The sequence below is a fragment of the Triticum urartu genome, chromosome 7A (assembly GCF_056163025.1).
Source record: "Triticum urartu cultivar PI428250 chromosome 7A, HENAU_Tu73, whole genome shotgun sequence".
In the NCBI taxonomy this organism is placed as follows: Eukaryota; Viridiplantae; Streptophyta; class Magnoliopsida; order Poales; family Poaceae; genus Triticum; species Triticum urartu.
Window position 1 is genome coordinate 710,531,133 of NC_141879.1, and position 72,089 is coordinate 710,603,221.

A 72,089-nucleotide genomic window follows, 5' to 3' on the forward strand; every position below is an offset into this window, starting at 1 on the left:
TAATTGACTTGCCCATTGATCGGCGATCCATTGAGATTAAATGGATCTTCAAGAGGAAGACGGACGCTGATAGTAGTGTTACTATCTACAAAGCTATAATTGTCGCAAAAAGGTTTTCGACAAGTTCAAGGTGTTGACTACGATGAGAGTTTCTCACTCGTATCTATGCTTAAGTCTGTCCGAATCATGTTAGCAATTGCCGCATTTTATGAAATCTGGCAAATGGAGAAACAAAACTGCATTCCTTAATGGATTTATTAAAGAAGAGTTGTATATGATGCAACCAGAAGGTTTTATCAATCCTAAAGGTACTAACAAAATATGCAAGCTCCAGCGATCCATCTATGGACTGGTGCAAGAATCTCGGAGTTGGAATATACGCTTTGATAAGTTGATCAAAGCATATAGTTTTATACAGACTTGCGGCGAAGCCTGTATTTACAAGAAAGTGAGTGGGAGCACTACAACATTTCTGATAAGTATATGTGAATGACATATTCTTGATCGGAGATAATGTAGAATTATTCTGCAAAGCATAAAGGAATGTTTGAAAGGAGCTTTTCAAAGAAAGACCTCGGTGAAGCTGCTTACATATTGAGTATCAAGATCTATAGAGATAGATCAAGATGCTTGATAAGTTTTTCAATGAGTACATACCTTGACAAGATTTTGAAGTAGTTCAAAATGGAACAGTCGAAGAAGGAGTTCTTGCCTGTGTTACAAGGTGTGAAGTTGAGTAAGACTCAAAACCCGACCACGGCAGAAGATAGAGAGAGAATGAAAGTCATTCCCTATGCCTTAGCCATAGGTTCTATAAAGTATGCCATGCTGTGTACCAAACCTATTGTATACCCTGCCCTAAGTTTGGCAAGGGAGTACAATAGTGATCTAGGAGTAGATCACTGGACATTGGTCAAAATTATCCTTAGTGGAATAAGGATATGTTTCTCGATTATGGAGGTGACAAAAGGTTCGTCGTAAAGGGTTACGTCGATGCAAGTTTTTGACATTGATCCAGATGACTCAAAGTCTCAATCTGGATACATATTTAAAGTGGGAGCAATTAGCTAGAGTAGCTCCATGCAGAGCATTGTTGACATAGAAATTTGCAAAATACATACGGATCTGAATGTGGCAGACCCATTGACTAAACTTCTCTCACAAGCAGAACATGATCACACCTTAGTACTCTTTGGGTGTTAATCACATAGCGATGTGAACTAGATTATTGACTCTAGTAAACCCTTTGGGTGTTGGTCACATGTCGATGTGAACTATGGGTGTTAATCACATGGTGATGTGAACTATTGGTATTAAATCACATAGCGATGTGAACTAGATTATTGACTCTAGTGCAAGTGGGAGACTGAAGGAAATATGCCCTAGAGGCAATAATAAAGTTATTATTTATTTCCTTATATCATGATAAATGTTTATTATTCATGCTAGAATTGTATTAACCGGAAACATAATACATGTGTGAATACATAGACAAACAGATTGTCACTAGTATGCCTCTACTTGACTAGCTCGTTGATCAAAGATGGTTATGTTTCCTAACCATAGACATGAGTTGTCATTTGATTAACGGGATCACATCATTAGGATAATGATGTGATTGACTTGACCCATTCCGTTAGCTTAGCACTTGATCGTTTAGTTTGTTGCTATTGCTTTCTTCATGACTTATACATGTTCCTATGACTATGAGATTATGCAACTCCCGTTTACCGGAGGAACACTTTGTGTGCTACCAAACGTCACAATGTAACTGGGTGATTATAAAGGTGCTCTACAAGTGTCTCCAAGGGTACTTGTTGGGTTGGCGTATTTCGAGATTAGGATTTGTCACTCCGATTGTCGGAGAGTTATCTCTGGGCCCTCTCGGTAATGCACATCACTTAAGCCTTGCAAGCATTGCAACTAATGAGTTTGTTGCGGGATGATGTGTTACAGAACGAGTAAAGAGACTTGCCGGTAACGAGATTGAACTAGGTATTGAGATACCGACGATCGAATCTCGGGCAAGTAACATACCGGTGACAAAGGGAACAACGTATGTTGTTATGCGGTTTGACCAATAAAGTTCTTCATAGAATATGTAGGAGCCAATATGAGCATCCAGGTTCCGCTATTGGTTATTGACCGGAGACGTTTCTCGGTCATGTCTACATAGTTCTCGAACCCGTAGGGTCCGCATGCTTAACGCTATGATGACAGTTATATTATGAGTTTATATGTTTTGATGTACCGAAGGAGTTCGGAGTCCCGGATGAGATCGGGGACATGACAAGGAGTCTCCAAATGGTCGAGACGTAAAGATCGATATATTGGACGACTATATTCGGACTTCGAAAAGGTTCCGAGTGATTCGGGTATTTTCGGAAGTACCGGGGAGTTACGGGAATTCGTATTGGGCCTTAATGGGCCATACGGGAAAGGAGAGAAAGGCCTCAAAGGGTGGCCGCACCCCTCCCCATGGGCTGGTCCGAATTGGACTAGGGAGGGGGGGCGCCCCCTTCCTTCCTTCCTTCTCCTTTTCCCTTCCCTTTCCTTCCCTCCTACTCCTACTACTTGGAAGGGCTCCTAGTTCTACTAGGAAAGGGGGAATCCTACTCCCGGTGGGAGTAGGACTCCCCTAGGGCACGCCATAGAGAGGGCCGGCCCTCCCCCTCCTCCACTCCTTTATATACGGGGGCAGGGGGCACCCCATAGACACAACAATTGATCTCTTGATCTCTTAGCCGTGTGCGGTGCCCCCCTCCACCATAATCCACCTCGATCATATTGTAGCGGTGCTTAGGCGAAGCCCTGCGGCGGTAGAACATCATCATCGTCACCACGCCGTCGTGCTGACAAAACTCTCCCTCAACACTCAGCTGGATCGGAGTTCCAGGGACGTCATCGAGTTGAACGTGTGCAAAACTCGGAGGTGCCGTGCGTTCAGTACTTGATCGGTCGGATCGTGAAGACGTACGACTACATCAACCGCGTTGTGCTAACGCTTCCGCTTTCGGTCTACGAGGGTACGTGGACACGCTCTCCCCTCTCGTTGCTATGCATCACCATGATCTTGCGTGTGCGTAGGAAATTTTTGAAATTACTACGTTCCCCAACAGTGGCATCCAAGCTAGGTTTTATGCGTTGATGTAATATGCACGAGTAGAACACAAGTGAGTTGTGGGCGATATAAGTCATACTGCTTACCAGCATGTCACACTTTGGTTCGGCGATATTGTTGGATGAAGCGGCCCGGACCGACATTACGCGTACACTTACGCGAGACTGGTTCTACCGACGTGCTTTGCACACAGGTGGCTGGCGGGTGTCAGTTTCTCCAACTTTAGTTGAACCAAGTGTGGCTACGCCCGGTCCTTGCGAAGGTTAAAACAACACCAACTTGACAAACTATCGTTGTGGTTTTGATGCGTAGGTAAGAACGATTCTTGCTAAGCCCGTAGCAGCCACGTAAAACTTGCAACAACAAAGTAGAGGACGTCTAACTTGTTTTTGCAGGGCATGTTGTGATGTGATATGGTCAAGACATGATGCTAAATTTTATTGTATGAGATGATCATGTTTTGTAACCAAGTTATCGGCAACTGGCAGGAGCCATATGGTTGTTGCTTTATTGTATGCAATACAATTGCGCTGTAATGCTTTACTTTATCACTAAGCGGTAGCGATAGTCATGAAAGCATAAGATTGGCAAGACGACAACGATGCTACGATGGTGATCAAGGTGTCGCGCCGGCGACGATGGTGATCAGGACGGTGCTTCGGAGATGGAGATCACAAGCACAAGATGATGATGGCCATATCATATCACTTATATTGATTGCATGCGATGTTTATCTTTTATGCATCTTATCTTGCTTTGATTGACAGTAGCATTATAAGATGATCTCTCACTAAATTTCAAGATAAAAGTGTTCTCCCTGAGTATGCACCGTTGCCAAAGTTCGTCGTGCCCAGACACCACATGATGATCGGGTGTGATAAGCTCTACGTCCATCTACAACGGGTGCAAGCCAGTTTTGCACACGCAGAATACTCAGGTTAAACTTGACGAGCCTAGCATATGCAGATATGGCCTCAGAACACTGAGGCCGAAAGGTCGAGTGTGAATCATATTGCCGTGGTGCTGATCCACGGGCACCTATGGGACCGGCGGACCTGGTCCCTTTCGGTTCGGCGGGGGCGGAGGTCGCGCAAAGAGCAGATCGAGGCGAAGCACGCGAGCGATTTACCCAGGTTCGGGCCGCACGGATGCGTAAAACCCTACTCCTGCTTTGTGGTTTGGTATTGATTTCTAGCTCGGGAGCGCGGAGTGCTACAGTACACACCGGCGGCTAGCAAGACCGAGCGTGAGTGTTCGAACTGGCTCCTCCCCCCTTACGTTGCACACGGGCCTCCTTTTATATGCTCAAGGGGTTACCGACAGGTGGCTACGGAGGTAAAGGGCAAAAACGGAAAGGTGCTGTGGTAGGTACAACTACCTGTTATAGTGTATCATACCTAACCCTGGCGGCAGGGGACAAGGGCATTAATTGCCCGTCTGTGTCACCTAAACAGTACCGAAAGGGACCGCTAGGGACGCCACCGTTTGCCATGATGGTTATCTCGTCAGCGCCTGCTTGCCACCTCGCACCCCTAGCTGCACAGCCTTCCGCCACGTACGCCTGGAAGGGCCCCAGAGCGACACGTTGGTGGATGTGCTGGAGCGCGGGCGCGGAGAGGTGGCTTGCCGCGGCAAGCGCCTTGCCGCGGTCGTTGTCTTGTCGCGTCCGGGGTCTTGTCGCTCACCGGGTCTTGCCGGGACGCGTGGTGCGCCGCGGCAAGTTTCTTGGTATGCCTTGGTTGGCCTTCCCGGCAAGCTCCTCCTGCCGGGGCCTTGGTCTGAGCACTTTGTTCTTGAATGGTCTTCAAAGGAACCACGGAGGATCTTGGCGGTCACCCGGCAAGCCTTGCCGCGGGATGCTGCGACTGCCCGTGCACAAGTTCGGGATACTAGGGTACCCCTACTCTAGTACACCGACAGGAGCCCCCGGGCCTGGGCCAGACATGGTGCCGAGCACTGTTGGGCCAGGCCCAAAACAGTGCACGGGCACGCGCGGCCTAGGTCACGCCACATATCTCTCCGCTCACACCGCGCACGCCCAGAACGGCACGTGTCAAACGCGATGTCATGGGTGACGTGAGCGGCGTGCGCGGGGTTAAGCCCCGCGAGCATGCGTCAGGCCATGATGAAGGGGACGGCTCACGCCCTCCTCCCTAAACGGAGGTAGGCGTGGGGGTGTGGTGCATTTACTGGACGGGGCCGGTGCGCGGTTTTCGAGGCGTCCACCCCCCACGATCACGGGGTGGGGCGAGGCCGCCTCATCCGTCGCCTCGGTTCTGCATCCCCGCCACGTGGCTCCCATGCGCTTGGGGTCGCGGACGGTGGAAGCGGGAAACTGGGCCGCCGCGAGCAGAGGCAGCGGGTCGGCCCCGACTCCCTACTCTTCCCGTGTCTTGATTCGCTGAGCGGGGCGGCTGAGCCCCCACCTCGCTCCTTTATAAAGAGCGGGAGGGGAGCACAGAAGCCCGCACTCTCTCATCTTCTCCTTTCTTCAGTTTCTGCTCCCCTTTCTCTCATTCGCCATGGAGAAAGGGAACCCTGGCCCTTCATCGGTGGCGGCGAGGGTCGCCGCCAGACAACGCACCCCTCTCTCTCCTGCGCCCGTGGTGGCAGAGCCAGCCATAAGGGGAAGAGGGAGGGGGCGAGGTCGCGGACGAGGTCGGGGACGAGGTCGAGGCGCTCGGAGAAGAGGCGGACGGGGCGGCGCGCCAGCTTCGCCTCCGCCGGCGGTTCCTCTCCCCACGGCGGTCCATATAGGGGACGACCCTTGCGAGTTCTTCGTCAGGCTGCGCCGGGCGCCTCGTCGTCGTCTCCGGCTTCCAGCTCCGTTTGCGAGCGCGACGGAGTTGGACCCGCCCGAGACACTGAGACTGCACATGAGGGGCTGTGGGATCAGCGGCACGCGAGTCCGCGTTGTATTCCCAGCCCCTAATGTGATGTATCTTGATCGAGGGTGGAAGACGTTCGCCCGTATCCACAGCCTGATGGAGGGGTTTACCCTCCATTTTAAGTTGGTGGAGGGCGATCTCCTCTCCGTCAAGGTCTTCGGGTGCTTCGGCACTCGGGTGAAGTGCTGCGTGGACAGCTCCTCCGATAGTGAAGGCTCCCCCTCGAGCGAGAGTGACGAGGAGGAGAGCGACATCGACGATGAGGGTAGCGGGCGGCGGGATGGCGGGTCCGACTAGGCGTCGGGCGCCGCTTCGTGCGGCACCGATGACCCCATCATCCGTGTCGCCGGCTCCTTGAACTCCCCGGGGTCGTCTCCTTGGGCGGCTGGCGTAGGGAGGCTGTGGAAGGGGAAGAGGGCTGGCGGCAAGGCCGTCAGGTCGGAGTACGAGGGCATGGTGCCCTCGACAGCGTGCTGACGTCCTGCCGCCCCGTCTTCGAGCCCCGCTTCCGGCGCCGCCATCACCGTCCAGCCTTCGGACGGCCCCGGGGATGTTCTCTTGGTGTCTTCTGGCACCCGTAGCTCGCCTAGGCGCCCCTTTTGCCCTTTTCGCCTGCTTGACCTACCTCCTGAAGAGAGGGACAGGAAAGGGATTACGGGCATCTTATCTTTTTAATTTGTAAGCCTTCGGGCCTTAGCTGCATCTAAAACTTGTAATCCTCTCTTTCTTGTTTTTCATCCTCTATGGACTGTACCTGAGTGGGATGTTTTTTAATGAAAAGGGGATGCTTGCCGGGTTATTTGTCTCGCGGGTTGAACCCACGCCAAGGAGCAAATCCTTGGTATCCCTCGGACAGACATTTCATCTCCCGGCAACAGGCCCTGCCGCCTTCCCTCGTCGCTCGACCTTTCTCACGCCTTTGACGGAGGCGGGAACGAGGTGGGTGCGGCCTCCTCGTTTCATCCCTTTGCTGCCGCGACTACGACCAAACCTGGCCCCGGGAACGAGCCCCAGGGCCTAGAGTTGAGGGAGCACGGCAGTTTTCGGGAAGAAACGCGGTTTCGCATTCCCCAGTCCATAAGAGGATGCATGATGAGGGACGAAAGACTTATCTGATATCGCAGCCCCCGGCAACTCTGGCTTGCCGGGGATGGCTCTTGGTACTCGGAGCCCCCAGCAACACTGGCTTGCCGGGGCCCAGGTGCCGGTGCGCCCTTCTTCTTCTTTTCGTCCTCAAGCGGTCTGGCCAGGATATGCGAGCCCTGCGAACGAAAGAAAAGCTAAGGGACGGACACTCGACCTCTAAGCTAGGGGTTAGCCGCTGTTAGGCACTATCAACCCTAACCAAGGACGAGACTCGACCTAGCATGCATGCTATAACCCCGGGGTGCCAGCGCTTCATTTGCTTGTGCTCAGGGTCTGCGCCTGGCTTTGTACAAAGGATTACATGCAACAGCGGCAAGACTTGTACAAAAGGGTGGTTGCCGGACAGGGTCCGACAACCGCGCCTTACGGGTAAAACTTACGAAGATGCTCGATGTTCCAGGAGTTGCTCACTGGTACGCCATCTTCGGTCTCAAGGCGGACAGCGCCAGGCCTTGTGACTCGCTTCACCCGGTAAGGGCCTTCCCACTTCGGCGTCAACTTGTTGGAATTCTTGGCGGACTGAACGCGCCGAAGAACAAGGTCGCCTTCCTCGAGACTTCTGGCGTTAACTTTGCGGCTATGGTAGCGGCGCAAAGCTTGCTGGTAGCGAGCAGCTCGCACAGCAGCCTGAAGACGGTCTTCCTCAAGGAGCAGCGCGTCATCTTGTCGCAGCCGCTCTTGCTCGAGCTCATCATAAGCGAGCACTCGAGGTGACCCGTATACGAGTTCCGTGGGGATAACTGCCTCTGCTCCATATACTAGAGCAAAAGGTGTCTGTCCAGTGGCTCGATTTGGCGTCGTTTTGATCGACCAAAGAACCACCGGCAGCTCCTCGATCCAGTTTCTTCCGCACTTGTGCAGCCTGTCAAAAGTTCTGGTCTTGAGCCCGCGCAGCACTTCAGCATTTGCCCTCTCCGCTTGACCGTTGCTCCTCGGGTGAGCAACAGAAGCGAAGCAGACCTTGGCGCCAAGATCTTGGACGTACTGCGTGAAGGTGCGGCTCGTAAATTGCGTGCCGTTGTCGGTGATTATCCTGTTAGGGATCCCGAAGCGGCAAACAATCGACCTGAAGAACTTGACTGCTGACTGTGCTGTCACCTTCCTCACTGGTTCCACTTCCGGCCACTTTGTGAACTTGTCGATTGCAACGTACAAGTACTCAAAGCCCCCGACAGCTCGAGGAAAGGGCCGAGGATGTCGAGCCCCCAGACCGAAAATGGCCAGGATAAAGGGATCGTCTGGAGAGCTTGAGCTGGCTGGTGTATCTGCTTGGAATGGAACTGGCACGCTTCACACTTGGTTACTTGTGCAGTTGCATCCTGGAGGGCTGTTGGCCAGAAGAAACCTTGCCGGAATGCTTTGCCGACAAGTGCTCTTGCGCCAATGTGGTGACCACATATGCCTCCGTGTATCTCTGCCAACAGCTTTTGTCCGTCTTCCCGGTGAATACACTTCAATTTCACACCGTTGAGTCTTCTTCTGTACAGTGTCTTGTCGACAAACTGGTACATACTTGACTGCCGGGCTACTCTTTCCGCTTCTTCTTGCTCTTCGGGAAGTTCTCCTGTCTGAAGGAAACGGACAATCTGCTGTGCCCATGTTGGAGCTTGTGGCTCGACAACAAGGACTAAAGGCAACTCTGCTGCTGCGGGAACATCCGCTTCTACGGCAAGAACTTGCGGCTCTGCCGGAGCTTGACGTTCCCCGACAAGCTTGCCGGGGCAAAACTTGTCGGGAGCTTCTGCTTCAACGGAACAAACCCTAGGGCTTGCCGGAGCATCCTGCTCCTCAGCGCTCTTGGTGTTGGTCTCAGCTGCCGCGGGAACATCTGCTTCTACGGCGAGAAGCTGTGTCTCTGCCGGAGCTTGACGTTCCCCGACAAGCTTGCCGGGAGCTTCTGCTTCAATGGAACAAACCCTAGGGCTTGCCGGAGCAGACTGCTCCTCAGCGCCTTCGACGTTGATCTTAGGGACCTTCTTGGCGGCGGCTTCAGGAAGCTCTGCCGGCAAATAGTCACCAGAAATCAACTTCCTTTTCTTGCTCTATCCAGTTGATGGTGTTACGGACGGTTGGGTCAGCTTGAGCACAAAGATTCCTGGTTCCATAGGTAGCTTGAGCGTGGCGCATTTTGACAGGCCATCAGCAATGGCGTTGTGAGCTCTTGGAACATGCTCCATTTGTAGGCCGTCAAAGTGCTCTTCTAGCTTTCTCACTTCGTCAACATAAGCTTCCATCAACGGACTCTGATAATTCTTGTTAACTTGGCGGACGACAAGCTGTGAGTCACCCCTGACAATGAGCCTCTTGATCCCAAGGTCTGCCGCGATCCTGAGACCGGCAAGCAATCCCTCATACTCCGCAGTATTATTTGTTGCTTGCTCCTTGGGAAAGTGCATCTGGACTATGTACTTGAGGTGCTCTCCGGTGGGTGCGATAAGCAGCACACCAGCGCCGGCGCCTTGCAGCGAAAAGGCACCATCAAAGTACATCAGCCACTCTTTGCTTGCTTCCTTGTCGGGGATGCTTGTTTCTGAAATTTCTTCATCTGGTGTTGGCGTCCATTCTGCTATAAATTCTGCCAATGCTCTGCTCTGGATAGTTGAAGTACTCTCAAACTTGAGGCCAAAGCTTGACAGCTCCAGTGCCCACTCAACAATCCTGCCTGTCGCTTCTGGATTCTGCAGTATCCTCTTCAGCAGAAAGCGAGTGACAACCGTGATCTCATGTGCTTGGAAGTAATGGCGCAGCTTTCTCGAGGCCATGAGAAGGCCGAAAAGCAATTTCTGCACACCAGAATACCTTGACCTAGCCCCCTGCAGGAGGGAACTGACAAAGTAAACTGGGCGCTGCACCATTTTCTTCTGTGTCTCCTCATTCATCTGCGCAGATCCATCTTTGTCGGGACCAGAGCTTGCCGGGGAAGCCCCCTGCTTGTCGCTGGATGCGCTTGCCGTGGTTGCTGGCTCATCATCCGCCTCCCTCTCTGCTACTAACGCAGCACTAACCACTTGATTGGTTGCCTCTATGTACAGCAACAACTTCTCTTGTGGCTTAGGTGCGACAAGTATTGGAGGGGAGGACAGGTATCTCTTCAGGTCTTGCAGCGCAGCCTCCGCCTCCGGAGTCCATTTCATTGGACCTGCCTTTTTCAATAATTTGAAGAACGGCAGGGCGCGCTCAGCAGACCGAGAGATAAACCTGCTGAGAGCAGCCACGCAACCGGCAAGTTTCTGCACATCCTTGACGCGCTTTGGTGCTTCAATCTGCTCAATGGCCTTGATCTTGTCGGGATTGGCTTCAATTCCCCGCTGAGACACGAAGAACCCGAGAAGCTTGCCGGAGGGAACTCCAAACACACACTTCTCTGGGTTGAGCTTGAGGCTGATCTTGCACAGATTTGCAAAGGTCTCGTCTAAGTCTTGAATCAGGGTTGCTCTGTCCTTGCTCTTGACCACTATATCATCCATGTAGGCTTCCACATTTCTGTGTATTTGTGGCTCAAGGGCAACGTGGACTACTCTTGCAAATGTCGAACTAGCATTTTTTAATCCGAAAGGCATCCGTACAAAACAGTACGTGCCACATGGAGTAATAAATGCGGTCTTCTCCTCATCCTCTTCTGCCATGAAGATCTGATGATATCCTGAGTATGCGTCAAGAAATGAAAGCAAATCACATCCGGCTGTGGAGTCAACAATCTGGTCGATGCGCGGCAAAGGAAATGGGTCTTTGGGACAAGCTTTGTTAACATCGTAAAATCGATACAAAGCCTCCATTTCCCATTTGCCTTGCGCACGACGACAGGGTTGGCCAACCACGTGGGATGGAGCACTCCTCTGACAAGGCCTGCTGCTTCCAGTTTCTTGATCTCTTCTGCAATGAATTCTTGGCGCTCCACTGCCTGCTTCCTGACTTTCTGCTTGACGGGCCGCGCATGAGGACAAACGACAAGGTGGTGCTCAATCACTTTCCTGGGAACACCGGGGATGTCTGACGGCTGCCATGCAAACACGTCGACATTCACCCGCAGGAAAGTAACGAGCGCGCTTCCCTATTTAGGGTCGAGCGTGGCACTGATGGTGAAGGTACCACCAGTGCCGTCCTCCTTGGCGGATACCTTCTTCGTCTCTGGCGGAGCTGCCATCGTCTTCTTGCACTTGTCGGTGGAGCTCGATGGTGCGTCCTCGACGGCAGCGCAGCACTCCGAAGAGGTGCGCTTGCCGGAGTGGGCATCAGAACTCTTGCCGGACTTGGTCTTCTTGCCCCCGGGAGCTTCAGTGGCAAGTGGATTGCGATCTGCCGTGGCTGCTGCTTCCCGGTAGATCTTGTCGGCACAGATAAGAGCATCCTTCTTGTCGCCAGGGACAGAAATGACGCTTATCGGGCCTGGCATCTTCAGCATGTTATATGCGTTGTGAGAGGCTGCCATGAACTTGGCGAGTGCTGGACGGCCAAGTATCCCATTGTAGGGCAATGGGATATCGGCAACGTCGAATGTGACCTTCTCAGTCCTGAAGTTTAGCTCGCTGCCAAATGTTACCGGCAGCGCGACCTTCCCCTTTGGCTTGCTCCTTCCCGGGTTGACTCCTTGGAACGTGTCGGTCTCTTCGAGCTCACTGTCAGGGATTTGGAGTTTCTGGAGTACAGCGGAGGAGATCAGGTTCAAGCCGGCCCCGCTGTCAACTAACATCTTAGTGACCTTGAGGTTGCGGATAGTTGGTGAAACCAACATCGGCAGGCACCCGACCGCAGTTGTGCGATCAGGGTGGTCCTCAATGTCAAAGATGATAGGCGTGCTGGACCATTTCAGAAGCTTGCGCGATTCGACAGGTGGTTCCGCTGCTTTGACTTCCCGCGCCCACTGCTTGAGTTGGCGGTGTGAAGTGTGCAGAGAAGCACCGCCGTCAACGCACAAGACCTTTGTGGCTTTCTGAAACTCCTGCTCACTGGTCTCAACATCATCCATGTCTTCGTCGTCGTCATCTTCATCGTTGTCGCGGCCGCGGGGAGGCCTGTCTCCTTGCCGCCGCTTGGCCTTGCCGTGGCGTCCTCCCCGTCCGGCGCGCTTCTTGCCGAATTCTCCAGCACCCCCTTGGGCCCTCTCCTTTTCGCGCCGCTCGTACTCAGCTCTTTGCTGCTGGACAAGCTGCTCGACTTTCTTGCAGCTCTGGAGGTCATGGCCCCTGGTGCGGTGAATCTTGCAGTATTGGTTGTCGGAGCCGTCCTGCTTGTTGGCGGCCGCCACAGCCTGGCAGTTGGTGCACGCGGCAACCTCCTTGCCGGAGCTACTGACCTTGGCTCGCTTGGCGCCGCCGTCGCTGCCGGACTGCTCAACGACCAGCACCTCTTTGTTCTGCTTCTTCCTGTTGCTGCGCCGCCGGTTTTTCTTTGCCGGGGCGGCATCCTCGCTGTCAGATCCCCCTGCTCCAGTGTTCTCTCCGGGGAATTTCCTCCCTTCCTCAGCGCGTGCACACTTGTCGGCCAGGGCATATAGCTCGCTGACGTCCCGAACCTTGCACATTGCCATCTCCTCCCGCATCCTGCGGTTACGCACGTTCTGATGGAACGCGCTGATTACCGCGGCAGGGTGGATATTTGGGATGTTGTGCTGTACACGGCTGAACCTCTGGATATACTTGCGCAGGAGCTCTCCTTCCTTCTGGACGAGCAGATGAAGATCACTCCCTTGGCCATGAGGTTTGTGGCCGCCTGTGAAGGCGCCGACAAACTGATGGCATAGATCAGCCCAGGAGGATATGGAGTTGTCCGGCAAGTGCATGAGCCAGGACCTGACGTTGGGCTTGAGCACCAACGGGAAGTAGTTGGCAAGGATCTTGTCGTCCCGCCCCCAGCAGCCTGCACCGCGATGGTGTAGATGCTGAGGAACTCCGACGGATGCGACTTGCCGTCGTACTTCTCTGGTACATCTGGTTTGAAGTTCTTCGTACTGGGCCACTGGACTTGCCGCAGCTCACGGGTGAACGCAGGGCAACTTACTGCGTACGGCAAGTCGCCTGGTTCCCCTGGCGCATGCATGTCAACAGAGGGCCCAGCGCGCTGGTCTGATCGACGCCGCGCTTCTCTCCGGCGCTCGATGCGAGTACGAGCGTCTTCTTGTTGTCGTTCTTGAAGAACTTGGCGCTGATCGCAACGAGCTCGCGGATCTGACGACGCGGTGGAGTCGCTGTCGAGGTGGACCCGGCGAGTTGGCGATCTTGGCCTTCGGGGTGGAGAGTGCACAGTAGTAGCACCCCCACCAGTCTTGTCGTCTCCGGCTCGTGCCTGGCTGGCTTGCCGCGGCTGAGACGTGCTCGGCTGCCGTGGAGAGTCGCCGTTGGCAAAGCCGATGAGACTCTGGATAGTGGCCCTCCAGTCGTCAATCTTGTCCGCCGCTGGAGGGTAGTCTAGGAGCAGCTGAGCTCGCGCCAAAGCTTCTGCTGCGGTGGCGGGTGGCGGTGGCGAACGGTGCGAGGAGCGGGATATGCTCGGACTTCTAACTACGTTAGAAGGAGCAGTATCTCGTCCAGGCGACCGTGCCTCGCTCGCGCCAGCAGGTTGACGTGCATGGTGGTCCTGAGCGCTCCGAGATCCACCAGCTCGATCTTGATCTAGCTAACGCATGGTACCGTGAGTACCATGACGCTGCCGGTCCCGCGCCTCCTGAGATGGGTGCGGTGCATGCACGGACGCCGAGGTCTTGGCGTGTGCCCGGTCATTGTGGGAGCCGGCTACGCCGCCGATGGGCAGCGCAGCCTTGTCCTGGGACCTGGCAGCACCGTGAGTTCCCTCGTCGATGCGTGTCCTTCCGCCGGCGCCTGCCCCACCAACCGTTTGCTCTGGCGGTGGCTGGCTCGGCGCGGACGGAGCAGCTGCCTCCGAAACTTTCTTCTTCGGCGGCATGTTGATGAAGATGATGAAGATCTAGCTCGCGAGAACGCCGGATCTGGTTCACACAACTTCGACGCCCCCTACCTGGCGCGCCAAAGATGCCGGGGTGCTGATCCATGGGCACCTATGGGACCGGCGGACCTGGTCCCTTTCGGTTCGGCGGGGGCGGAGGTCGCGCAAAGAGCAGATCGAGGCGAAGCACGCGAGCGATTTACCCAGGTTCGGGTCGCACGGATGCGTAAAACCCTACTCCTGCTTTGTGGTTTGGTATTGATTTCTAGCTCGGGAGCGCGGAGTGCTACAGTACACACCGGCGGCTAGCAAGACCGAGCGTGAGTGTTCGAACTGGCTCCTCCCCCCCTACGTTGCACACGGGCCTCCTTTTATATGCTCAAGGGGTTACCGACAGGTGGCAACGGAGGTAAAGGGCAAAAACGGAAAGGTGCTGTGGTAGGTACAGCTACCTGTTACAGTCTATCATACCTAACCCTGGCGGCAGGGGACAAGGGCATTAATTGCCCGTCTGTGTCGCCTAAACAGTACCGAAAGGGACCGCTAGGGACGCCACCGTTTGCCACGATGGTTATCTCGTCAGCGCCTGCTTGCCACCTCGCACCCCTAGCTGCACAGCCTTCTGCCACGTACGCCTGGAAGGGCCCCAGAGCGACACGTTGGTGGATGTGCTGGAGCGCGGGCGCGGAGAGGTGGCTTGCCGCGGCAAGCGCCTTGCCGCGGTCGTTGTCTTGTCGCGTCCGGGGTCTTGTCGCTCACCGGGTCTTGCCGGGACGCGTGGTGCGCCGCGGCAAGTTTCTTGGTATGCCTTGGTTGGCCTTCCCGGCAAGCTCCTCCTGCCGGGGCCTTGGTCTGAGCACTTTGTTCTTGAATGGTCTTCAAAGGAACCACGGAGGATCTTGGCGGTCACCCGGCAAGCCTTGCCGCGGGATGCTGCGACTGCCCATGCACAAGTTCGGGATACTAGGGTACCCCTACTCTAGTACACCGACACATATAGTAGATATGATCAACATATTGATGTTCACCATTGAAAGCTACTCCATTTCACGTGATGATCGGTTACGGTTTAGTTGATTTGGATCACGTGATCACTTAGAAGATTACAAGGATGTCTTTCTAAGTGGGAGTTCTTAAGTAATATGATTAATTGAACTTAAATTTATCATGAACTTAGTACCTGATAGTATCTTGCTTGTCTATGCTTGATTGTAGATAGATGGCACGTGCTGTTGTTCCGTTGAATTTTAATGCATTCCTTGAGAAAGCAAAGTTGAAAGATGATGGTAGCAATTACACGGACTAGGTCCGTAACTTGAGGATTATCCTCATTGCTGCACAGAAGAATTATGTCCTGGAAGCACCGCTAGGTGCCAGGCCTGCTGCTGGAGCAACACCAGATGTTATGAATGTCTGGCAGAGCAAAGCTGATGACTACTCGATAGTTCAGTGTGCCATGCTTTACGGCTTAGAATCGGGGCTTCAGCGACGTTTTGAATGTCATGGAGCATATGAGATGTTCCAGGAGTTGAAGTTAATATTTCAAGCAAATGCCCGAATTGAGAGATATGAAGTCTCCAATAAATTAGCTACAAGATGGAGGAGAATAGTTCTGTCAGTGAACATATACTCAAAATGTCTGGGTATCATAATCACTTGACTCAACTGGGAGTTAATCTTCCTGTTGATAGTGTCATTGACAGAGTTCTTCAATCATTGCCACCAAGCTACAAGAGCTTCGTGATGAACTATAACATGCAAGGGATGGATAAAACAATTCCCGAGCTCTTCGTAATGCTAAAGGCTGCGGAGGTAGAAATCAAGAAGGAGCATCAAGTGTTGATGGTCAACAAGACCGCCAGTTTCAAGAAAAAGGGCAAAGGGAAGGAGATGGGGAACTTCAAGAAGAACAGTAAGCAAGTTACTGCTCAGGAGAAGAAACCCAAATCTGGACCTAAGCCTGAAACTGAGTGCTTCTACTACAAGCAGACTGGACACTGGAAGTGGAACTGCCCCAAGTATTTGGCGGATAAGAAGGATGGCAAGGTGAACAAAGGTATATGTGATATACATGTTATTGATGTGTACCTTACTAGAGCTCGCAGTAGCACCTGGGTATTTGATACTGGTTCTGTTGCTAACATTTGCAACTCGAAACAGGGACTACGAATTAAGCGAACACTGTCAAAGGACGAGGTGACGATGCGCGTGGGAAATGGTTCCAAAGTCGATGTGATCGCGGTCGGCACGCTACCTCTGCATCTACCTTCGGGATTAGTTTTAGACCTAAATAATTGTTATTTGGTGCCAGCGTTGAGCATGAACATTATATCTGGATCTTGTTTGATGCGAGATAGTTATTCATTTAAATCAGAAAATAATGTTGTTCTATTTATATGAGTAATATCTTTTATGGTCATGCACCCTTGAAGAGTGGTCTATTTTTGATGAATCTCGATAGTAGTGATACACATATTCATAATGTTGAAACCTAAAGATGCAGAGTTGATAATGATAGTGCAACTTATTTGTGGCACTGCCGTTTAGGTCATATCGGTGTAAAGTGCATGAAAAAACTCCATACTGATGGACTTTTGGAATCACTTGATTATGAATCACTTGGTACTTCCGAACCGTGCCTCATGGGTAAGATGACCAAAACGCCGTTCTCCGTTACTGTGGAGAGAGCAACGGATTTTTTGGAAATCATACATACAGATATATGTGGTCCGATGAATATTGAGGCTCGTGGCGGATATCGTTATTTTCTCACCTTCACAGATGATTTAAGCAGATATGGGTATATCTACTTAATGAAACATAAGTCTGAAACATTTTAAAAGTTCAAAGAATTTCAGAGTGAAGTTGAAAATCATCGTAACAAGAAAATAAAGTTTCTACGATCTGATCGTGGAGGAGAATATTTGAGTTACGAGTTTGGTCTACATTTGAAACAATGCGGAATAGTTTCGCAACTCACGCCACCCGGAACACCACAGCGTAATGGTGTGTCCGAACGTCGTAATCGTACTTTACTAGATATGGTGCGATCTATGATGTCTCTTACAGATTTACCGCTATCGTTTTGGGGTTATGCTTTAGAGACGACTGCATTCACGTTAAATAGGGCACCATCGAAATCCGTTGAGATGACGCCTTATGAACTATGGTTTGGCAAGAAACCTAAGCTGCCGTTTCTTAAAGCTTGGGACTGCGATGCTTATGTGAAAAAGTTTCAACATGATAAGCTCAAACCCAAATCGGAGAAGTGCGTCTTCATAGGATACCCAAAAGAAAATGTTGGGTACACCTTCTATCACATATCCGAAGGCAAGATATTCGTTGCTGAGAATGGATCCTTTTTAGAGAAGGAGTTTCTCTCGAAAGAAGTGAGTGGGAGGAAAGTAGAACTTGATGAGGTAACTGTACCTGCTCCCTTATTGGAAAGTAGTTCATCACAGAAATATGTTCCTGTGACTACTACACCAATTAGTGAGGAAGCTAATGATGATGATCATGTAACTTCAGATCAAGTTGCTACCGAACCTCGTAGGTAAACCAGAGTGAGATCTGCACCAGAGTGGTACGGTAATCCTGTTTTGGAGGTCATGTTACTTGACCATGACGAGCCTACGAACTATGAGGAAGGGATGATGAGCCCAGATTCCGCGAAATTGCTTGAGGCCATGAAATCTGAGATGACATCCATGTATGAGAACAAAGTATGGACTTTAATTGACTTGCCCATTGATCGGTGATCCATTGAGATTAAATGGATATTCAAGGGGAAGACGGACGCTGATAGTAGTGTTACTATCTACAAAGCTATAATTGTCGCAAAAAGGTTTTCGACAAGTTCAAGGTGTTGACTACGATGAGAGTTTCTCACTCGTATCTATGCTTAAGTCTGTCCGAATCATGTTAGCAATTGCTACATTTTATGAAATCTGGCAAATGGAGAAACAAAACTGCATTCCTTAATGGATTTATTAAAGAAGAGTTGTATATGATGCAACCAGAAGGTTTTGTCAATCCTAAAGGTACTAACAAAATATGCAAGCTCCAGCGATCCATCTATGGACTGGTGCAAGAATCTCGGAGTTGGAATATACGCTTTGATAAGTTGATCAAAGCATATAGTTTTATACAGACTTGCGGCGAAGCCTGTATTTACAAGAAAGTGAGTGGGAGCACTACAACATTTCTGATAAGTATATGTGAATGACATATTCTTGATCGGAGATAATGTAGAATTATTCTGCAAAGCATAAAGGAATGTTTGAAAGGAGTTTTTCAAAGAAAGACCTCGGTGAAGCTGCTTACATATTGAGTATCAAGATCTATAGAGATAGATCAAGATGCTTGATAAGTTTCTCAATGAGTACATACCTTGACAAAGAAGGAGTTCTTGCCTGTGTTACAAGGTGTGAAGTTGAGTAAGACTCAAAACCCGACCACGGCAGAAGATAGAGAGAGAATGAAAGTCATTCCCTATGCCTTAGCCATAGGTTCTATAAAGTATGCCATGCTGTGTACCAAACCTATTGTATACCCTGCCCTGAGTTTGGCAAGGGAGTACAATAGTGATCTAGGAGTAGATCACTGGACATTGGTCAAAATTATCCTTAGTGGAATAAGGATATGTTTCTCGATTATGGAGGTGACAAAAGGTTCGTCGTAAAGGGTTACGTCGATGCAAGTTTTGACATTGATCCAGATGACTCAAAGTCTCAATCTGGATACATATTTAAAGTGGGAGCAATTAGCTAGAGTAGCTCCGTGCAGAGCATTGTTGACATAGAAATTTGCAAAATACATACAGATCTGAATGTGGCAGACCCATTGACTAAACTTCTCTCACAAGCAGAACATGATCACACCTTAGTACTCTTTGGGTGTTAATCACATAGCGATGTGAACTAGATTATTGACTCTAGTAAACCCTTTGGGTGTTGGTCACATGTTGATGTGAACTATGGGTGTTAATCACATGGTGATGTGAACTATTGGTATTAAATCACATAGCGATGTGAACTAGATTATTGACTCTAGTGCAAGTGGGAGACTGAAGGAAATATGCCCTAGAGGCAATAATAAAGTTATTATTTATTTCCTTATATCATGATAAATGTTTATTATTCATGCTAGAATTGTATTAACCGGAAACATAATACATGTGTGAATACATAGACAAACAGATTGTCACTACTATGCCTCTACTTGACTAGCTCGTTGATCAAAGATGGTTATGTTTACTAACCATAGACATGAGTTGTCATTTGATTAACGGGATCACATCATTAGGATAATGATGTGATTGACTTGACCCGTTCCGTTAGCTTAGCACTTGATCGTTTAGTTTGTTGCTATTGCTTTCTTCATGACTTATACATGTTCCTATGACTATGAGATTATGCAACTCCCGTTTACCGGAGGAACACTTTGTGTGCTACCAAACGTCACAACGTAACTGGGTGATTATAAAGGTGCTCTACAAGTGTCTCCAAGGGTACTTGTTGGGTTGGCGTATTTCGAGATTAGGATTTGTCACTCCGATTGTCGGAGAGTTATCTCTGGGCCCTCTCGGTAATGCACATCACTTAAGCCTTGCAAGCATTGCAACTAATGAGTTTGTTGCGGGATGATGTGTTACAGAACGAGTAAAGAGACTTGCCGGTAACGAGATTGAACTAGGTATTGAGATACCGACGATCGAATCTCGGGCAAGTAACATACCGATGACAAAGGGAACAACGTATGTTGTTATGCGGTTTGACCAATAAAGATCTTCGTAGAATATGTAGGAGCCAATATGAGCATCTAGGTTCTGCTATTGGTTATTGACCGGAGACGTGTCTCGGTCATGTCTACATAGTTCTCGAACCCGTAGGGTCCGCATGCTTAACACTACGATGACAGTTATATTATGAGTTTATATGTTTTGATGTACCGAAGGAGTTTGGAGTCCCGGATGAGATCGGGGACATGACGAGGAGTCTCCAAATGGTCGAGACGTAAAGATCGATATATTGGACGACTATATTCGGACTTCGGAAAGGTTCCGAGTGATTTGGGTATTTTTGGGAGTACCGGGAGTTACGGGAATTCGTATTGGGCCTTAATGGGCCATACGGGAAAGGAGAGAAAGGCCTCAAAGGGTGGCCGCACCCCTCCCCATGGGCTGGTCCGAATTGGACTAGGGAGGGGGGCGCCCCCTTCCTTCCTTCTCCTTTTCCCTTCCCTTTCCTTCCCTCCTACTCCTACTACTTGGAAGGGCTCCTAGTTCTACTAGGAAAGGGGGAATCCAACTCCCGGTGGGAGTAGGACTCCCCTAGGGCGCGCCATAGAGAGGGCCGGCCGTCCCCCTCCTCCACTCCTTTATATACGGGGGCAGGGGGCACCCCATAGACACAACAATTGATCTCTTGATCTCTTAGCCGTGTGTGGTGCCCCCCTCCACCATAATTCACCTCGATCATATCGTAGCGGTGCTTAGGCGAAGCCCTGCGTCGGTAGAACATCATCGTCGTCACCGCGCCGTCGTGCTGACGAAACTCTCCCTCAACACTCGGCTGGATCAGAGTTTGAGGGACGTCATCGAGTTGAACGTGTGCAAAACTTGGAGGTGCCGTGCGTTCGGTACTTGATCGGTCGGATCGTGAAGACGTACGACTACATCAACCGCGTTGTGCTAACGCTTCCGCTTTCGGTCTACGAGGGTACGTGGACACACTCTCCCCTCTCGTTGCTATGCATCACCATGATCTTGCGTGTGCGTAGGAAATTTTTGAAATTACTACGTTCCCCAACAACTTCATGATAGCAAAATAAGTGAGTCTTTACCTCACATACATGACTTCATGACAGCAAAATAAGTGAGTCTTTACCTCACAGCAAAATAAATGTGAGTCTCTACCTCACATACAGAGCAAATAAAAGTGAGTTTGCACCTCACATACACAACAATAAAAGTGAGTCTCCACCCACAGCTGAGTTCATCACAGCCACAAACAAGCTCACAGGTCGCTTAATTTCTTCCTCTTAGGTGTCATTTTCTTCTTCTTTCCTTTTGCTGGAGGTTTTAGTGGTGGAGTAGCAGCTTGGCTCCTTGTGACAGGTCCAGGACTAGCTTGAGCTGCAGCTTGGCTTCTTGTGACAGGTCTAGGACTGCTACAAGTGGCATCATTATTGCTCTTGGTTGGTGTATATGGAACGACATTGCTAACTGAAACATCAAACCATGGACATGGATTCTTTTTCCCCCTACTTTTCCTACAAAAATAAGCAATTAGAACTATTTTCATGTAAAAGAACCATGGTATTATAGATAGAAAACAGCAACAAGTACTACTATGTACCTTTTCTTTGTTCCATTTTGAGGACAACCAGCTTCTCTATGTCCTACCTCCCCGCATTTTTTGCACTTGTTCAAGGATCCTTTCCTTGATCAACCTTCCCACCAACTCTTTATCCTCTGTTTTCTTGTTCTTCCAGCACCTTTCTTCTTGCCTATTGGAATTGGTGGACGCAACACAAAGCCTGTGTCCACGTGTGGCCATTGATTCTTGTTCGTAAGGGGCTCAATTACACCTTCATATGCTGCCCTAAATATGCTAACAGAGTAGTACTCATGTACATAGTCTTCCATGTTAACAAAGTTGCGAGCTTGCAAGACATTTATGAAGGCTAGTGCATGGTCGCAAGGGTTGCCCGTGTGCTGCCATTGCAGACATGTACACTCATGTGTGAGAGTTTTGACCACATGTCTTTCATCCTCTTTGTTAGGCATTTTTCACTTCCCCACTCCAATCAGCTGATGCTTTAGCCTTGAGATGACCTAGTCCTCGAGTCTTTGCATTTAGTTGGTGTATGACAAATGGAAGTATTATCCCTGTAAATCTTTCTCCAATCATTCTTCTCTTTCTAAATAGTTCCATGCATAATCATCTCTCTAATCTTATCAGCTAGCTGAACAATAGGCAAGTCCTTGATATCTTGCACCCAAGCGTTGAAGCACTCGACGAGATTGTTATTTATGTAGTCACACTTGATGGCTGGGTTGAACATGCACCTCATCCATAACAGATTATGGTAATCCCTAAGGTAAGGATATACTTTCTCAGATGCATCAAATACCTTTGCCATGTGATGTTGATATTCTTCCGGCCTATATGCCCTAGCAGCAGGCCACAACCTTCCAAACACATCTCCATGAAAATATTTCTGAAAATTATGCCACATATGCCTAAAGCACTCTCGCTGCTCAGCTTGAGGAAAAACCTTCTTAACAGCATTTTCAAGACCCTTGCAAGCATCAGTACAAACAGCCAATACCGGAGGGTCCCCAATTGCCTTCCTCACTTGATTCATGAACCAAGCCCAATTATCTCCATTTTCAAACTCAATAAAGCCATACGCCACCGGGAACATCCAATTGTGACCATCCAATGCAGTGACTACAGCTAGCTGACCTTTCAACTTTCCATTTAAATGAGTTGAATCTATGCTAATATATGGCCTACATCCATTCACAAAACCATCTATGCAAGGCTTGAAAGCGATAAATAGCTTGCTGAAATGCACTTCACCTTCATGTGTGGTCGTATCAATCTCAACAATACTCCCCGGAGACCTCAATTCTATTCTAGCCTTGTAGTTGTACAACATCCTGAAACTTTTTTCCCAACTCCCATATAAGCCGGTTGCTGCCTTTTGTTTGCCTTTCCACACTGTGTGATAGTTAAGTGTGACATGATGCTCATCTTGCAAGTCTTTAAGTATCTTCACAGCACCAACGGTTGGATCCTTCTTCAACATAGCCACTGCCTTGTCGGCAACCCATAATTGAGATGTCATGCTAGTCATTTTTCCACTAGTTGAACTACAAGTATGCTCCATTTGGTGCCTCACAACCTACAACAAAAAATGGTACAGATCTGAATGTTATTACTATGTCAAAAAATGAAGCAATAAAAATATAAAGCACAAAAAGGCAATTACCATCACACAATTTTCATCCCTTAGCCAACTAGCAGTTAAAGCCCATTTGCAAGGGTCACCTATTATGGCTTGACCTTTACAAAAACACGAAACCTCCCTGGCTCATTTTCCTTTGTGCCATATTCAAACTCTCCATTAACAGCCCACTGTTTTAAAGCCTTTCTAAATTCAACCATGTTAGGATAAGGTGTCCCTATATCCATGGCTGGGTTTCATTCATCCCAGGCAATAAGTGGCTCCTCTGGAGCATTATCATCAACAACAATATCTGCATCTTTGATATCATGTAAGTCAGACTCCACATCAGGAGTAGGAACGACAATAGAACGAAGCTCAGTTGCTCTCTCATCCGGTTCTGTTTTTAAACCAAACAGAGCAAACATGGCTTTCTCATCCGGCGGTTTTTTATCCCCATCATTTTCTGGTTCAATCCCAATCAATAATAGCACTACCATTTTCTACTTCATTGCATGAGATCGCCCCCGTGGTTAGGTTTATCACACTGGATTGGTTAGAATCATGCACAGACATTGCATCGATCTATTCAATATAGACAGAAAAATCAGAAAAATCACACACCAAAACTCATGCATACATCAATTAGAACAGGGGAATATGATGTTACCTTTTTAAATCCATCACACCCCTTAGTCAATCCAGCCCCTCCCACTCAAATCCCATGCCAATCACACACAAGACCTAGGTTTCCACGATTTAGAAACTGTACCAGAAGAAAAGCACAAAATCTGTGAAAAAAATAAGGGGAAGAGGTTGCCTTACCTTGGGCCAGCGATTGAAGGCGGCGGATGGGGGAAACGCGGCGGAGCAGGGCAGCGGACGGCGGGCGCAGCAGCTCTGGCGACTGGCGGCTGGCGGCTAGGTCAAGTCGGGGAGGGGAGATAGAATGAAAAACAGGCCAGGCCTCGGGCCTCTGTCTCGTGAGTTTGAGGAAAATTGGATGAGGGCAGTTTTGGCAATTCCAAATTTGTTAAGTCCAGATTCTTTCCTTATGCGCTAAATCCCGAGATAATAGCGCTAGAGGGGCAAGTGAGCCAAAATTACGCCGCGTCGGGGGCTTGATAGAAAGGCAAACGAACAGGGGGGCTTAAGATCAAAGGCGCGCGAGCTGGGGGGTTAAAATCAATTCTCCTCGCTGACCTCCAAGAGCTCAGCTTCGGCTACGACCCTCTAGGAGGCAGTGGTGAGCAGCGATGATCGGCGGGGGCTGGTGACGTCGACGCCAGCTTGTTGCAGCGTGGCCGGTGGGGCTTAGCGGGCCCATTTCAGGCCTGGTCGGGCCAAGGGTGGCCTGGTATGCCCCGCTGCCGTGTCCGGACGGCTACCGCGACGGTGCTGGGGGCGCGGGCCTCCCGCACGACGGCGGTGGAGGTGGTTCCCTCCCGCTCGGCCTTGATGCTGCTGCTCCCGTTGCTCAGATCTTCTCTCCGCTCTTCTTGGCCTCGTGGTGGTGTTTGCTGCGAGACGGTGTTGGTGGCGGCGCAACCGTCGTGGCGCATAGTTGGGCGGTGGTTTGGCTAGTCGGCTCCGATTGGCTGGTGGGGTTTGGCGTGTGGGAGAAATCCTTGCCGGTTCGTCCGGCTCCGATGCGGTGACACCGGCGGGTGCCACTATCCCTTCCTGGAGGGCGTCGGGAGTAGCTATCCCCCACCTCCCTTCGCGTATTGGGGAAACCCTAGGACTTGTCTGGGCAGCAGCGTTGTCGGCGTCGCATCCCTTCTTGGAGGTGCTGCTTACTTCGCGGTAGTTCGGAGCCTTGGGCTGTGGTGGTTTGTTTCCGGAGGGCGCAGCGGTCGCGGGTCATCCGCGCTTTGTCGAGCTGCCGTTGTTGGCATTTTTTTCTTCTTCTTTTTCTTTGGGCTTGTTGTGTTGCTCGCCCCAGCATTGCGACGTGTACTTTGGTGGTTTGCTATGGAATACAAAGCGGGGGAAACCCTTTTTCGGTAAAAACCAATGTTCCACCACCGAACTGCCACCGAAGAAGGAACAAATGCACAGGAAGATGAGTCATGAGAACTACTCGCTCCATTTGGTGGACCAGGACAGCACTATCACTCAATCTCCATAAACATTTTTTTCTGTAATATCGACCTAATTGATGATGAACCGTACATGGTTTAGTTCGTGGTACAGAAATAGATATTATATAGGCACTAAATTTACTGAAGCCAGTGTAGAACCATAGTAGTATTGATAACTGCTGGTATAAACAACTTACAATATGACATCAAAAAGAAAAGAAAACACTACAACCTATACAGAGAAGATACTAAATAACACACAAACTGAGCGGAAAGGGAATAAAACTTCTGAAGTATCATAGGCCTTGCCTCCATTACATGCAATACAGAAGCATAGTAGCTGCTAGCTGATGGTATAAAAAGCTAACACATCTTACAATATGACATCAACAGAAAAGATAGTGAACAACGTTCAAGCACAGCAGAACAAAGAATCAGAAGAGTGGGATAACTTCAAACTACAAAAGAAGCCAGACCAGACATATAGTGGCATGCCATGTCAAAGGATGGTATTCTCAAACCTATCAGCAAAGGGATTCGCCACAGATAAATCATGAGTATGCTTGTTATCATGAAACCAAGCCCAATCCCGACAGAAATATCGTTTGAATTCAAAATCGAGCATCTAGAGAAGCTCTGTTGTCCATTTGCAACCGTCTATGTTGATTAGACATCCATTTGTCACTGGGGCTGTTGAAGGCTATACATATCATTTGTTCTAGCACCATTGCATTGAAGATGAAAAAATTGGCAAAATCCACATCAGGCTTGTTGCCACGGTAGTTCTGCAAGACCACTTTTTTGAGATGGAGCGTAAGGCATTCAATTGGATCCAATGGGTCATATTTCCGCACATTTTTCATGCCTCTCCGTAGGTGCGACTGGAGATGGAAATAATAAACAATGTAAAGGCAGTTGGTTAATCGACTAGAGCAAAAGTTAGTCATGCTGATGCTGGCAGTTAAAACAAGCAGAGACGAGTACTCACAATGATGTACAGCCTCTCTAAGCAGGGGAAGCACTTGAGGAAGCCAATTACTGCATTGAGATCAGGGCCAGCAGAGTCGATAACCAAAAACTTCACCATGTGCATGATGGTTGTCACGCTGATAGCAGGCATTTCCTGAAGAAAATGGCAGACAGAATAAGAACAATAACTTTTTTGTAGATAATAAGAAGAATAACCTTTTTAGGTATGAATTCAGATGGCATGACTCTAGAAACCTGTTGTTTACCTGAAAATCCTTGGTTCCAATATGGAGTTTGGATGTGACATTTGACAGCAAAACCGTCGTCTGCAGCTTGGGTGCTTTGATGATCTGGACTGTCGAGGGACCATAGTCTGGAGAGAGTGGCAGCAACCTCTCAAGGCAAGGGCCGTCGTCGATGGTCAGGTCATGACAAGCAGAAAAGCCTATGCTCCTAGGAGTAGGGGAGCTGATTCGGAGGCGGCCCACGCCAACATTATTTTTCAGTAAGAGGCTTTCCAGTGAAAAGCAGCCAGAGAGCAGGCTGTGCAGAGCGTCCCCCGAGATGGCGACCTCGTGCGTGGTGAGCTGTCTGAGGTGCGGAAAATTCAGAGATGACGCAGACAAGTCCGAGATGGTGACCTTGTACATGGCGAGCTGCTTGAGGTGCGGAAAATTCAGAGACTCGGCAGGCAGCTTGGGGAAATAGCAGTAGCTGATTCTAGCGACGCGGAGTGTCGGTGCGAAGCGGAGAGCGGACTATGGTATCGGGGGCGGCGGGGTCGTCCGCGGCCAGCATGGGAAGCCTGGGGGGTCGTAGCCGAAGCTGAGCTCTTGGAGGTCGGCGAGGGCCTGGGAACGAAGCCAGCCGTCAATCTTGCCGTGGTAGCGTTCATGGAGGCAGGGGAGCGAGAGGCGAAGGGCCGGGCCGGGGTGATCGGCGAGGATCTTCGAGATGTGGACGACGCGCTTACCCTCCTAGCCAGAGAGGCCATCACCGATGAGGTTGAGGGGCGCGGAGCGCCAGAGGGGCCGCCACCGGCGGGCAAGGACCTGCGTGCGGGCGCCGCCGGCGACGGCGGCGGCGGCGCATCCATTGATTCACAGCGCGGGACGACTTTGCGGCGCGTGGCTTGGGGGATGATGGTGGCGGTGAGATTGGAGAATGGGGAACGAGGGATTCGGGAGATTGGTTTTTATGAGCGGAAGAAATAGCGGGAACTGACGAAGGATTTTGGCGCGCCCAATTTCAAAGGTCTCGACGCGGTTAAAAGGGATTTTGGCGCGCCCAATTACAATTAGCGAGCGCCCTGGGGTTTTCGGAAATGCGCGGTCCGTTTAATGTTTTCATTCACGGGGTTCCCAGGAACCTTTTATTTCATACTTCCTCCATCCTAAAACAAGTGTTTCGATTTTGTATTAAATTTAGTATAAAATTATATCAAAGTTGAGACACTTATTTCAAAAATAAATAAATGTAGACACCTATTTTGAGATGGAGGGAGTAGAATTTAAAAGAACAGATATGTTGAAACTCAGTTTAAAATTAGAAAAAACAAATTTGAACGTGTAATTACTTTAGAAAATGTTCATGTATTTTAAAAAATATTCATAGAACTTATAATATGTTTGTATTTAAAAAAATTGGTCACATAATTTTAAGAGCTTTCATGTTTTAAAGTAACCATTTCATGTCATTTTTTAAAAAGTTCATGTATATTTTAAAAAACTTATTCTAAAAAATGTGTTCTATTTTAAGTAATTACCATATAATTTAAAAAGTTTTCATTTAATTTTGGAAAAAGTGATCACTTTTTTAAAACCTTTGCGCAATTAAAAAATGTTAACATATTTTTTACATGTTTGAATAATTTTGAAAAGGTGATCACATATTCTGAGAAAGTGTTTGTGTAATCTCTACTAAGCTGTAAAGATTTTTCTTTAGTTTTTGTTCGTGCTGGGAAATTTCAGTTCATTGTTGCACCAATCATGTCGGAACCAAATTTATTTTCATTGTTTCAATCCAATTCGTTGTTAGAGGGAAAGGCTGGGCCTTGAAGTGAAGGAGAGGCAAATATAGTTCTGCTCGTTGTTCAATTGGCTATTGATTTGAAAGGATTATATAGGTCCACATAATTTTGTACCGAGCATTACCAAATGCCGAAGATTTGTATTCTGTGTTGTTTTACCTACTTGCCAATATTATTGTGCAATTTTTCTTCACCATTGTAAACAATTTTTGTTTGCTTAGTAGAGAGACATAAATTCATTTGAGACAAGGTAAAGTAAACAGAGATTAGAGGCCTAACTTGGGCGCTTTGACGTAGGCACTTGCAACAGGAGGCTGACTGGATAATGAGAAATGTTGAAGTAGTCCGAGGAAAGACGTACACTGGTTGTGTGTGTAATGGTTCTACCTTACATAAATAGTTTCTCCTTCTTTCTAAAATCTTGCATGGGTTAATTCTATAAGTAATTAAGTATCTTGAATTTCTGATGTGCTTTGAACATCCACGTACAGTACCTGATAGTTGAGAGTTTAACCTGCTTCAAACTCTTGGAGCTGGTTAGAAGAACCTAAGTTGTTAATGTGGTAGTTTCAAGGTTTCCGTTTCTAATCAAATGTGAGGGTACAACTATTCTGAAGAGTGATTCATGTAAAAAATAAAGATCTTGTTGACACCTGATTTTGGCAAGATACAGATTGCAATGAAGATGGTCTCGAGTGAATGAGTTTTCAGCATAAAAATATTCACGTCACCGAGTGGAACCACTTTGATATTTCGGTTATATTCGTTCGACTTTATCTTACGGACCGAAACTATACTCCGAGTGGCATAGTTCAATGTTCCGAGTGGTTTTTTGCCAATCACGTCTTCAAGATGACCTCGGATGAAGGAGCACTCTTAAGGAATTGTCTTCGTCTCGTCGAGGCAATCGATTTTGATATATAAATCATCTCAATCCGAGTTCATATGCAAAAGTTAGAGGCAATATACTGCAGACTGAACCTCAACGGAAATATGGCGCGAGGTGCCAGACACTTGTCTGATAGGTTGCGCGAGTAATTCGGCCATCAATAAGGCCTTTAATCGAAAAACCTTCAACATGGAAAAGTTTCGTCTCGTCGAGCCGATCAATTTTCATATATAATTTGTCTCAATCCGAGATCATATGACGCCTGGAGAGACAAATCAAGATCGGGCTATGTTTTCACTCGGAAATCCGAGTGAAAAGTTTACCATCTGAGTGAAATTTTACGGTCGAGTGAAAGTTTGCTGACCAGATGAACGTATTATTATCCAAGTGGAAATATAGTCATCCGAGTGAAAATATGATCATCCGAGTGAAATTGTCGTCCAGGTGAAAATATTTCGAGTGAAAAGATTACCATCGGGACGAAAACTTGCCGATTGAATAAGATAGTGCCTTCCGAGTGGAAATATAGTCATCCGAGTGAATAAGATAGTGCCTTCCGAGTGGAAATATAGTCATCCGAGTGGAAATATAGTCATCCGAGTGAAAGATTGTCTTCCGAGTGAAAAAGTCCAATCGGACGATCCGAGTGAAAGTATCTAATATCCGAGTGGATGAGCTCCAGTCCGAGTGAAATTGAACATGTGCTCGAAAGTTTATCAAAATGACCTTGGATGAAGAAGTGTTCAATACAGAAGTTGTGCGTATCATCAAGACGGTAAACTTTGATTTTGGAGTCATCATCATCAGAGATAATATATAGCCTACAAATTCACTACGAGACTCAGATAATCCAGTCTACTGCAAGACCGAGTCCGACTGGAAGATAAAGATGACCTCGAAAAGTATTCAAGATGGCCTTATTTGAAAAAGTGATCAACATGAGAGTTGTTCGTATCGTCGAGGCGCATAAGTTTGATATTTGGGCCATCTCGGTCGGAGATCATATGCAAGCCCGGCGGCCCGCGCAAGAAGGAAGACAGAGTTTGGGCCAGATTCAGACTGAATCCAAGTTGGAATAGAATTAGGACTATAGGACGTGAATTGATGTAATTTTTCTTGTAAGGAATGCCTAGATGAATCCTTTACTTGTACGGGAAGTCCAGCCGCCTCTTATATATGTTGGGGGTGACGGCCGATTGAACAACACACAATCGAACAAATCAATATACTACTTTTCATCTACGTTTTATCTCTCCACCGTTTTTCTATCTCGTTCTTCGCTGTTCTTCGTGTTTGAGAGCTGCGAATCCCGAGGCTCTAGGGGCGAGCGAATCGACCTAGGGAAGCCCATAGCCGCTGCACTCCCTGACGGGGTCCCTCCCGGGGGTGTGGGGTTTTCGGGTCTGCAAAAGCGCCCGTCGACTGTCTTGCGTATCGCGCTGTCGGTCGGGTCTCCTTCGACGTGAGCTGCGGTGCATCACCCCCGGCGTCGAGGGTACACGTGACGTATTCATGTGTCAACACAGTTTTTGGCGACTCCGCTGGGGAACGAAGATCAATCGTCATCATCCACCATGTCCGATCTTCCCAAGCCATCTGAGGTAGACGCCGATAACATCATTAAGCCCAGTCTTGATGAGATATCGGCCGATCATTGTCAATTCTATGAGGAGTACAAGAAGGCACGCGAGGAGAAGGACTTGCAGGAGTTCCTTGCAAAATTCAAGAAAGATCGCCAAGGCAACATCATTCCGATTGAAGAAATCAAGTTCCCTCCTCTTCAAACTAAATAGGTTAAACCCTCTGTAAGTACTGCCTTTTCTCCTGAGCAGTGGGCAGAGATTGAAAGTCGTATTGCTGATGGTAACAATCTAGTCTATCAAACTTTTATAGAAAATACTAATGCTCAGAAGAATATATCTCAATCGTCTAGTGGTAATAATGGTGTAGCTGCTAGTGTGCAAAACCCTAATCTGGCTTTACCTATTGCATCGGCGCCTCCCGTGCCGATGACTTATTATCCTAGCCAAACAAATCAGATTGTGGCTACACCCATTAATCCTATTATGAGCATGACAGGTTCGGTGGCAATGCCGAACCAAACTCTACCTACAGCTACAACCACTCGACCACTACCAAATTATGGGTCGACATACATGCCACAATTCCTACCTACAGCTAGTAACCATACTCTTCCTATGTCACTGCCACAAGCTTCATCGTCCACTACGGATGATGGTCTAGCTAATCTTAGAGAGGAGATGGCTAAGATGCTTAGAGAGAATTTTGGAGTTGAGTTACCTCGGAATCGGATTTACCAAAAGCCGTACCCCGAGTACTTTGATGCCATCCAGTGCCCTCCGGGATATAAGATTCCAGATTTTGTTAAGTTCAATGAAGAGGGCACAAAAACCACATGGGAGCATGTTAGTCAATACTTAGCACAACTAGGTGAAGCAGGCTCACTAAATGAGTTGAAAGTGCGTTTGTTTCCTTTATCTTTAACTCGTACTGCATTTTCATGGTTTTCTTCTTTACCACATGGTTCCATTCAGGTTTGGTCATAGCTAGAGCAGAAATTTCATGATCACTTTTATAGCGGCGACAATGAACTCAAGTTATCACATCTAACATCGGTTAAACAGAAGCATGATGAATCGGTCTCCGATTACGTCAAGAGATTCAGAGAAACAAAAAACCGGTGTTTTAGTTTGGTGATAACCGAGAGAGACTTGGCAGACCTAGTGCTGAGTGGTTTGAGAACTCCCATTAGAGAAAAACTAGAAAGTTATGAGTTCTTAAATATCAACCAAGTCTTAGAAAGGGCTTTGGCTCAGGAAAGCCGAAGCAAAGATCTTAAAGAAGTGCATAGATACAAAGCCGATCGTCCAAAGATGAATATGGTGGAATATGATAGTGATCACTCGGACGATGAGGGTGATGTTTTTGCTACTGAATTTGTTTGGCCATCTAAGGCCAAACCCTTTACTTGCAATGATCTGAAACCGATTCATAAGAATCGTGATGAAGAGATGAAGTTTACTTTTAACATTGCTAAGTGTGATAGAATATTTGATGCTTTGCTGCAGGCTAAGATTATTAGAATATCTCATACTTTACCGCCGTTTGAAGAGCTAAAACGGTGTGCTTATTGCAAGTATCATAATTCTTTTTCTCATGCTACTAACGATTGCAATGTTTTTCGACGACAGATACAATCGGCCATTAATGACGGACGATTGAACTTTTCTGAGATGCAAGTTGATAAACAGCCTTTTCCAATGAATACCATGGATTTGGAGGGGAAGAAGCTACTCATTCGGCCGAAGGTAGCCGAATCTGCTAATAAAGCTAATGTCATTGTTGGTGAGCCCAGGAATGACAAGGAGGACAACACGGTCTTGGGGAGACAGGTTGTGCCTGGTAAGCAACCCGATGGCAAGGAAGTGATCAAAATCACCATCAAGAATCCTACACTCGGGGGGCAACTGCAAGTGCAAGAAAATGCTCGTGTGAGATTTGTCAAGCCCAAGAGTCCAGAAATTGGCAAGTGGAAAAGGAATGAAGTTAAAGTACAGCGCAAGCGGATCAAGCCAACTTTTGATATGTTGTTGTCCAAGTACACCAACCAGTCGGCCGGCTCTAGCTTTAATCGGCCGACTCATCTGAAGCGACCAAGGTCACCATCAGCTGATATGTTCAATCAGTATATGAAACCGAGTGGACCAAGGGTGCCGTTTCCAGAAGAGCATACGCAATCTGTTTGGGATCGACTTGACTATTCATATAGAGGCCGACTGAACATCGGTAACTATCGGTCGGCTGGTCAAAACATGCGACCGGATGGAAATTATCCGAGTGTAAGAATGCACCCAGGTGGAAGCTATCCGAGTGAAAAAATGTGGCCGAGTAGATTCCATCCGACTGAATTCCATCCGAGTGATATCCATCCGAGTGGATTCCATCAGAGTAAAAAGGTGCGCCCGAGTGGAAATTTCATGCATCTGGAAAGTCGAAAAGAATGGCGTGTTAAATCACCAAGTGTTGCAGCAGTTGAGTCGGGAAAAGGCAAGGAGAAAATGGATGTCGACTCACTTATCTTGGGCACCGAAACATTCCCCATACAGCAGCCGATTGTGCATAGCAATCCGACTGAGCCGATACTTGCTATCGTGCCAAAGCACTCGGCTAATGACCATGAGGCAAGCACCAGCCAGGTAAAGACGAGAGATCCTAAATACACTCAGCCGAAGTGGTGTCCTCCAGGGCTAACAAAGACACAAAAGAGGAAACTACAGAGGTTAAGGAGTCGAGAGATGGAAGAACAGGAGGCTGAGAAACAAAGGGATAAGTTGTTCAATGACACTCGACCCATGGTTTCACCAAAACAAGTGTGGAGGCCTAAACAAATACAAGATACAACAGCTTCTACATCTATCACAACAATACCTACATCACCAAAGGAGGACGATGCAACAGATATGACATCGTCTACGACACTTCTTACTTATCCTTCACTCGGACAAATTTCAGAATCGGTGGATGCACTCGAGGAGGAGGCTGATATGTTGTACTATGAGTCTACGCCGGTTCATGAAGGTATGGATATGAATATGGTGTACTACTTACCTGCTGAGTTTCGTGCTGTAGATGAAGAAGGGGAGGTGGCTCAGCTGGATTTTGGGCCTAAAAACGCAATATTCGAGAAGCCAAAAGAACCAGTAACGCATCTTAAACCATTATATCTCAGAGGTCATATCAATGGGTCGCCGCTCACTCGGATGCTTGTTGATGGTGGTGCTGTGGTAAATCTTATGCCCTATTCGGTCTTCAAGAGATTGGGTTTGCCTGATGAAGAATTGATCAAGACCAATATGGTGCTCAATGGATTTGAAGGCAAAGAGAAAACTGAAGCCAAAGGTGTGATGTATGTGGAGCTTACAGTCGGAAGCAAAACTTTGGCTACTGCATTCTTTGTCGCTGAGGTGCAAGGTAACTACAACATCATACTAGGCCGTGATTGGGTTCATGCAAACCAGTGTGTGCCATCCACTATGCACCAGTTTTTGATTCAGTGGGTTGATGATGAAGTGCAAGTTATTCACGCGGATAACTCGGCCTGTGTTGCTTTGGCCGATGCATCGGTGGATTGGCAACATCCCAATGCTACTTGCTTGACGGGACGTGACTTGTCAGAATTTGATTTTCTCAGCGCAACTAAGAATGGTTTTGTGCCCGTCTCTTTAAAGCCGAGTGTATGCAATCGGCTCCAAGGTATGATATGTTTAAATGGATCCTAATTCCGAGTGGTTACAAAAACGTCTTGTAAAGTATCGTTCCAATGAGAACGATATGTATGAGTCTATAGAGGAGTTGGATGACATGGATAAACATGGACAAGGTTTTACATCAGCCGATCCGTTAGAAGAGGTAGATATTGGAGATGGTTCAGTCACTCGACCGACATTTATAAACAAAAATTTGAAAGCCGATTGTAAGGCTAAGTTAATCGAGCTATTGAAAGAATATGTTTATTGCTTTGCATGGGAATATCATGAGATGCCAGGGTTAAGCCGAGAGCTAGTGGAACATCGGTTGCCTATAAAGGCCGGTTTTAGACCTTATAAACAGTCGGCTAGAAAATTTAATCCGAAAACATATGACCGGATCAAGGAAGAGATCGGTCGACTGCTTGAAGCTAATTTCATTCGACCTTGCAGGTATGCCAAGTGGATTTCTAACATTTTCCCGGTAGAGAAGAAAGGATCAGGCAAGTTGAGGGTGTGCATTGATTTCAGAGATTTGAATAGGGCTACACCCAAAGATGAGTATCCTATGCCAATAGCCGATATGCTTATTAATGATGCTTCTGGACATAAGGTTATTAGCTTTCTAGATGGTAATGCCGGATACAATCAAATTTTTATGGCCGAAGAGGACATGTACAAAACGGCTTTCCGATGTCCTGGTTTCCTTGGTTTATTCGAGTGGACAGTGATGACATTCGGATTAAAAAATGCTGGCGCCATGTATCAAAGGGCTATGAATTTGATTTTTCATGATTTACTCGGTGTCATACTTGAAGTTTATATTGATGATATTGTTGTCAAATCGGATGCTTTTGAATCTCACTTGGCCGATTTGCGTTTAGCTTTTGAAAGAATGAAAAAGTATGGATTGAAAATGAATGCTTTGAAGTGTGCTTTCGTCGTGTCAGCTGGCAAGTTTTTGGGTTTCATTATTCATGAAGATGGTATAGAGATTGATCCCAAAAAGATAGAGGCTATACAGAAGGTGGAGGCTCCAACATGCAAGAGAGATATGCAAAAGTTCCTTGGCAAGGTCAATTATTTGAGAAGGTTTATAGCTAATCTATCAGGGAAAGTTGATGCATTTACTCCTATCCTTCGGTTAAAGAATGATGCTGATTTCACTTGGGGGGCAAAACAACAAGAAGCATTTGATATGATCAAGAATTATTTGTGCACTCCTCCGGTGATGAGAGCACCCAAGCATAGGGAACCCTTCAGACTTTACATTGCAGCAGAGGAAGGAGTTATTGGTGCCGTTCTAACTCAAGAGACCGAAGGAAAAGAGCATGCCATCACTTATTTGAGCCACCGCTTATTGGACGCAGAGACAAGGTATACATTTATTGAGAAATTATGTCTATGCTTATATTATGCTTGCACAAAACTGAGACATTATTTAGTGCCGAGTGTTTGTGTAGTAGCTTGTCAAACCGATGTCATTAAATACATGTTGCATAGGCCAATTCTTAGTGGTAGAATTGGCAAGTGGTCTTATGCTTTGATTGAATATGATTTGGCTTATGAATCTCTAAAATCCATGAAAGGCCAAATTGTTGCTAATTTCATTGTTGAACAGATTAATAACAAGCATGATGTTGATATGAACTTTGTTTCATTAGTACCATGGAGATTATACTTTGATGGTTCAGTTTGTAGCAATGGCCAAGGTGTTGGTATTGTTTATATATCTCCTCATGGTGCTGTTTTTGAAGCCTCATGCCGCTTAGAATATTTTTGCACAAACAATCAAGCCGAATATGAAGCATTGTTATTCGGCCTAGAGATGTTACTTGCTATAGGTGCTACACATATTGAGGCTTATGGTGATTCGTTACTAGTGGTGCAGCAAATATCCAAAGTCTTTCAGTGTTTGGACAAATCACTTAATGTTTATCTTGATAGATGTCTAGATATAATTTCTGCTCTGGATTGCTTTAGCATTGCTCATATATCTAGACATGACAATTGGAAAGCAAATAAATTGGCACAACAAGCATCTGGATATCATGTTGATCATGGCATGTTTCATATCTCTCAAAGACCGATGTCTTGTCTTGCCAATATGGGAGAGGCCGAACCTGAACCCACTGATTCGGCCATTAACAAAAAGTCTAGTGCAGGTGACAATCCCGACTGGAGGAAGCCCATTGTTGATTACTTGTGCAATCCGAGTGAAAGGGTGGACAGGGATGTTCGGCGTATGGCTTTCAAGTATACAATGAGAGATGATGGTCTTTATCGCCGAACCGTCGATGATGTTCTTCTAAAGTGTTTGGACGAGGACCAGGCAAGAGTTGCTATGGAAGAAGTACATGAAGGTATTTGTGGCACTCACCAGTCGGCTCCCAAGATGAAATGGTTATTGCGACGTGCTGGGTTTTATTGGCCGACTATGATTAATGATTGCTTCAGATATTATAAGGGGTGTGAAGCTTGTCAAAAGTTTGGTGATATTCAATTGGCTCCTGCTGCTGTGTTACATCCTATTATCAAACCGTGGCCTTTCAGAGGTTGGGGTTTAGATTTCATTGGACAAATCCATCCGTCTTCCTCAAAAGGGCATCGGTTCGTATTGGTGGCAACTGATTATTTCACTAAATGGTCTGAAGCAGTACCTCTCAAGAACATGACGCATGCGGAGGTAATTCAATTCATAACCGAGTACATTATTCATAGATTCGGTATTCCTCAAACGTTAACTACAGATCAAGGTTCATCTTTCATGTCACACCAAGTCAGAGAGTTTGCCGAATCTTATAACATAAAGTTGCTCAATTCCTCTCCATATTATGCCCAAGCTAATGGACAAGCTGAGTCTAGCAATACAATTTTAATCAAGCTCATCAAGAAGAAGATTGAGGATAATCCAAGGAGATGGCATGACTTGTTGTCTGAGGCATTATGGGCACATAGAATCTCAAGGCATGGTGCTACGAAAGTGACTCCATATGAGCTAGTATATGGTCAGGAGGCTGTTTTACCAGTGGAAGTAAATTTGAATGCTTTGAGAATAGCCAAACAAAATGATTTATCGGCAATAGACTTCTATAACTTGATGATGGACAACATTGATGAGGTTGCTGATAAACGTTTGGCTGCTTTGAATGCCATAGAGAGAGATAAGTTGAGGGTGGCAAGGGCTTACAATAAGAAAGTCAAGTTGAAGAATTTTCAAGTTGGTGATCTCGTTTGGAAAGTGATTCTGCCGATTGGTTCAAGAGATAGAAAATTCAGGAAGTGGTCTCCAAGTTGGGAAGGTCCTTTTAGAATTGCAAGAGTTGTTCCCGGAAATTCATATTTGGTGGAATCAATACAAGGGGCATTGTTACCTTGAGCTCTCAATGGCAAATATTTGAAGAAGTACCACCCGAGTGTGTGGCAGGAAGCCTAAGTGGGCAATGGCCGATATACGATTATCTCCCTTAGCACAAACATGGCCGATACATAATTATCGCCCTGAGAAAAATAAATGGCCGATGGAGTGTTGATATCGTCCTTATAACAAACATTATGCATATTATTTTTCGGCATGCAAGCTTTGCCGAAAAACAGGGGGGCATGTGTTGACACCTGATTTTGGCAAGATATAGATTGCAATGAAGATGGTCTCGAGTGAATGAGTTTTCAGCATAAAAATATTCACGTCACCGAGTGGAACCACTTTGATGTTTCGGTTATATTCGTTTGACTTTATCTTACGGACCGAAACTATACTCCGAGTGGCATATTTCAATGTTCCGAGTGGTTTTTTGCCAATCATGTCTTCAAGATGACCTCGGATGAAGGAGCACTTTTAAGGAATTGTCTTCGTCTCGTCGAGGCAATCGATTTTGATATATAAATAATCTCAATCCGAGTTCATATGCAAAAGTTGGAGGCAATATACTGCAGACTGAACCTCAACGGAAATATGGCGCGAGGTGCCAGACACTTGTCTGATAGGTTGCGCGAGTAATTCGGCCATCAATAAGGCCTTGAATCGAAAAACCTTCAACATGGAAAAGTTTCGTCTCGTCGAGCCGATCGATTTTCATATATAATTCGTCTCAATCCGAGATCATATGAGGCCTGGAGAGACAAATCAAGATCGGGCTATGTTTTCAGTCGGAAATCCGAGTGAAAAGTTTACCATCTGAGTGAAAGTTTACGGTCGAGTGAAAGTTTACGATCGAGTGAAATTTTACGGTCGAGTGAAAGTTTGCTGACCGGATGAACTTATTATTATCCAAGTGGAAATATAGTCATCCGAGTGAAAATATGATCATCCGAGTGAAAATATGATCATCCGAGTGAAATTGTCGTCCAGGTGAAAATATTCCGAGTGAAGATTACCATCGGGACGAAAACTTGCCGACTGAATAAGATAGCGCCTTCCGAGTGGAAATATAGTCATCTGAGTGAATAAGATAGTGCCTTCCGAGTGGAAATATAGTCATCCGAGTGGAAATATAGTCATCCGAGTGAAAGATTGTCTTCCGAGTGAAAAAGTCCAATCGGACGATCCGACTGAAAGTATCTAATATCCGAGTGGACGAGCTCAAGTCCGAGTGAAATTGAACATGTGCTTGAAAGTTTATCAAAATGACCTTGGATGAAGAAGTGTTCAATACAGAAGTTGTGCGTATCATCAAGATGGTAAACTTTGATTTTGGAGTCATCATCATCAGAGATAATATATAGCCTACAAATTCACTACGAGGCTCGGATAATCCAGTCTACTGCAAGACCGAGTCCGACTGGAAGATAAAGATGACCTCGAAAAGTATTCAAGATGGCCTTATTTGAAAAAGTGATCAACATGAGAGTTGTTCGTATCGTCGAGGCGCACAAGTTTGATATTTGGGCCATCTCGATCGGAGATCATATGCAAGCCCGGCGGCCCGCGCAAGAACGAAGACAGAGTTTGGGCCAGATTCAGACTGAATCCGAGTTGAAATAGAATTAGGACTCTAGGACGTGAATTGATGTAATTTTTCTTGTAAGGAAAGCCTAGATGAATTCTTTACTTGTATGGGAAGTCCAGCCGCCTCTTATATATGTTGGGGTGACGGTCGATTGAACAACACATAATCGAACAAATCAATATACTACTTTTTCATCTACGTTTTATCTCTCCACCGTTTTTCTATCTCGTTCTTCGCTGTTCTTCGTGTTTGAGAGCTGCGAATCCCGAGGCTCTAGGGGCGAGCGAATTGAGCTAGGGCAGCCTATAGCTGCTGCACTCCCTGACGGGGTCCCTCCCGGGGGTGTGGGGTTTTCGGGTCTGCAAAAGCGCCCGTCGACTGTCTTGCGTATCGCGCTGTCGGTCGGGTCTCCTTCGACGTGAGCTACGGTGCATCACCCCCGGCGTCGAGAGTACACGTGACGTGTTCGTGTGTCAACAGATCTATTAGCATCAACAGAGAAGAACGGGTGTGCCAGAACACACCTTTCCATCCGGTACTACCAATGCATGATCACCCGCCCCGCAGATACGAAAAAGAAAACGCTCTACCGCACTCGCAAGAACTTGCGATATTCCTTTAGGACATAGTATCCAATGAGCAACGACACACCTCCTAGGGCAGTTGGTCGTGTACCAAGCCGACGAGATGCCGATAACAATGAGACTGAGGACGCACATCGATCCGATGATGCTGGGACGCAATGTCGGAGCCCCCCCACCCTGCCCCCACCCCAACCCAAAGGAACTTTGTCAAGCTCCACCACCGCTAGAACGGCCGCCAGAAAACACCGCCGACATGAGAGGCACGAGGCGTAGAATGACTCCAGGAAGGCCTGCTTAAACTTGTGCTCAGGGGACACCTGGATCACGGAAGGGCCAAGGAATTTTGCATCTACTGTAGTGGTAATTCCCACGAGGAACACGTAGTTGTTGGTGTCGAGTATGGACTTATGACAGTCCACGACGAACTCTAACAGGAGGAACATCATTAGGACTATGGACACTAGGCCCTTAACAATATAGGTAACGGCCAAGAGACAAAGTCCTCCATCATCCCAATCGCCAAAGGGATTTTGAGAATCCTTTATGCGTCGGCCGGCCAGGATATGAAATCATCTTATTACAGAGAATGGGATCACCAACACGGCCGAAAGCTTAGAATCACAAGGCATTATGGGAATTGAAGACGCTGGCCAAAGTGAAAATTCATTGCTGGCGATCACTGTAGGGGGCTATCCCTTGCTATGGTGTTCTGGCAAACGTCATATTCAGAGCCGGAGTCAATGCCCAATTTACACTATTGATTGTAAAAGTAGTAACCATATGTTCTTCACATGCCTAAGGGTAAAAGAGATATGGACACATTTAGGAATGGCGGAAATCATTGATGAAGCTTGCTTTGCGGAGGTTGATGGGATTGGACCCCTAGAGAGGCTGCTATTGGATACTAATAATGTACCAGCGCTGGCAGGTGTTCGACGGTGCGATTTAGTCGTTGTTGTGTCCTGGTACACATGGTGGGAACGAAGAAAGTTTACTCATGGAGTCTTTGCAAGCATCTGTTTGGTCTGCTCAAGCAATTTCGGTGTTGGCATTGAATTACTCTAAAGTGAAAAAATTAAGAACGACACAAATCATCAGACATGGTTGGAATAAACCACAAGAGGGTTTGTAAAGTTGAATATGGATGCGGCATTTGACATGAACACAGGTTCTGGAGGACGGGTGCCATTATACGTGACTGTATAGGATCTCAAATTGCAGGTGGTAGTTGGAGCATGCCTACAATCGATACACCGTTAACTGCCGAAGCATGTGCGCTATGTGATGGTCTGATCATTGCAGGAAACGTTGGTTGTAACAGAATTCTAGTCGAGAGTGATTGCATGGAAGTGGTGGAAGTCATGCAGAATGGCAGGAACTCACTAGGCATGGCGGCAACTATCTATGAGGAATGCACTTTTCTTTGACGCAATTTTACACGTGTAATTTTTTCACATTGTTTCCATAATTTAGCTCAATTTAGTATAGGGAACCAAATGTGGCAGGAACCTTCAGATTTTATTCGTATTATTCTAGTAGATGATGTAACTCTTATTTCAAATCAATAAAAACCGCCAGGATAGCTTTCCTTAAAAAACACTATAGGTAACGGTCAGCCGGACGACCTAGCCTCCGCCCAGCGCTATCGCCGCCTGCTGCACTGTCGCCCGCAAGTGCAGGAACCAAGATGAACTACCTCTGCAGCGTGAAGGCGCTTGATCGTCTCCTCCACCTTGATCTGCCCCTCTCTCTCTCCTTACCTAGATTCTCCTGTGCACCCCCGTCTCTCTGCTAATGTAGAAGGTTGTTTTGTTGAAAGGTGAATAGGGGTCTCGTGGGGAGGTGTACTTATAGGGCGTCAAAACTTGTTGCAGCGACCCGTCCCTGGGACGCGAATCAACATGTGGTTAGATTGTTAAGTGCACAATGGTATTGCCATCCCATCAGATTTCAAGTCCTAGACTTTTTTTAGTATCAGTACAGACACAAGCGCTCATATACACACGCATACACTCACCCCTATGAACGCATACACGCACATCCTACCCTTATGAGCACCTCCGAGAGACTAAGCCGACATATCATCTTGAGATTTACGAAGTCACCGTAGGCGCCTCGTCGTCGACGGGAACGTCTCCTCCCACTGAAAGCGCATCGCCGGAAATTCTGAAATAAATCCAGAAATAATGCGAGCATCAGGATTTGAACACTGGTGGGTTGGAGATACCATTGTCCACCTAACCATCTCAACCACAGGTTGGTTCGCGTTCAAGTCCTAGACTTAACATTGGTGGTCGCATTATTTCTGAATTTATTTCAGTCTTTCGGTGATATTCGTTCAATGGGAAGGACCGTCAACTGTGAGGCGTCTATGTTGACTACGTAAAATCTCAAAATGCTATACCGGCTTAGTCGCTTGAAGGTGCTCATATGGATAAGATGTGCATATATGCGTTTATATATATGAGCGTCTTCGACTATACTATGTTCAAAAACTGACCCGTCCGTGTGGCTGCATGTGTGTGCTCTAATTAAGGCATCATGGGAGCAGGAGCGATTGCCGTAGGATTGCTGCACGCACCACGTGTTGCGCATCCGGCGCAGGTATGCACACGCATGGCTGTGCATACAGGATGGACGGAATTTTCCCCATCTTTGTTAGAGCTACCGTCAAAACTTACGAGCTTTCCTTTTTCCTCTCATAAGGCGGCTAGAGAAAGCCTTTCTTTTCGCGATCTACACAGTCGAGTCAGTGGATTCGTCTCTTCTCCACATGCCCTCCGGCGGCCGGTGGCGGAAAGGGAATTTCTGGTGCCTTGGATCTGGCTAGTAGATAGGTAGAGTTTCAGTCCTTACAGAGACGGCGTTTGGACGGATGACAACGTTTTTTTTTCGATTCAGTCTTCCAAATTTCGATCCTCCTCAAGTTCTTCCCTTGGTATGGATTAGACGGAGTTTTAGCATAGATTTCTGCCAGCTTCTCGGATGGCGAGGTTAGGATTTCTTGTTGTGCGTACGCAACGATGATACTTGGTGTCAGATTCTTCAGATCTATTCAAGGACTCAAGGGCGACGCCGTACTCCAGTGCGTTGATCCTTAGGGGCACACGTGCGAAGACTTAGGTCAAACCAAGTTCAGCAAACGAGAAAAGATGAGTTTAAACATCGTATTATTATGTCAATGAAAAAGAAAAATACAAATGAAGATGGACTTTAATAGTAAAAATGAATGACTATCGTGTGGTGTGATGGAATAACTTCTTATTTAGTGCAGATGAGTTGTCCAAGCGAGGCTCAAACTGAGGCGGCTCGTAACGGGGAGTATATCACATACTAGTATTATAACATTTGATTGCTTTATTAGTTATCATGCATGACATAAAGTAGTATAATATTTAATATTATACGGTATCATCATATGATACTACATTCTCTTTTTCCTCATTTAATTGTGTGTCACATTGCACGTTATGACATTTTTTCCCCCCGAAAAAACAGGAGCCCTTCAGGAGGTGGCTAGGGTTTTCGGGAGGACCTGTGGCGGCACCCGCCCGATCTGATCGACGGGGTGCAGGAAGCGTACACCTGATCGGCGATGGCCTCGCCTGCTGATCGGGGAATAAGGAGGCGCTCTCGCCCAGGGCGGCAAGGGCGAAACTTGCAGAGGCACTGGGGAAGATGGAAATCACAAACGAGGAAGCGACTCCTCTGGTTTTTGATGATCTTGACGAGGGGGCGCCGGAGAAGTGGATGTTAGCAGGAAAAATACTTCATCGACATACCCTACACATCCAGCTGGCATGGGGAAACCCTAAAGGTTTATCCTTCAAACCCATAGGGGAGAACATGTTTGTGGCGGAATTTGCATGCAAACTGGATCGTGATCGAGTGTGGGAGGGATCGCCATGGCACGTCAGAAAGAACGCAGTGATTCTATCTAAGTTTGAGGAGTGCATGCGCCCTTCCGAGTTGAAATTTGATAAGCTGCAGCTATGGGCCCGAGTTCTGAATCTCCCATTTAATCTTCGGGCGGAACCACGGAGCACAACAATCGATCACCAGATTGATAGACAAGCATCCTCGGTGCAGTTTGATCACACTGCTGGGTACCTAAGGGCGAGAGTCACTGTTGATGTTGATAAACCCTTGAGGAGGTGGATACTAATCGAGTCAAAGAGGAGAAAATGCATGGATCCTTATGATATTGTGTACGAGAATGTGCCACACTTCTGCTTCTCGTGTGGCAAACTAGGTCACTCGGATCTTTTCTGTGCTATGCCCGGAACAAGAGACGAGAATGGAGATCTTCCGTTTGGCAAAGGCCTACGGGCACATGATGAATGGAAGAAGACTACCTCTGGTGAAGGTTCGACGAGAGAGAACTCAACCTCCCACAAAAGTAAACCGGAGACGAAGAACTCGAGGACAGCGGCTAAGGGGACGATTGAAGTAACTTCTCTTGCAAAGAGTACTAGAAACCATCAGAAGAGGAAGGGAGGACCTCAGGTCCAGAACCAGATGTATAGGAAGGTCGATCGACCGCTCTTGACAGATTCCCCCCAACAAGATGAGGAGGGGACAGTGAATGTGATTGCTTCTCTCAATGGCTCGTCAGCGAGTTCTGAAACTGAGAGGGAGCCAAAGAAGAAGAAACCTACCCCGAGCAATTCGGAGACTTCGGTAGAGGCTGCGAGGCTGCCCTGCCCGGCATAATGAGTTGCTTGAGCTGGAATTGTCGAGGGCTTGGGAAACCATCGACAGTTCGAGAGCTTCGCAGTGTGGTGAAGCAGGAAGGGCCCGATCTCCTTTCTGTGATGGAGACAAAAATCCCAGCAAAAAGAGTAGAAAGTTTGCAGAATCTTCTTGGTTTTGCAGGATGCTTCGCAGTAAACAATACCGGCCTTAGTGGCGGTATTGGTTTGTTTTGGACGGATGAGTTGGATGTGCAGTTAAAACTGCAGTTCTTGTCATATCGACGTTTTGGTAAAGAAGAAGAACCGAGCCTCGAAGGAATGGAGGCTTATGAGTTTCTATGGAGCTCCAAAGGTGGAAGATCGACCACATAGTTGGAGGTTCCTCCGTACTCTCACTAGTACGCGTCGGTCCTAAACAAACGGTTTTTAACCCCTTTCCGCGACGGCATTTGAAACCGTCGCCAAGTGAGTGTGTGTGATAGGGTGTCCTTCCCACACGACCCAGAAATCGTCAGAGATAGGCCCTCCTGGGACCCAGGCTGGGGCCGTGTGCGATCGGGCGAGGCATCGAAACCCAATCATTTCCGTAGGTATGTACATCCCACACGGTAATCCGAGAAAATTATTTTCGTATGTATGTACATCCCACACGGTGAGTCCTAGAAAAACATTTCTGTTCGTATGTATATCACACACAGTCAATCCAAGGAATACGTTTCTGTTTTTATGTACATCCCACACAGTCAATCCAGGGAAAATGTTTTCGTTCGGATGTACATCCTACACAGTTTTTTGTATACGCTCGTGTGTGAAAGGTATAACTATCAGACATGCTCTACCTTGGTTAACTGTTTGCTTTCATGCATTAACTACATCACACACGATTTGATGTAGAAAACTGTGTGGCATTGGGCTATCCATCACAAGCGCTTTTACTGCTAGGACCGTTTGCAAAGTTCCATGACCATCTGTTCTTTTTTTATTTTTGCCTGTAATTTATTATTCTAATTGGAAATTTTGAAATATGAAACGTGCAATTCGAATTCTCAGCACAATGGTTCAACAATGAATCCATAAATAAAATTGCCAGTACAATATGTTCAGTAATTACAGGATTAGGCAACAATTAACTATGATGAACCACAATATTTAAAGGCGGTAAAGGTGAAGAGACAAGTGTAAATCATTTTGACTGCCGACGGTGTTGAAGAAGCAGAATGCCCATAATGTGCCTTCCTGCATGCCATAGGCACGAACCAATTTTGTCCAACCCCTTGTGACGATCGTCCGCCATCCTTCACCGCCTTCGGGAAGACTTCTAGAGCATTATCATGGTAGCATGAATTATATACTTTAACCTTAGTTGCCTCCACTCCGGGTGAGGGAGTCCGGGATTAAGGGGGTGTTCGGATAGCCGAACTATACCTTCAGCCGAACTCCTGGACTATGAAGATACAAGATTGAAGACTCCGTCCCGCGTCCGTAAGGGACTTTCCTTGGCGTGGAAGGCAAGCTTGAAGATACAGATGTTCAGGTCTCCTACCATTGTAACCGACTTTATGTAACCCTAACCCTCTCCGGTGTCTATATAAACCGGAGGGTTTTAGTCCGTAGGACGACATACACGTCAACAATCATACCATAGGCTAGCTTCTAGTGTTTAGCCTCTCTGATCTCGTGGTAGATCAACTCTTGTAATACCCATATCATCAATATTAATCAAGCAGGACGTAGGGTTTTACCTCCATCGAGAGGGCCCGAACCTGCACTAGTAGAAAACAGGGCTATGGTCCAGGCCGGCTTAGCCCATTAGTCCCGGTTCAGTCTAGAACTGGGACTAATGTGAGCATTGGTCCCGGTTCGTGCGGCTAAGGCATTAGTCCCGGTTCATCTAGACCTTTTGGTCCCGGTTGGTGGGATGAACCGGGACCAATGGGCCTCGCTCCTGGCCCAAAACCATTGGTCCCGGTTCGTGCCACAAACCGGGACTAAAGGTTAAACCTTTAGTCCCGGTTTGAAGCACGAACCGGGACTAATGGGGATGAGACCTTTAGTCCCGGTTCGTGCCACGAACCGGTACTAAAGGTCCCATTTTCAAACTCTACCCCCCCCCCCCCCCCGTGGACCGCCTTTTCAGTTTTTTAAAAAATAAAAGAAAATGATGGAAATGTCAAAAAAATAAAAGAAAATAAGTTTCACATGTGATATGTGGTCTAGTTGTTGGGAAAATTTACAAATATGAATTTCGACTTTATTTACAAAATCTCTCTGGAATTTGTAAAATGGGCATAACTTTTGCATACGAACTCGGATGAAAAAAAAAATTATATGAAAAATCATCTACTCGAAAAGTTACATCCGATGGAGACCGCCTACGGCCTGTTTGCAAATTTCTAGAATCCTCAAATTCCAAAAGGAAAAAAAGTTATGCTCAAATTTCAGTTTTTTTAAATTTTTAGTAAATCTGGTCAAACTATGGTCAAACTACTTATTCAAGAAGTATTAGTGTTACTAAATAATTATTCAAGAATATTAGTGTTATTAAATAATTATTTCACCTTTTTTGAATTTTGGTCAAATCTGGTCAAACTATGGTCAAACTGTGGTCAAACAATGGTCAAACTACTTATTCAAAAATATTAGTGTTACTAAAAAATTATTGTTTTTTAGAACAATAGTTTTAAACTCAAACAGTGAAATATGTGAATTCATGCTCAAGCTAAATTCCTGAGGGTTAATAGGATTGACATCTTACTGTTGTCAGGAAAACAACAAGTGCAGACTTGGAAACGAGGGAGAATAGAACCCGGAAGTTAAGCGTGCTCAAGCTGGAGTAGTGAGAGGATGGGTGACCGTTCGGGAAGTGAGATGATTTGGAATGATGAGGGGTGATTAGAGATTAAATTGAGCAGTGATGTGGGGTGATTAGAGATTAGAGGTTAAAATAATTCACAAAAAAAATCAGGAAATTTCCTTTAGTACCGGTTGGTGTTACCAACTGGGACTAAAGGACTTTAGTCCCGGTTCCAGAACCGGGACTAAAGGCCCTTACGAACCGGGACTAAAAGCCCTTTTTCTACCAGTGCTGGGTAAAACTTCGTGTCCCCTGCCTCCTGTTACCATCCGGCCTAGACGCACAGTTCGGGACCCCCTACCCGAGATCCGCCGGTTTTGACACCGACATTGGTGCTTTCATTGAGAGTTCCTCCGTGTCGTTGCCATTAGGAAGGATGCCTCGCCTCGTCTTTAAAGACGGCACCGTTGCTAAGGGAGCTTTGGCTGTCGACCAAACCCTCCGGCTAGGTGGTTTTCTTATGACCACCTGTTCGGCTTCTACGCCGACGATGACCTCTCGAGCCATCGAAAGCAATCTTCATGTCAACTCGGAACTTGCCGAGCAGTTAAATCCAATAGAGCTTTCCTCCATAAACGAGCTCTTGGATCGCTTCGCCGCCCCGGGAGTCACTACGGATTACGACCAGATTGGGCCTAAAACCGATCTGAGAGAGATTAACTCTCCCCAAGCCACCCATCACGTTGCCGTGGTAGAGGGACAGCGCGGCGACCCTTCATCTATCCTAAGGACTCGCTACGTCCGGATTCCCGATCCCTCCAAGCCGGATGTCTGCGGAGGGGAGGATATCACTCAAGACCGGAACCCAGAATCAGGCGACGGACTGGATTCATTGGACGACATCCAGGAATCCAAACTTTCGAGTTCAGAAATTCCTCGGCCTCTGAGCCTCAGAAGGGGCAAGGCTTCGGATTCAATTCCACCCACCCACCCGAATATTAGCGATCTATCCCAAATCAGGCAAGAGCCCAAAGAAACAGTACATCATTACTGGGCCAGATTCCTCCTGGTTATGCATAGGATAAAGGGCTGCCGCGAGGAAGACGCAATTTCATCTTTCTGCAATAATTGTACGGACAAGGGAATACTCAACGCCATAAGTCGCGGCGATATTACACGCTTCGTTGACTTAGCGTCCATAGTATGAAAGTACTATGCGATGGAAAGCGCCTGGAAAACCGAAACAAAATTTTGGGACAATCCGGCCCTTAATGCAAGCCCAGTCCGAAATAAAAGGGTGCATCATCGCCAGACACCCGGGTCAAACACCAAAAGGCAAAAACCCTCTACAGGGCATGGAACCGTACTGGAAGGATGGCTTAATAGACCCTGTAAAATTCATAGTACAGAGGACTCCAGACCAACTCACAGCCTTAGAGCATGTTGGATACTCCGGCAGGTGGCCAAAATTGGCGAAAACCTCCTAATCCCGGAGGCCACAGAAAGCCACCCCAGAGACACCAATACGGTATTAACAGTCTTCGAGACCTTCGCATAAAAAGGACACTCCGCAGCCTTGCCGAAGTCTACCAAGTAGCAACAATAAACCCATGGAGTGACACGGCCATTACCTTCAACGCCAGTGATGAACCTAAATTCCGAACAGCCCGAGCACCAGCCGCATTGGTCCCCAGTCCAATAGTGGACGACTTTCGTCTCACCAAGGTACTCATGGACGGCGGCAGCGGATTGAACCTCATCTATGAGGAAACTCTCCAAAAAATGGATATAGACTGGAACCGCATCAAGCGAAGCAGCACAACCTTTAGAGGAATAATCCCCAGTCGGGAAGCGCGCTGTACAGGAAAAATCACACTAGATGTGGTGTTCGGCACGCCGGACAATTACAGGTCTGAAGAAGTCACGTTCCACGTGGCCCCGTTCAGCAGTGGTTATCACGCTTTGCTAGGGCGGGAAGCATTCACAATCTTCCAAGCAATACCCCATTACGGGTACATGAAGCTCAAGATGCTCGGGCGTAACGGGATCATCACTCTCGCTAGTGATCCGGATGTAGCACTCCGCGCCAAAAACAAGACAGCCGCACTGGCCCTCGAGGCACTATCCGAAGCCCTAGCGGCCGAGGAACTGACTACGCTGCGCTCTACCATGAATAGGGACGACGTGGTACTCGACAAAAGATCCAAGTCCACCTCCTTTAAACCAGCGGACGAAATAGTCAAATTCCAAGTCCATCCAACGGACCCAACAAAACAGCTTCCATCGGGGCGTAGTTAAACCCTGATGTCGACGCCGCCTTGCGAGAGTTCCTACGGGAGAACTGGGACATTTTCTCCTGGCATCCTTCAGACATGCCAGGAATCCCACGCAGGCTGGCCGAGCACAGCTTAAATATCCAAACATGATTCAAACCTGTCAAACAGGCTCTTCGGCGTTTTTCCAAACCTAAGAGACATGCTATGGGAGAGGAGCAAGCAAAGCTATTAGAGGCCGGATTCATCAGAGATATAAAACATCCGGACTAGCTAGCAAACCTGGTGATGGTACCAAAGAAGGACAAATCCTGGCGCCTGTGTGTCGATTTTAAAGACCTCAACAAGGCTTGCCCAAAGGATCCCTTCCCTCTCCCCCGCATCAATCAAATTATCGATGCCACCGCAGGACACGATTCATTGTGTTTCCTCGACGCATATTCTGGCTACCATCAAACCAAGATGGCAGAATCATACGAAGCCACAACGGCATTTATCACACCATACGGGCCATTCTGCTTCAACACGATGCCCTTCGGGCTCAAAAACGCCGGCGCAACATATCAGCGCATGATTCAGACATGTCTGGCAAGCCAGATCGGTAAAACAATGGAGGCATACGTAGATGATGTGGTCGTCAAAACAAGACATGTTGAATCTCTAGTAGACGACTTGAGGCTCACATTTGATAATCTCCGAACATACGACATCAAGCTCAACCCGGAAAAATGTGTTTTCGGCGTTCCAGCCGGAAAGCTCTTGGGCTTCATTGTATCCAATAGAGGAATTGAAGCAAATCCAGCCAAGATCCGAGCTCTGTCGCAATTGGATATCCCAAAGGACCTCAAACAAATACAAAAGCTAACCGGATGTGTGGCGGCTCTAAGCCGCTTTATCTCCCGCCTGGGAGAAAAGGCCCTTCCCCTTTACTGCCTCCTTCGGCGCACCGAACACTTCAAATGGACGGACGCAGCAACGACCGAACTCGACGAAATAAAAGCCATACTGGCAACAAACCCAGTCCTGGCCGCGCCAAACACCGGCGAACCAATGCTATTGTACATCGCAGCAACACATCAGGTTGTAAACGCAGTACTCGTCGTCGAACGAGAAGCAGACGGACACAAATTCCCCCTTCAAAGGCCTATTTATTATGTTTCCACTGTCCTCACTCCCTACAAATCATGGTACCCGCATTATCAAAAGATTGCGTACGCGGTATTCATGGCATCCCGGAAGCTACGACACTACTTTCAAGAGTGTTCGATAACAGTAGCCTCGGAAGTACCACTTAACGACATTATCAACAACCGTGACGCAACGGGCCAGATTGCGAAATGGGCCATCGAGCTCCTCCCATTCGACATAACTTATAAGCCACGACGAGCCATCAAGTCACAAGTTTTGGCCGATTTCGTCACAGAATGGATGGAGGCCGAACTCCCTAAAGAGTACGGCACATATTCAAATTGGATCATGCATTTCGACGGCTCCAAAATGTTGGCCGGACTGGGGGCTGGTGTCGTTCTGACGTCCCCCACAGGAGACACAGTTCAATACGTACTACAGATTCTGTACACGGACCCCAACAACGCAGCCGAATATGAGGCCCTTCTACATGGTCTCTAGATGGCAGTATCCATGGGCATCCAACGCCTAGAGGTGCGCGGGGACTCGAACCACGCAATATCCCAAATAAACGGAGACTTTGATGCCAAGGATCCGAAAATGGCAGCTTACCGCAATGCCGTCCTAAAAATGTCAGCTCGGTTCGAGGGGCTTGAACATATAGCCCGGGAAAATAATCAGGCGGTAGATGTCCTGGCACGCATCGGCGCAAAACGCGACGTAGTCCCCCCCCCAACATCTTCTTGGAAAGGCTTTTTAAGCCATCCGTGGCATGGGAAGGGGAGCCGAACAATAACAGCCCGGACCCAACCACACCGCTCGACTCCGAACATTCTGACACAATCGGTGGCTCTGCCATTGAAGTAACACCTTCATCCCTGTAAGTGCATCTGGTGCCACCCCTAGTTGGTTTTGGAGTATTGACGACAAACCTAGTTGAGGGACTAATGTGTTTGTGAGAATTGTAGGATAACATAGGTAGAAGTCCCTCATTGATTCGGTTTTCCTACCAGAGATGACCCCTAAAAATGTATGAAGACATTGAAGTCAAAGGTGGTATATGAAGATATTCACATTGAAGACTATGACAAGAGAAGACACCACATGAAGCCTATGGAGCTCGAAGACTTAGATCTTTCGTAGTTCTTTTTCTTTTGTGTTGAGTCATACGAACCACCGTACTATTAAGTGGGGTCCAAGAGAACTAGTCAGACTGACTGAAGTGATGCCTAACCAAAAACCTATGTCTTCGAGTGAAGACTATGAGAGTGAATCTTGTCCAGAGTCGGACAAGTCAGCTTTGCTTGTAGCCCAAGTAAAGTTGCTGTGTGTGTTTGAAATCTGACCGTTGGAACACGTGTCAGTTCCTTAGTGACCCAGGGTCATTTAGGACAAATCAGGTCGGGTTGCCAAGTGGCTATAAATAGCCCACCCCCCCACAACCATAAACGGCTGGCTGCTCAGATTGAGAGTACGACTTTTGTCGTTTGAGAGAAACCCACCTCGAAGCCTTTGAGAGAGAATTCCTTGCGAGGATAAAGCCCTAACCACCCAGAGCCAGAGAGAATTGGGCATCACTTAAGTCTTCTTGTCTGTGTGATCTGAAGACTTATTACACTTGAGGACTGTGCATCCTCCAGCCGGTTAGGCGTCGCGTTCTGAGCATCCAAGAGACATCGTGGATTGCCGGTGAACAAAGTCTGTGAAGGTTTGGGAGTCTACCTTGAAGACTTACCAGAGTGATTGGGCGAGGTCTGTGTGACCTTAGCTCAAGGGGAATACGGTGAGGACTGGGTGTCCTGAGCTGCGTGTTCAGGACTGGGTGTCCGGGACTGTGTGTCCTAAGGTTTGAATACCTAGCCGCCCCAACCAGACGTACAGTTGTCACAACAACTGGAACTGGTCCAACAAATCATTGTCTTCAACGAGTCACTGGTTTCATCTTCCCTTCCCTTTACTTACTGTTGCTCCTTGTGAAGTCATTGTATGTTTGCACTATCTTTTGTCTTCACTGAGTGACTGCATGTTCTATATGGCTTCATAATATCTTCCTACCTGATCCTTACTACATTGCTGCTATTAAGTCATTGTGCTTTCACTTCATTGAATACTTGACTATGGCTTGTCTAGTGTAGTCTACCTTCCGCTGCATGGTAATAGGTTTATTTCTATCATTTGTCTTCATAACTTCCACGTTTTGAAGACTTTCATAAAAATCGCCTATTCACCCCCCCCCTAGTCGATATAACGCACTTTCAATTGGTATCAGAGCCTGGTGCTCCCTTGTTCTGTGTGATTCGGTTTAACCACCTGGAGTTTTAGCTATGTCGACTGCAGGGATAATTAAAGTCTCCGTTGCGTGCCCCGTCTTTGATGGAACTGAATATCCCTACTGGAAGAATAAGATGCACATGCATCTTGAAGCCATTGATGTCGACGTATGGTATGTCATCGAAAACGGAGTTCCCAAGGCTGGAGAAGGTGTCACTGCTGCTGACGTCAAGAAATTTGTTCAACTGGACTCTACTGCCAAGAATATCATCTTTGGTCACCTGACCAAAGGACAGTATGGCCGTGTGAGTGCTTTGAAGACATCTAAGCTGGTCTGGGACTGGCTCTCCAAGGTCAATGAAGGCATCTCAACCCAGAGAGATCAGAGAATCAGTGTCCTTCGCAACCTCTTCAACCGCTTCAAGCGAAATGACAATGAGAATGTCCAGCACACTTTTGACCGACTCACTGACATCACAAATGAGCTTCAAGCCCTCGGCGCTACTGAGATCACCAAACATGAAGTCGTCAAGACACTACTGAGATCACTTGATAGTTCGTTTGACATCCTAGCCCTAATGATTCAAGAACGTCCTGATTTCAAGACACTCGATCCATCTGACATACTTGAGAGGCTCAACACACATGAGTTTCAGCTTTGTGAGAAAAGAGATATCTACGGTCCAAACTATGGGCGAACTCGTGCCTTGAAGGCAAAAGCTGTCTCCTCATCTGAAGAAGAATCTGACAGCAGTTCTGATGATCCTGAAGACATTGGAAGAGAACTTGCTATGCTTGTGAAGAAGTTCCAAAAATTCACCAAGAAGAAAGGCTTCAGAAAGTCTTCCCGATCAAGCTCAAGGAATGATGAAGCTTCTGCTCACGACTACAAGAAGAAAACATGTCACAAGTGCAAGAAACCTGGCCACTTCATCTCCGAGTGTCCACAGTGGGACAATGAGAACAAAAAGAAGAAGAAGAGCAAGGAATATGACTCTGATGACAAGAAGAAGAAGAAATACTCAAAGTCTTTGTCCAAGTCTTCCTCAAAGTCTTCATCACACAAGAAGAGCTCATCTGGCAAGGCACATGCTTTTGTTGGCAAGGAAATGGACTCGGAGGAGGAGTCCGCTTCTGAGGAGGCGGAGGTGGAGTCTGAGGAGGAGTCTGATTCAGGCGTCGCAAGTCTGGCTACAGCATACGTTGCCAAGTCCATCTTCAATAGTGAAGACAATGACCTCGTCACCGACACCGATGCAATTGACAAGGACTACTCCGCTTCTACCTACTGCTTCATGGCACGCGGTGCCAAGGTAAACACACGCACTACTCACTATCAAACATCTAGTGACGATGACTCTGATTGTGTTTCAAAACCCAGCTACAAAACACTTGCTAAAATTGCAACTGAACAGCAGAAAGCTATGGAACATATTCAAAAACTGTTAGACAGAAGCGATGATCTGTTAGGTGCTGAAATGACTCGATCTGAATCCTTAATTGAAGACATAAAAAATCTTCACATTAAGTATCAGGAACTTGAAAGTCGTCATGAAACTCTCTCAACAACTCATGAAAAGCTTTCCTATGATTATCTTCAAAGGAAGCAAGATCTTGAGAAATTGAGAGCGGTTCATGAAGATCTTCAAAAGGAAAACGAGTCACTTCACTCCAAACAGATCAGTCCCGCTCAGGAAGGATTTGAACCACCATGTCTTAAATGCATTGAGCGTGATAATGCTACTTCTGTTGCTGAATGTTCTACTGCTACTACTGTTGCAATATCTTCAACTTTTGATGTGGTAACTAACCCCTCTGCTGAGGATACCACTGCTATTGCTGATGAGAATGTTAGGTTGAAGACATTGCTTGAAACAGGGATGTACAAAAGTCTTAAAGGGCATCAGACACTATGTGATGTCCTCAAAAAGCAGATTCTGAACCGAAACCCGAGGAAAGAGGGTGTTGGGTTCGTAAGGAAAATGAATGCTGATGGCTCTTACTGGAAACCTGAGCAGTACCCCAAAACCATGTGGGTTGCTGCAAAGGAACCTTCAGCAGACCCATCCAATCTATCTGGCTTCACCTGTGCTAACCCCATTATCATTGATGAATCCTTTGATGCAAACTATATACTGTTTAAGAATCAGAATGGTGAAGTGTTTGCCAGGTACATTGGTACTAACTGCAGGAATGGACCGCCTATGAAGAATATCTGGGTTTCGAAAAGGTGTCTGGAGAATCTTCCTGTGAATTTCATCATGATACCTCACGTGAAGAAGACAAACCTCAGACCAAAGGCTTCATACGGTCCAAAGGCTTCATACAGACAGAGGACTCACCTGAGTCGCACTAACGCAAATGTTTTGTAGGGAAACCATACTCAGGCATATGAATATGAGAGCGGTTCATCAAACCGCCATGTTCATAAGACCAAGAACTATTCTGCTTATTCTTATGAGTACTATTGTCCGCCTGCAAGACTGTTTGCTAGGGCTCCAAAGCCAAAATTCTCAGATGCTGCACTTAGACTTATTGCTTCTCAGCCACCCTTGAAGATGTGGGTGGCTAAGAAAGCTTAACTCTCTTTTGCAGGGAAAGGTCTCCAGCAGAAAACCAAAATCGTCTGACGCCATTGCTGGGGACCTTAAACATCTTGTAGGGCGCAAGATCAAATGCCCGAATGGTCTTCTATGTACTTCATTCCTGAATCGCTTGCTACTCTCCCTATTAGTCCTAATCTGGATCTAAGCTTTCATAACCCATTGGTTCATCAAATGTTTTTGCTTCACAATGCTCTTGGTGAAGCCTATCCCCCTAACTGCACTGTAGGGTACGACACCAGCGTCTTCAGAATGGATTATTGATAGTGGGTGTACAAATCACATGACTGGCAAAAGAAGTCTTCTTATGGACTCAACCTTACGTCCATCCGACAAGAGCCACATCACATTTTCTGACACTGGTAAAAGTAAGGTATTGGGTCTAGGTAGAGTTGCAATCTCAAGGGATCAACACATGGACAAAGTCATGCTTGTTGAATCCCTTGGCTTCAACTTAATGTCTGTCTCAATGCTTTGCGATTTGAACATGATTGTAATATTTGGAAAATATCGTTGCCTTATACTAATGGAATCTGACAAGTCTCTAGTGTTTGAAGGGTATCGAAAAGATGATCTGTACGTAGTAGATTTCTCAGCAGGACCACAGCTTGCCGTATGTCTTCTAGCAAAAGCTTCAGAATGTTGGCTCTGGCATCGGAGGCTTGGGCATGCTGGCATGAGGAACCTCCACACCCTTGCGAAGAAGAAGCATGTCATAGGCATCGAGGGCATCAAGTTCAAGAAAGACCACTTATGCGGTGACTGTGAAGCAGGGAAGATGACGAGGGCCAAACATACTTCGAAGACAATCATGACCACTACTCGACCCTTCGAACTGCTTCACATGGATCTTTTCGGTCCCACTCATTACTCAACTCTTACCACTACTGCATGCCTCTATGGCTTCGTTATTGTTGATGATTACTCTAGATACACTTGGGTGCACATAATCCTTTACAAGACTGAAGTGCAGGATGTCTTCAGACGCTTCGCCAATCGAGTTATGAACAATTATGGCGCCAAGATAAAGCACATCAGAAGTGACAATGGCACTGAATTCAAGAACACTGGCCTTGATACATATCTTGATACCTTGGGCATCACACATGAATTCTCAGCCCCGTACACGCCACAGCAGAATGGCATCGTCGAACGCAAGAACAGAACACTCATTGAGATGGCCAGAACGATGCTAGATGAATACAAGACCCCAAGAAAATTCTGGCCTGAAGCCATTGATACTGCATGCCATACAATCAATCGTGTTTATCTTCACAAGCTTCTAAACAAGACATCTTATGAGCTCCTTACTGGCAAGAAGCCAAATGTCAGTTACTTCAGAGTATTTGGCGCAAGGTGCTGGATCAAGGACCCACATCACACCTCAAAGTTTGCACCAAAAGCACATGAGGGTTTTATGCTTGGATATGGAAAGGATTCGCACTCCTACAGAGTCTTCAATCTCTTTCATTACAAAGTGGTTGAAACAGTGGATGTGCGGTTCGATGAGACCAATGGTTCACAAAGAAAGCAACTGCCAAATGTGCTAGATGAAGTTCCATCCAGTGAATCAATCAAGCTAATGGGAACTGGAGAAATTATACCTTCTGAAGCTCATCCTGAAGAAGAACTTATCATCTCAGCACCTGATCAATATGAAGACAATGCTCAGCCTGAAGACATTCCTTCTAACAACGACAATGATCATCAAGAGCAAAGTCTTCGCCCTGTACATCCTCGCGTTGCCAATGAAGTGCAGATTGAAAGAATAATTGATAGCATCAATGCACCCGGTCCACTCACTCGTTCAAGGGCAACTCAGCTAGCAAATTTCTGTGGGCACTTCGCATTCGTCTCAATAACAGAACCCAAGAACGTTGAAGAAGCCTTCATGGAACCTTAATGGATTCAAGCTATGCAAGAAGAGCTTCAACAGTTTGAGCTGAATAATGTATGGGAACTAGTTAAGCGTCCTGATCCACGGAAGCACAATATAATAGGCACCAAATGGATATACCGCAACAAGCAAGATGAGCATGGTCAAGTTGTCAGAAACAAAGCTCGTCTCGTTGCTCAAGGATATACTCAAGTGGAAGGCATTGACTTCGATGAAACATTTGCTCCTGTGGCTAGACTTGAAGCCATACGCATACTGCTGGCCTATGCAAATCATCACAACATACTTCTATATCAAATGGATGTGAAGAGTGCTTTTCTCAATGGCAAGGTTGAAGAAGAAGTGTATGTTGCACAACCGCCTGGCTTTGAAGATCCAAAACATCCTGACATGGTATACAAGCTCAACAAGGCACTGTATGGCCTCAAACAAGCTCCTCGGGCCTGGTATGACACACTCAAATACTTCCTGAAGAGCAAAGGCTTCATACCTGGTTCCCTAGACCCCACTCTCTTCACGAAGACATATGACAGTGAACTGTTTGTGTGCCAAATATATGTGGATGACATTATCTTCGGCTGCACCAATCAGAAGTACAGTGAAGAGTTTGGATATATGATGCAAGAGCAATATCAGATGTCCATGATGGGAGAGCTGAAGTTCTTCCTCGGTCTTCAAATACGACAACAACGCAACGACATCTTCATATCTCAAGAGAAGTGTCTCAAAGATTGCCTGAAGAAGTTCGGTATGCAAGACTGCAAAGGCTTCACAACACCAATGCCAGCCAAACATCATCTGGGTCCCGACGACAATGGTAAAGAGTTCGATCAAAAGGTATACCGCTCCATGATTGGTTCTTTACTTTATCTATGTGCATCTAGGCCAGATATTATGCTTAGTGTTTGCATGTGTGCTCGATTTCAAGCGGCACCAAAGGAGTCGGATCACTTAGCTGTGAAGCGAATTCTTCGATATTTAGCTCACACCCCAACTCTAGGATTATGGTATCCAAAGGGCTCAGAGTTTGATCAGGTTGGATTCTCGGATGCTGATTATGCTGGTGACAAAGTTGATCGCAAGTCTACATCAGGCACATGTCACTTTCTGGGACGATCACTTGTATGTTGGTCTTCAAAGAAGCAGAACTGTGTATCTCTCTCCATTGCTAAATCTGAATACATTGCTGCTGGATCTTGCTAGGCTCAGCTTCTGTGAATGAAGCAAACACTCAAGGACTATGGCATTCATCTGAAGCAAGTGCCACTTTACTGCGACAACGAAAGCGCCATCAAGATCGCCAACAACCCAGTTCAGCACTCAAAGACAAAGCACATTGAAATTCGTCATCACTTTCTCATAGATCATGTTGTGAAGGAAGATATTGATATCATACACGTCAACACTGAAGAGCAATTGGCAGATATCTTCACTAAGCCCTTGGATGAGAAGAGATTTTGCAAGTTACGGTGTGAGCTAAATATCCTGGAATCCTCAAATGTCCTGTGATCAGGCACACATCCTAACCCTTATGCATATTGATGACTTAGATGTGCAACACATGAAGTAAAGTATATCTTCAATCAATGAAGACATACATTCTAAGTGTGAATACATTAATGTGGAATTTGACTTCAGAGCGCCACGATAATTGTGCGCCGTGTCTGGGTCTAATACTTCCTATACGGTGGGTAGCGCCACCACCAAATGTTCTATTTTCAAGTGTTTCACTCATGGCGTTACCTTGCAATGTCTTCACATTTGGTTTGGCTTCTATCTCAACATATCTTCATGATTATCTTCACTATGTTGATTATGTAGATATATATATATATTAGTGTTCTGTCCTCTACAGCATTCACTTATAGCTATGTCTTCATTGTTGAATCTTTTGAACTAAGTGAATGTGATCGGACCCTAACCTCTCTATGCTTTCTATCTCAAATTCTATCTCTCCAAATCATATGCATTCTATTGAAACTGTCGAATGTCTTCTCTGCGTCCTTGTCAGCAGAAGATACGGAGACAACCATTAAGTCCATTTTCAATGCTCATTCCTCCACATGAAACCCGGAGAAGTAGGAACGACCACCCGACAATCAAGGCATGCGTGGGACATGGAACAAACCCCAAAATTCCGCATAATGGCCACGTGTTCCTCAGATGCGAATCGCCAGGGGCACCTGTGTAATAGCGCAGTGCCGCCCATGTACCTATAAATACACACTTCACAGCGGTCATTATCTCTTCTTCCACTCTCGCACGAACCCTAGTGCCACCGCTAGCCCTCGACGACGCCGGCGACGAAGCGCTTCGCTGCCGCAACCTCTCCGACGCCGTCTTCATGCCGACCGCGGACATCGTCCTCTCCGCCGTCGCCGTAGGTGTCCTCCGTCGCCAAGTTAGGGCACGGAAGATTGAACTGCTTGGCCTCATCTTCCACTTCGTCTAGCAATTCTTAGTGTGGTAAATAAAACTTCCTTTTTACAGCACCGTTGATCCTATGGATTTTTCACTTTCTACCACAAGCAGTTTCTATTCACACAAGTTAGATCTCTCTCATACTGCATCTCATAACATGCCTAGTATATTCACTTATGCTTCACAAAGTAGTTAGATTCCTCACTTGTACTGATCTGTGGATTCGTACAAATCTGGAACCAACTCCTTATCTATGAGTGAATGTCTTCGCAAAATGAGGTCAATGTCTTCTAAACTGATTTATCTTCAAAATCTTCTGAGAATGCATATGACCTCTTCCCCTTCCCTCGCACCTTAATGCTGTCACAGGTACATGTCCGTGGGAGAATCCTTTGGTTCTCATAGTCTGCATTCATTTGCAGAATTCTTACAGCATCACATTAATTCTCCCGAAGCCAGTTCCTGTTGGTCCAGCAAGCGAAAACCTTTGAAGCCTTTGAACGTGTTGAAGCCTTTCAAGTTAAAGTTTATGGCTTCAGAGAAAGCAGCAAGGAAGGGTGGTAGAAAGCATCATGGAGAAACATCCAGAGATCTGCCAGATGAACTCTCAGAACTGTACAAGACAGATCCTGAAGAGGATTACAATCAGCGCAAGACCCGAATCCAATGGATTCAAAGATATTGGGCAGAACAATGGTTCAAATACCGATTTGTAACCCAAGAATATGCTGAGAAAAATGTCATCAAGAGACCGTGGGGAGACATCCAATACAAGAATCTTCTACCCAGGTCCAGAGATGAAGCCATTGCTCAAGGCTTCTATCCCTGCATGGTCCGTGGGCCACAGCCAGCTGATGCACACCCATCGTCACTACTATGGTGTCGTGACGACAATCTGTTCAAGCGCAACTTTCAGTTTGCCCAGAACTCAGCGAAGCAGAACAAGAAGACTTTGGGGTTAGACTTCAACCCTGGTCCCTCAGCACCAAGGGCAGATGGCACACGAGATGCAGAACCCAATGTCATCGGTCCTTTCTCCAACCTTGAAGGCCTCATCACCCGCATCTTAGTTCAAGGGACTGCAGTGAATGAGCCTGCAGCTGACGCTGAATCAGAAGAAGCTCCTGCAGCACCGAAGACAAAGAAGATGAAGAAGCCTAAAGCTTCAAAGCCTGCCCCCTCATCAAAAATCTCAAGGGCGTAGCCACTGGCAACTGCACCTCCTGAAGACAGTGTGCAGTCCGAAGACTTATCTCGCGTCTCCAAGCCCCAGAAAGTCAAGATGCCTCTGCCTCACACCAGACAAGAGCTAACTGCTGCTGCCATTCTGCGCAATGACGACATTGATCTGTCAAGTGATGAAGATCTAGTAGATGACGCTCTTGAGCAACTCATCAAGAGCAAAGAAGAAGCAGAAATCTTCAATGATCTGCCTCTCTTTGATGTGACCATCATCCACAACTTCATTGACGAGTAGTTTGACACGCCAAACATCAGCTTTGAAGATCTGCAGCTACCAATTGGCCTCAGTGTCGCCTTCCAAGGCGCCATTGCTTTAGAACTCGCTATTGCCCAGCGCATTGTTGAACTGAAGCAAAAGATTGACTATGAAAAGGCTCAGTTCAAGAAGCATATGGCCAAGCTCAGCGTGCAGGAAGTGAAGAATTTCAAGAGTATGATGCACGAGCTCAAGGAAGCCTTTGTAAAGAAACATGCAGAAGCTCAGGGTTCGCGTGAGCGCATGAAGACTCTGGCTGACAAATGTGTGCAAGCCTACAATGAAGCTGAGAAGCGCAAGGACCTTGGGCGTCCTGGCATCGACCCCAGGATGGCCGCAAAGAAGAAGAAGAAGCCTGCTACGGCTGAACCTGACGCACCAAGGCAGGAAGCACTTGCTATTGTCTTCCCAACTAAAATGACTGGCTCGAAGCCAAAAAGCCGGTCAACAGCTTCAGAGCTCAAGAAGACAAGGACTGCTGAGGCTGAAGCTAGGAAGAGGAAACATTCTGAAGCCTCTCCAACTGCCCCCTCCAAGAAGAAGAGGAAGACCAAGAAAGATCGGGCAGCTCCCACAGAGCCCTTGATAGTTGAACCCATTTCTATGGTCTATCCTGAAGTTGAACGCCAACTGACTATCCATGAGCCTGCTTCCATAGAGGCTCATGAAGCTGAAGACTTTCCAGCAGCTGATCCCATCACTGTTGAAGACATTGGTCAACATGACAATGTAGAAGATGGTGCAGTCCTTCTTTAGAACAGCGAACTCATCAGCATTGGTCGTCCACTGACGCCAATTGCACAGGATGCTTCATGGGCAGACCGCCCACAAGAGGAAGAAGACTATGAGGCCCAACCCACTCCAACTCCACAGGCGTCACCTGCGTTGCGCAGGCTTCGCAAAGGTCCAAGGCCTCAAGTCTCTGCTGAAGACAATCCGGCTGCATCAGCCGCGGAAGATGAAGTCCCACAAGTTGCCACTCCACTGTCCCACCAAGAAGCAGTTCTCAAGGAGAACGTGCTTGAAAATCTTGCGGCTGCCACAACCACCAATGAAGCTAATGTGGAGCCCTCCCCAACGGAAAAAGAAGACAGCGAAGCCACTGATCCCGTCACTTCTGTTCCTGAGTCTGCTGCCGGTCCACAATTCGACTATCATGTTGAGCACAGGCCTCATGTACAGAAGCCAATCCCAAGATTGCCAAGGTTCCCAGGTCCTGCATCAGCACCTGGCTCCTTCAATATCAATGGCTTCAGGGCAGACAACACATTCTTCGATAGCTCCAGGAACCCCTACTCAAGGGAAAGGATATCATCTGATCGGTTCTGGAGCTATCCTCAGCGAAGCTATTACTCATGCATTCTTTACAACCAAGGTCGCATCTTCCCACACAAGCGCCTTGACATTGAAGCCATAGCTGGTCTGCCCTGTCTGGAAGAAGCTTTGGATTGCTTCAAGGAAGTTGGACTGCTGCCGTTCGTTACTGACCAAGAGCATTGGAATGAAGAGCTGCTGCTCCAATTCTATGCCACACTTCACATCCGCGGGTACAGCAGAGATCCGAAGACTTGGGTCCTGGAGTGGATGACCGGAAATGTTCATCACGAAGCCAATGCATTTGATATCATTGAGCTCACTGGTTTGCCCACTCCTGGCGATCTCTACGAGCATGGCTGTCAGCTGCATAGTGAAGCTATTGAGAGCATCTTTAAGAGGCTGGAACCTGATATGAGTCAGATGCTCAGCATGATGAAGCCATTGCCCCAAGATGCTGCTTATCCAACAGAGTTCTTCGTTGAAGACCTTGAGTATCTGCCATGAACCATCTATCACATCATCAGGCGAACTCTCTGGCCCATCAAAGGGCACTCTCCAAATGCCAAGCTTGAGGGTGCAATGAAGACTTTGGTCTTCTATATTCTTCAGGGAAAATGCTTCAATGCACAGGACTTATTCATCTGCCAACTTGCTGCATCGGGCTCTGATCTGTTTGGCTTGAATTTCTATGCCCCATGGGTAATGCGGCTAATTAAACTTCACTCCGATATCTCATATCAGCCATCTGCTCGCAATCATAGGATTTTTCTGCCTGATGTGGATATCTCTACTGAAGCCATCTATCCTGAGCCTGCAAAGGAACCTCTAAGTCTTCAGAATGCAGAGCATCAGAGTTTCTCACAGAACATTGAAGGAGTTGAAGCAGTCACTCGGGTGTATCCTTTGGCTGGCACTACACGTGCACCACACCCTGCGTCTACTGAAGCCACTGATAGTATAACTGCTCCAAGACCCAAGAAGCGCACTCGTGTTCTCAACGACCGAGAGCTTCTTGTGGCTCTTCATCAAAAACAGGATAGGCATCATGACTGGCTGAAGCATCAGATGAAAAGCCTCTTGGTGGAAGTTAATCGCATTCGCAATCTTGCCACCAAGAATGCTTTCGTTGCCCATGAAACCTGTCGCCGTACATGGAAAGGGCTAATGATGATGTGTTCTGAAGATGATCTCCAAGAGGATGGCTTCACTGAGCGATTCAAGTTTGACTCCACACCTCCTCGAAGAGCTGTGCTGCGAGGAACTCCACCCCTTGAAGACTCTGAGTTCTCTTCATCTGCTGCAACAGTGACTGCCAGAGTTATCGAGGATGAAGATGATGCTACTTCACCACCACCTCCTTCAGCACGCGTCAACTCTGCTCCAAGTTCTTCAGCACCGCCAAACACCACCAATGACCCTGCTACTTCACCTACTCCGCATAGGAACGAGTAGATGCTCTATGTCTTCAAACCTTTTTGGTCCTTACTGACAAAAGGGGGAGAAGCATATGAGGTTGATAGTCTTCAAGCGGGTCCATATGGGCGGGTGCTTTATATTTTTCTTCGTGCTTACAACTCTCGTTTTGCTACATTTGGTTCTTTTGAGTTGTAACACTTAAACTCGATGGTCGTCTGCTACTTATCTACCACTTTGTTTTGCGATGATAAATTCCGCATGTGCGATGATAAATTCCGCACTTAGATCATTCTGCAGACGTCCATTTTCCATTATGCATGTCATTATCTTCATATACTTTCACATGCATACTAGATTGTCATCATAAGTTGAAGTGGATCTCCACAAGTACAACCTGCCATGTGCATTTGCATTCCAAAAGCAAATTACCTATATGCACATCTTCAGGGGGAGCCCTTGCAACTTCTGAAGACAATTCCTTATCCTTTACAATTTCACAGATTATATTCCCCATTGAAAACTTCAACTAGTTTGTCATCAATCACCAAAAAGGGGGAGATTGTAAGTGCATCTAGTGCCACCCCTAGTTGGTTTTGGAGTACTAATGACAAACCTAGTTGAGGGACTAATGTGTTTGTGAGAATTGCAGGATAACACAGGTAGAAGTCCCTCATTGATTCGGTTTTCCTACCAGAGATGACCCCTAAAAATGTATGAAGACATTGAAGTCAAAGGTGGTATATGAAGATATTCACATTGAAGACTATGACAAGAGAAGACACCACATGAAGCCTATGGAGCTCGAAGACTTAGATCTTTCGTAGTTCTTTTCATTTTGTGTTGAGTCATACGAACCACCGTACTGTTAAGTGGGGTCCAAGAGAACCAGTCAGACTGACTGAAGTGATGCCTAACCAAAAACCTATGTCTTCGAGTGAAGACTATGAGAGTGAATCTTGTCCAGAGTCGGACAAGTCAGCTTTGCTTGTAGCCCAAGTAAAGTTGCCGTGTGAGTTTGAAATCTGATCGTTGGAACACGTGTCAGTTCCTTAGTGACCCAGGGTCATTTCGGACAAATCAGGTCGGGTTGCCAAGTGGCTATAAATAGCCCACCCCCCACAACCATAAATGGTTGGCTGCTCAGATTGAGAGTACGGCTTTTGTTGTTTGAGAGCAACCCACCTCGAAGCCTTTGAGAGAGAATTCCTTGTGAGGATAAAGCCCTAACCACCCAGAGCCAGAGAGAATTGGGCATCACTTAAGTCTTCTTGTCTGTGTGAACTGAAGACTTATTACACTTGAGGACTGTGCATCCTCCAGCCGGTTAGGCGTCGCGTTCTGAGCATCCAAGAGACATTGTGGATTACCGGTGAACGAAGTCTATGAAGGTTTGGGAGTCTACCTTGAAGACTTACCAGAGTGATTGGGCGAGGTCTGTGTGACCTTAGCTCAAGGGGAATACGGTGAGGACTGGGTGTCCTGAGCTGCGTGTTCAGGATTGGGTGTCTGGGACTGTGTGTCCTAAGGTTTGAATACCTAGCCGCCCCAACCAGACGTACAATTGTCACACCAACTGGAACTGGTTCAACAAATCATTGTCTTCAACGAGTCACTGGTTTCATCTTCCCTTCCCTTTACTTACTGTTGCTCCTTGTGAAGTCATTGTATGTTTGCACTATCTTTTGTCTTCACTGAGTGACTGCATGTTCTGTATGGCTTCATAATATCTTCCTACCTGATCCTTACTACATTGCTGCTATTAAGTCATTGTGCTTTCACTTCATTGAATACTTGACTATGGCTTGTCTAGTGTATTCTACCTTCCGCCGCATGGTAATAGGTTTATTTCTATCGTTTGTCTTCATAACTTCCACGTTTTGAAGACTTTCATAAAAATCGCCTATTCACCCCCCTCTAGTCGATATAGCGCACTTTCAATCCCACGTAATAATGGCCGTCATTGCCCCATGGACGGAACCATTCCTCGCCTACCTTACTAGGCAGGTACTCCCCGAGGACCAGAATGAGGCACGCTGCATAGTGCGGCGATCCAAATCCTACAGAGTCCACGAGGGGAGCTTTATAAGAAAAGAACTACCGGAGTCCTTCAAAGGTGCATCTCCGAAGAGGAGGGGCGGAATCTCCTGGCTGAAATCCATGCCGGACTCGGCGGTCATCATGTTGTAGCCCGATCTCTGGTAAGCAAGGCCTTCCGTATAGGTTTTTATTGGCCGACGGCCCGGGCAGATGCTCAGGACTTAGTCCAGCGATGCACCGGTTGCCAGCTCTTTGCAAACCAAAGCCATATGCCACCCACCGCCCTCCAAACTATCCCCATCACTTGGCCCTTCGCGGTTTGGGGGCTTGATATGGTTGGACCCCTTAAAGGCGGAACCCACAAGCACAAATACCTACTCGTCATGGTGGATAAGTTCACCAAATGGATAGAAGCCAAGCCTGTTAAGACGGCTGAATCCGGGCCTGTGATAGACTTCATATCCGGGGTTGTACACCGTTACGGCGTCCCCCACAGCATCATCACTGATAATGGCACGAACTTTACGGCCGACGAGGTAAAACTCTGGTGCAAAAACTTGGGCATCAAGCTCGATTACGCTTCTGTCTATCACCAACAGACCAACGGCCAGGTCGAACGTGCAAACGGTCTTATCATGAGCGGCATTAAACCCAGATTAGTACGATCCCTCAAGGAATCTAACACACACTGGGTAGAGGAGCTCGACTCCGTACTCTGGGGGCTGCGGACCACACCGAATCGCACCACCGGATATACACCATTCTTCATGGTGTACGGCGCTGAGGCAGTTTTGCCTTGCGGCATAATTCATGACTCACCTCGAGTTTGCATGTACGAAGAAAGAGAAGCCGAGCTCGATCGGCAGGACAGTTTGGACGCATTAGAGGAGGAGCGTGACGTGGCAAAAGCCCGTTCCGCATTTTATCAACAGCAGGCTCGAAGATACCAAAGCAGAGAAGTACGGGCCAAAAATTACAACGTTGGCGAATTAGTTCTACGCCTACCGGACAAGAAAAAGGACAAACTCAAGCCCAAGTGGGAAGGTCCCTTCATCATCAACCAAGTCCTGACTGGTGGTGCGTACCACCTGCGAAGTGCATCGGATAACCGACTCGAGCCGAACCCATGGAACGCAGCCCGGCTCCGAAGATTCTATGCCTAGCGCCGGATCCTGTGTTTGTCTCCTTACTCTGTCCATTTTTTATATATACCTTCTATCTTACATTTCTCTCCTTCTCTCTCTCTTTCCCTCTTATAGCCTTTAGAGGCTCACAAAGTGACGCGCTATCCGCGCTCAGCAAACCTGGGGGCTTCTTTCAACAGAAGCTTATTTCTACGGGCTTCACGTCCAACACATGTGTCAAACTTCCGCGTGTACCTTTTATTCACCACTATATGCATCGATATGACTTAAGTTTTGGCCAAGCTGGGTTGCCTGGCTCCTGTGCTTACCCCTACGTTCCCGATTGTTCGGCTAGGCGGTAAAGGTAGCACATCTGCGATTGTTACCGCCGGGTCAGCCGGACGTGTACCTCAGACTGGGTGAAGCCGAAAGCTAGCGTTCTTAAGGGAATATTCGGTCGGTGAACTAAAGACAATCTTTTTTATTTTTTCCACGTGCCCCCAGATGCTTTTCCTGCGTTTCTCTTCGCAGCATGGACATGCACTTTAGGGCATACCTCCCAGGGAAAGGAACCCCTAACGGAACTATTCTCCCTGGAAGATGTTTCTTACTAACCATGTAATATAACATAACTAGTCGGGCACTTGTCTGTTCACGCCATAATGACCCCTACGCCTGGTCTCCACGCATTCCCCGGTTCCTATATAACCGCATGGGAATTCGGACACACTCCGGACCATCAGGTCCCGAGGCTGAAGCGAAAAGGTCAGCCATGACAAATGATCTAAAATCTGGCTAGAAGGCATTATAAATGTCAATTAAATTACATAGTCATTTTGACTGATTGTACTCCTCTTCAATACCATCTAACAGACTGTCTAATTTACAGTCCTGCTGGGAATACTTTGCGGCCAACTCTACTTGGCCGTATACTAAGCTCATAGGGATCTCCTTCCCATTAGGCCCTATAGGACCAACCTCGGCCATATGGTTGGGCTCGGCCTGTGAATACCGCGTCTTCACCATGGCCCAGGCCTCCCTAGCGCCTTGACGGCAGGCTGATATCTTCCACAACTGGAAGCGCCGCTGTGCTCCCCTCAGCTTCTCCGCAAGCTCTCCAAGACCTTCAGGTGTGGAGACGGATGGCCAAAGGACCTGGGCGACGCCTCGCATCGCCTGCCGAACTCGATCGAGCAATTGCAAGAGCTCGGGAAGAAGGTCACCCGTAGAACTGGGCATCTCCTCTACAGGACGACCTGTTAACATACCTACGGATATTGCTCTATTAATCAACGGCACCGCCGAACTTTCTTTTAAAAGGTTCGTTCAAGCACTTACTAAATATGCCGCACCGAAGCCACTGATTCTCCTTCACGGAGTCTGACAGCTAGGCACGAACATCTTTTAGCTCGACGCCCAGCCGGGTGTTGGCATCTTGGAGAATGTTCTTCTCCCCCATCACCATTAACAGCACCCTCTCACCAGCCTTTAGTTGGCGTTCGAGGTGTTGCCTTTCCGGATTCAATCCGGCGCCATCTGCAATTTTATTTGTCAGATTCGCACAAAAGCCGTGCTTCGCCACATACTTATCTTTAGAAATGTATATTACCAGAGGGGGTCTCCTTAGGCTCCCCTGTTGCGGCTAGTGCGGCCTCCAGTTGGGCTTTTCACTCCTCCAGCTCCTGGGTCAGTAGGGAATTCTTTTCTGTAAGAACCTGCATTTCAAATGATCCTTAAACCAGTTATTCTAACTGTTTTCAGTCTCGGGGGCTACTGCTACATATATATTTACCAAAATTTTCTTACCCGTATGTCTTTTACATATTGCTCCGTGGCTCTGGCTAGACCATTTTGAGCGGCACGGAGGTGCGCATCTCCCGAATTGAAGGCATCTAATGCCTCTTGGGAGAAGCAAGCGTCGCGAAGAATTTTCCGGCGACGCCTGTGGTTCATGGCACTTTCCACCTCTGAGTTGGTGGCAGATAACCCGTTCGCATCCTCTATCGGAGGAACGTCTGGCACACACCTTGTGTTTGCTTCCGCCCCCGGACCAGGCTTTGGAGCCTGGCTGGTGGAGGCGCGATTAGTAGCCTCTCCGAATATAGTCTGGCGAGGTCTCTTTGTCCTGAAAAGGGCACGAGTGTCAAATGTGCCTCGAAGGTATAACAACTGGGATAAAGGGGGGCGCCATACCTTCGCTCTGATTCCTCGGTCCGTACTGCACCTCTTTTCTGCCCATGGGGCCCTGCGGCCCCTGGTTGGTTTGTCACCGCAGGTTCGGCCTTCTGCCTCAAAAACCTCCCCTGCAAAGTTCGGTTGCAATCAGGAAATTAAACACACGTGGACGGACCCCTGTCCGGGGTACAGGGACTTCGGTCTCAGGTACCTGGGGTGTTCGGATTAGCCCTGGGTTATCGGCCGTAATGGCCACCAAGGCGTTGTCCTCGCTCAATTGATGGAACACTCCTCAATCAGCTCCACAGATATGTCCGGATCCTCTTGAGAGGCCGGGTCGAGAGACCGTCCTGAGTCCTCGGGTTGTGGAGGCGGGCTGCTTATGTCCTTCACGGCCCGGCACAGTTCCTACGTTGAAGTCATTAGACTAAGTATTTAACAATGGGAACACTAAACAGATGAGCAAGTAAATGCGACCACTTACCCAGCGTGGGGGATTGTGCATAGAGAATCCACCCTGTGGGTTGACACGGAGAAATTCCTCCTCTTCTCCCTTGTACAAAGTGGACAAGATCTTTAATAATGCGGCAACTGAATCTGGCCCTTTATGGCCGTAGCGGGTGGCGTCGTCCTCCCCGTTGAAATCCCACATGGGGTGGCTTCTGTACTGAAGCGGCTGCACCCCCCGCATGATGCATTCGGCCATAACTCCGATCATGGTTAGTCAGGAATGGGCCAACAATCTTATTCGGCCCATGAGATAAACGATGTCCCTGTCACTTTCCCTTTGAGGGCTCCGTGGACGCCAGCTTAGGCGCTTCTTTAAAGGAGCACTATCGAACTCTGGGAGGCCGATCCAGACAGGATCCGACAGCGGGACGTCTTCTATATAGAACCATTCCGAGGGCCAGTCTTCGGACGCCTTCTTTGGGGTTCCGGACAGATATCCGGTCCCGGCGATGCGCCATACTTTGGCTCCGCCCACTTGATACATTGACCCTTTCTTGGAGTGGGGCACGAGGCAAAATAGCTCCTTCCACAGTCCGAAATGAGCTTCAATACCCAAGAACAGCTCGCAGAGGGCTACAAAGCCTGCGATATGCAATACTGAGGCAGTCGTGAGATGATGTAGCTGGAGGCCGTAGAACTCCAGCAGCCCTCGGAGAAACGGGTGGATGGGAATTCCGAGCCCCCTTATTAAGTAAGGAACAAGGCACACCCGCTCACCTTTGGATGGATTAGGGGCATTCTCTGCTTGCTCTCCGCCGTTGTAGACGGCAAGACCGGCTCGGACCGGGACCATATAGGCCGGGGGGAGAAATCCCTTGGTCTGAAGCGTCACTAGTTCGCTATGCGGAGTAGAACATCTCTCCCAATATCCAGGCTTAGGGCTAGAAGGGCGAGAGGAGGAGTTGCGGCGCCTGGCCATGGTGGAATGGACCTTTGTCGGATGCGCTCTGATGAACACTCGTGGAGGGGAGAAGGTGTGGATTGGATCTAAATCCTCGTCCCCTTAAAAAGGGCAACTCATTTACACGGCTAGGGGTGTGAACGTGAAAACACTCAGACTTTTCATATTCGTTTGACGCGTGGAAAACGGCCATTATTGGGCGTAGAAGCCAAGGAGCACAACATCTACAAGAAATCGGACTTTATTCAAACAGGTACACGGAATTTGGAGGAGAACCCGCCTTGCAATGCCGAAGACAATCTGCGCGCCGGACTCATCGTCATTGAAGCCTGGTTCGGGGGCTACTGAGGGAGTCCTGTATTAGGGGGTGTTCGGATAGCCGAACTATACCTTCAGCCGGACTCCTGGACTATGAAGATACAAGATTGAAGACTCCGTCCCGCGTCCGGAAGGGACTTTCCTTGGCATGGAAGGCAAGCTTGAATATACGGATGTTCAGGTCTCCTACCATTGTAACCGACTTTATGTAACCCTAACCCTCTTCGGTGTCTATATAAACCAGAGGGTTTTAGAACGTAGGACGACATACACGTCAACAATCATACCATAGGCTAGCTTCTAGGGTTTAGCCTCTCTGATCTCGTGGTAGATCAACTCTTGTAATACCCATATCATCAATATTAATCAAGTAGGACATAGGGTTTTACCTCCATCGAGAGGGCCCGAACCTGGGTAAAACTTCGTGTCCCTTGCCTCCTATTACCATCCGGCCTAGACGCACAGTTCGGGACCCCCTACCCGAGATCCGCCGGTTTTGACACCGACACCGGGCATGTAGTTTGCAAGGTAATCATCAGTAATAGCTTCAGAAACCACTGAAAAGAGAAAAATATCAGATATTGAGGTCTAAAAGAGTAACTTGTTGTGGGAAGGGGGAAAAGTCAACACATTACTTACCATCCTAAAGTTCACTATTGTCTTCGACAAAGTGTAAATAAAGAGCTTAATTCCAATCACCCGTTTCTTTCGCCTAACAATCTTTCTTAGTTTCCTCACTTGACGCTTGTTCATGAACATCTCATTGCCCCATACGCAAAAGGGATCGAAGCGTGGATTAAACTGAGATTGCACCTACAAGCAACCAGTAAATGTACCTACAAGCAACCAGTAAATGTTAGAAGCTAAACTGAGATTGCACAAATGATGTAAAATACAACTACCTATGTTCCTAAGTACAAGTATTTTTTTG

The 72,089-nt window shown here is 47.3% G+C and overlaps 2 pseudogenes across 1 annotated transcript; both read right to left on the reverse strand.

Annotated features, from left to right (window-relative positions):
• Positions 1 to 20,867: 20,867 nt before the first annotated feature.
• Positions 20,868 to 22,958, reverse strand: LOC147961929 (uncharacterized; annotated as a pseudogene). Its single transcript, XR_015611128.1, has 2 exons — positions 21,414 to 22,958; positions 20,868 to 21,327 (listed from the first exon to the last, which is right to left on the reverse strand). The product of XR_015611128.1 is annotated as an uncharacterized LOC147961929 (transcript).
• Positions 22,959 to 25,390: 2,432 nt separating this feature from the next.
• LOC147961930 (uncharacterized) lies at positions 25,391 to 27,154 on the reverse strand (annotated as a pseudogene).
• Between the last annotated feature and the right edge of the window lie 44,935 nt (positions 27,155 to 72,089).